The sequence below is a fragment of the Phragmites australis genome, chromosome 7 (genome assembly GCF_958298935.1).
Source record: "Phragmites australis chromosome 7, lpPhrAust1.1, whole genome shotgun sequence".
Classification (NCBI taxonomy): domain Eukaryota; kingdom Viridiplantae; phylum Streptophyta; class Magnoliopsida; order Poales; family Poaceae; genus Phragmites; species Phragmites australis.
In genome coordinates this window covers 27462398-27532712 of record NC_084927.1, presented here as the reverse complement: position 1 = coordinate 27532712, position 70315 = coordinate 27462398, and the positions used below count along the sequence as shown (strand labels likewise).

Below are 70315 nucleotides of genomic sequence, written 5' to 3'. Positions count from 1 at the left end.
GGGTTCGGGTTGTGGTCGAATTCGAACGGGAGACGACGGCCGACGCGTTCCCGTGACTGAGTCGGAGTCCGACCGAGGAAGGAGAAGGTCCTGACATGCGGGACCCGCATGTCGGCGGCTCGGTGAGGTGGCTCGGCGCGTGGGCTGGCGCGCGGGGATGGGCCGAGGCGGGAAGGCGGCCCGGGTGGGAGAGGAGGCCGGGACGGCGGCTGGGCCGAGGCCGAGAAGGAGCTGGGCCGAAAAGGAAAAATCCAGCCCGCAAGGAGTTTTAATATTTTTCTTTTTCTTCTGAATTCAAAATCCAATTTCAAATTCAAAATCCAGGCAAAAACTTTTTCAAATAAATTCATCAAAAATCAAATAAAAATCCTACTTGCCTAATTCAGCATGAATGCAAAATAAACACTTATATCCTATGTCATTTATATCTTCTTTCATATAAAATAGGATTTTCTCTCTTTTAAAAAATATTTAAACTCATTTTGAACTTAGCAAATTTTTGAGAAATTTCAGAAATGGAAAAATTAGGGTGTTACATACTATGACTATTATACTGTGCGATCAGCTACGTAATCCAGAGACTGATACAGGAGGCATAAGAGATCCCGGTAAGGGGGGTCTTACAGGAGTGGTATCAGAGTCATACTTGGCTATAGGACGTGACCTTAGAATAGACTAGCTCATGTCTGTTTATTTCCAAAATCTATGTTATCAAAAAACCTATTCTGTACTTACCTCTTGTCATGTTACCTTTGAAAACTTGATATGCTGGTTTTAAGCTATCCCCTTTTCCCGGTAGATGGAAGATGAGAATTGGAACACAGTACGATGTCTACGAGTGAAAGGCTTTCCCAAGTTGCTGTGGGAAGCTTGTTGCCGCCTGGGGTACACCCGACACCCAAAGTACACATGGCGTGAGTACGACGAGAATGGATCCCAGAAGTGCCAGGTCTTTCTGCAGATCTTCGATTGCCCGAGGCACCCCAGCTGGTGACCGTGGCACGTCAGTACCACCGGAGTACGGTACTCTGACATGTACCAGTTAGGCCTACGAGGCACTTCAGCACCTATGCGGGAGGCGTGTCAGAGAGGTTGCACACACTCCCATGAGGCACTTTCCAGCTGCCGCTGGCCAGCGAGCTGCTTGGTGTGCACGCCTAACAGCCATGGAGGATGCAGGACAAGAGGAAGAGGAGGACGACGCCACTGTATCCGTCACAGCACAGTACCTACATGCCTTGGAGCACATACACAATGAGACCTATCAGCTGTTCCAGGATGCTCGCTATAGGGTAGAGGAGTCCGAGACACGTGAGAGAGCTCTCCGTGTGATGCTAGATCAGAACAGAGTCCAGGCCGTAGCTGCAAAGGACACTACGGGAAGGAACCACGAAGGATGGCAGAGGGCGGTGAGAGCCCATCACAGGGATCTCAACCGACAGCATGCCATGAGTGGCTCCCGAACTAGGACGACGGCCAGAAAGAGCACCTTCAGTATCCCCGCGAGTAGGACCCAGCACGTCATCCTTGCAGGTGTTCCTCTCCTGCCAGCGCATATAGCAGCGGCTATAGCAGATGGCCGGATTGAACCATTGCCAGTTCCCACAGCCACTGGAGGTTTGGTGCATGTCGAGCCGATCCAGGACGGAGATATGGTGATACCCACGGAGGACTCCAAGGAGGAGGACCCTAGCGAGTGTGAGTGCGTTAGTGACCGCAACGACGACAGCTTCAACAGGACCTCTGACCCCACTTCTGCACTGACACCAGTAGGGGCTTTCTCACCTGCTGAGTCAGCTGTTAGCAGCACCGCCGACAGGTTCACCGACAACGCCTGAGGACGACGCGTCTTGGCTAGATAACATTAGGAGTAGATCCTTTTGTAGCTTTTGTTGTAGATAGCCTGCTAGCATGATGCTCTACGAGCACGCTTTTGACGTAGTAGATCAAAAACTTTTGTACTAGTGACCTAGTGGAGATAGTCCTAGGTTTGTTTATTACATATTACTTGTACTCTTGTATGGTGTTTGTCGGAGGGTGAACTCCACAAGTGGGGATCCGGAGGGACCCCCTTTGGATTTGGCCGGGGGGATAATTCTGAATCCGTTTTGCGGATGAAATAAATGGGAGTAAATACGATGCAGGTGGAATGAAATGATCGGATGCAAGAAGTAGTAAATGCTCGAGGGATTTTTAGACAGGTTCGGGCCGCACTGAGCCTAACACCCTACTCCTGTGTGTATGCTATAAATGCTCTGAGGATGTTTCTCTGAGTGTTTGCTGGGTTACAAGAATATTTGTCTAGTCTAGAACTTCGTGCTCCTTGTCCTTCGGTGATCTGAGCTTCTGTGTTTTTCTTCCGATCTCCTGATCTCCTTTTCTGATCTCATCTTTCTCGTTTCGATCTCCTCTCTTCCTCCCGGGGAGCCCGCCCAGCCTTTATACTCGCCAGGACGGTAGCGTGCCCAGAAAGGAATGGCGCGAGTTCCGAGGCACCATAAATGGAAAGCAACCATCATGGGCTGCTGCACGAAGTGACGGGGAGGGTTGAAAACGCACCCCATCCGGTCTTGTAAGTCATCATGTCGTTTTTCAACGGGGGCCGCAGGGAGGGCCCGCCGGGAAGCCACCGAGCAGCCCTGCGTGCCCGCCCGGTCAGAGCAAATCCGACACAGCAAGGCGGCACGCGGGGCGCCTTGGGCCTCGCGACGCTATCCTGAGGTGCACCGGATGATGCGGGATGGGACCCATGCATTAAATATCCCCACGCCTCCCTACCAGGCCGTGGCAGGGACTGTCAGCAAGTGTGGGGGGAGCAGTTGGAAGCGACAGGCCGCGCGCCCTCTTAAATGCGGTATCGGGCCTCTCACCAGTTGACATCTCACTGCTGGACCTCTGTGGGGGCCACAGGAGAAGAAACTTCTTAGGCCCTCAGGGAACCGAGTGCTCGGGGGCCACTGTTCACAGCCCCGAGAACTCTCTCCCGGATATGCCCTTTCTTGGTCCTCGGGGAATCGAGTGCTCGAGGGCCACTGTTCACGGCCCCGAGCACTCTCTCCCGGAACTGATTGTTCAGCTCCTCGGGGAACCGAGTGCTCGGGGGCCATTGCTCGCGGCCCCGAGCACTCTCTCCCGGAACTGACTTCTCTTAGGTCCTCGGGGAACTCGGGTGCTCGGGGGCCACTGTTCACAGCCCCGAGCACCCTTTTTTCGGTACACGGCTTGTCTCGTCATCGGGGGACCTGAGCGCTCGGGGACCACCGTTCGCAGCCCCGAGCACTCTCTTCCCGGTACTTGGTCTTCTCAGGTCATCGGGGAACTCGAGTACTCGGGGACCACTGTTCATGGCCCCGAGCACCCTCTCCCGGGACTTGGTCTTCTCGCACCTCGGGGAGATAATCGCCGAGGGAGGGCGCCACGTGGCACTCTGCTGTTCTGGCCTCAGAACTCGGGGACCCCTGGTTCCTGTGTCACTGACAGTGTTGCTTCTTGTTTGAATCTTGTTTGCTTGATTTGCAAGGATTGTCCTTGCTCCTATCTTGTTTGCCCTCATCTTATAGCTGTATCTCAGCTCTTGCTTCCTCTCTTATCTTTAGAGAATAGATGGAATCGTCCAGAGAGTCCTCTCGCCACCGTCAACAACGTCAGATCGTACCTATCAATGGAGCCCACGGGATGGGATCCTCAAGCAGGAAGTACGATAAGGTCCCGAGGAAGGCACTCTGAGGACCAAGGTAGAGGAAGAGACAGGGGTGCTGACTCTCAACCCAGTCATGAAGTCCATCAGTGCTACCGCAGCAGTCAAAGAACCCCCCTGCCCCCACCACTAGAGAATGATCTAGTGGCAGTGATGACCAATCAAACCTGCCTACTGGAGGCCATAGCTTAGGCAGGAATCAACAACAGAGGCTCTCAGGTAGGAATCAACAACAGAGGATATGGACCTCAGAACAAGATCGCAGAATTTATGAGGATCAGGCCCTCAACCTTTGATAGTACTGACGACCCCTTGGAGGCTGATGACTGGCTCTGGGCAATCACTAGGAAGGTCCATGTCGTCAGCTGTGAGGGTTGAGACAGGGTTAATCTTGCCGCCCACCAACTCACCAGGTTAGCAGCAGAATGGTCGGAGAACTACTGCGAAGCATCAATGAATGTTGATGCCATCAGTTGGGAAGAATTCTGCGAAGAGTTCAGGAAATACCATGTGCCGACAGGGATCATGTAGATGAAGGCTGATGAGTTCCGTGACCTAAAGCAAGGGTCAATGACAGTGAACCAGTACATTTGGAAGTTCATCCGCCTTTCTCGCTACGCACTTAAAGAGGTATCAACGGATAAGAAGAAGCAGGATCGCTTCAAGAAGGGACTGCAACACAGTTTGTATATTCAGCCTGCGCCTGTTATCTACCCCGACTTCAATACCATGATGAACAAGACCCTCCTACTAGAGGAGGACTGTGCACCCATAGAGGTAGAAAGAAAAAGAAAGTTCGCTGATCGGAAGCCACAGGGCGGTAGGTCCTAGGGGACCCACTTCCAACCGAAGGTAGAAAATTCAGTATTCGCAGCAGTTAACCATGCAAAACCCAACTCCAGGATTCACATCGCGCACAATAGTATCTACTCATCGCAGTTCCAACCCAGGACAATCTCGGCAGAGCAGCACTCAGACTCCATCAGCTACACAGAAGACATGTTTCTTCTGCCATCAGCCAGGGCACTACATGAAGGATTGCCCTAATGCTAATCAAAACAATGTACCAGCTCATTCAGCCCCAGCAGCAGGGGTAGGACGAGGAGGAAATCGATCAGCAAGACAATCACGGAACTATGGACAAGGTCGCATCAACCACATTGATGCTCAAGAAGCCCAGAAAGCACCAGAAGTTGTACTCGATGAGTTCTCCATCAACTCAGCCCATGCAACAGTTTTATTCAATTCTGGAGCTTCGCATTCATTTGTTTCTTCAAAGTTTGCTACACTGCATAAGCTACCTACTGTGATACTTAAGAATCCGAAGCTTGTTCGATCTCCTGCGAGAAATATCCTGTGTCATCTAGGATGCCCCCGGGTTAAACTCCATTTAAGTGGAGTAAATTTTCTAGCAAACCTGGTGATCCTGAATTCAAGTGGAATAAATGTTATCCTGGCAATGGATTGGTTAACCAAGCACGAAGGCAATATAGCATGTGCTAGTAGAAGAGTTACCCTGATTAATCATAAAGGAATCAAGGTAGAGTTTGAACCCAAATGACCCAAGACTGACCCAATGGCATGAAACTTGTCTACCCAGTCAACAGAGGATGTGCCTGTGATATGTGAATACCCAGATGTATTCCCAAAGGAGTTACCTGGTATGCCACCGGACCGTGATATAGAGTTGGTTATTGATCTCTTACCCGGGACCGCCCCAATTGCCAAGAGACCTTATAGGATAGCAGTCAATGAACTGGAGTTATTAAAGGAGTAGATCAGAGAATTATAAGCAAGTGGTTTCATCAGACCTAGTTCTTCACCTTAGGGATCTCCAGTTCTATTTGTAGAAAAGAAAGATGTGAGTCAAAGGATGTGTGTTCATTACCGCTCCTTGAATGAGATGACCATCAAGAACAAATACCCACTACCCCGGATTGATGATCTGTTCGATCAATTACGAGGAGTCAAGTACTTCTCTAAGATAGCTTTGAGATCTGGATACTACCAATTAAAGATTGGAAAAAGTGACATCCAGAAGACCGCCTTTGTGACAAGGTATGGATTGTATGAGTTTACAGTCATGTCATTTTGATTGACAAATGCCCGGACCTACTTTATGAATCTGATGAATAAGGTGTTCATGGAGGAACTGGACTGATTTGTGGTAGTGTTTATCGATGATATTCTCATCTACTCAAGGAGTGCCGAAGAGCATGGACAACATCTGAGGGTGGTTATGGAAAGGTTGAGAGCACATCAGCTCTACGCTAAGTTTAGCAAGTGTGAGTTTTGGCTTCAAGAAGTGGCATTTCTTGGTCATATGCTGACAACAGAAGGAGTATCAGTGGACCCTTCCAAAGTTGAAGCAGTGGTCGATTGGATTCAACCACTCAATGCCTCAGAAATTAGAAGCTTCCTTGGATTGGCAGGCTACTACCGTAAGTTTATTGAGGGATTCACAAAGATAGCTAAGTCAATGACCAAGCTTCTCCAGAAAGAAGCCAAGTTCGAGTGGGATGAAGCCTATTAAGAGAGTTTCCAAGAACTCAAGAAGAGACTGACTACAGCCCCAGTGTTGAAATTGCCATATATCTAGAATGACTTTGTAGTATATTGTGATGCCTCACGGCAGGGTTTAGGCTGTGTGCTGATGCAAGATGGCAAAGTTGTGGCTTATGCATCCAGGCAACTGAAGCCGCATGAAGAGAATTACCCAACTCATGACCTGAAATTAGCAGCGGTTGTGCATGCACTTAAAATATGGAGACACTACCTTCTTGGAAATAAGTGCAAGATCTATACAGATCCTAAGAGCCTGAAGTATATCTACACTTAGTTAGAATTGAACCTAAGTCAACGAAGATGGCTAGAATTTATAAAGGATTAAAACTTGAGTATCCAATATCACCCAGGCAAGGCTAATGTGGTGGCTGACGCCTTGAATAGGAAAGTTTACTGCAATGATCTACCAGTGCAGGAATTAAGACCAGAACTTCTTGCAGAGATGCAACATCTGAATTTGCACGTAACACAAGGACAAGTTCACACCCTAGTGGTACATCCAACACTAGAGGATAAGATCCGTGTGGCCCAGTTAAAGGATGAAGAGATTATAGAAGTCAAAAAGAATTTTGGGTTAGATAAAGCACCAGGGTTCAGAATAGATCCATGAGGAACTGTGTGGTACAAGGATCGGTTATGCGTGCCAGATCGGGAAAATCTTAGAGAGTTAATCATGGGTGAAACCCACAACTCTCCCTATTCTATTCATCCTGGATGTACCAAGATGTTCACAAATCTAAGGACCAAATACTGGTGGACAGGGATGAAGTTTGGCATAACAGGTTTTGTCGTTCGATATGACACCTGTCAAAGGGTCAAAGTAGAGCACCAAAGGTCCTGACTTGGAAGTGGGATGAAATTGGTATGGAATTTGTAGTTGGGTTACCGAGAACACAGAAGGGTAACGACTCCATATGGGTAATAGTAGATCGCCTGACAAATGTAGCCCACTTTATACCAGTCAAGACAACCTATAGAGGAGACAAGCTAGCAGACTTGTATATCAACCATATTTTGAGACTATATGGAGTTCATAGCAGGATCGTCTCTGACCAAGGACCCCAGTTCACGTCAAGATTTTGGAAAAGCCTACATACCACCTTGGGGATTAGACTAGATTTCAGTTCTGCTTATCACCCACAGATAGATGATTAGACTGAAAGAGTAAACTAGGTCTTGGAAGATCTTCTGAGAACTTGTGTGATAACTTATGGAAAAGACTGGGAGAAAAATCTATCATTTGCAGAATTCTCCTACAATAATAGTTTTCAAGCTAGTCTGAAGATGTCCCCCTTTGAGGCATTATATGGGAGAAAATGTAGAACACCCTTGCTATGGTCAGAAGTTGGTGAGCGCACGCTCTTTGGGCCAGCGTTACTCAAGGACACAGAAGAACAAGTTGCCAAGATAAGGGAGAACTTGAGAGCAGCTCAGAGTAGACAGAAAGGTTATGCAGATAACCAGAGGAGAGACTTGACCTTCGAAGTAGGAGATTACGTCTACCTTAAGGTATCCCCAATAAGAGGCACTCGGAAGTTCCAGATTCATGGGAAGTTATCGCCTAGATATGTGGGACCTTACCAGATACTCGAAAAGATTGTCTCGGTAGCTTACAAGATAGCTCTTCCGGAAGAGATGTCCGATGTACATAATGTGTTCCATGTTTCACAATTAAAGAAGTGTCTAAGAGTTCCAGAGGAACAAGTCCCCTTGGAAGTTATGGATCTACAGCAGGATCTTCAGTATGAGGAAAGACCTATCTGAGACTTGGATGTGGCAACTCGTCAAACCAGAAGAACAACAGTTAGGTTCTACCGAGTACAATGGAGTAATCACACAGAAGCAGAAGCTACATGGGAACGCGAAGAGGATCTAAAAAAGGAGTTTCCAAATCTCTTCGACGAACCTTCCGAATCTCGAGGTCAAGATTCCATTTAAGTGGGGTAGGTTTGTAACATCCTGAGTTTAAGCATACCAATTAATTTCAAATTTTACTCCAAATTAAAACTTTTTAGGATTAATTAAGCTAGCTAAGGGTTAAGAAAATAGGTATGTGGATGTATATATACTAGTATATATATATATACATTCATGTTTATGAGTGGTGCTAAGTTGCATAAGTATTTCAAGGTGCACTAGAATCAATTTCAAAGTAGGTTCATATGCTTTATTTTGAGATTTCTATGGTTTTTTATGTGGAGATTTGAAATTAAATGCCTCTCAATTTCAAATCTACTTTTAGATTCTATTCAGCTCAAATTCCTTAAATTCAAATCCTCTCTGTCGGTGTATCAGGAACCGGGGGTCCCTGAGTCCCGAGGCCAGGCCAGCCGTCCGCCACGTGTCACCATCCCGCGAGGTCCTTCCCGCGGGATGAGGAAAATCTAAGTTCCGGGAGAAGGTGCTCGGGGCCACAGCCTCTGGTCCCCGAGCACCCCAGTTCCCCGATGACCCGCAAAGTCCAAGTACTGGGAAGAAAGTGCTCGCGGAGGTGCCCGGTCACCCCCGAGCACCCTAGTCCCCCGACGATCAGAAGAGCTAAGTCCCGGGAGAGAGCGCTCGGGGGGCTGCGTGCGGCAGCCCCCGAGCGCCCAGTTCCCCGAGGGTCAGTGCAAAAGTACCAGGGAGAGAGTGCTCGGGATTGCACGTGGCAGCCCCCGAGCACTCGGTTCCCCGAAGGTTCGTGCGAGAGTGCTCGGGAGAGAATGCTCGGGGAGGTAAACAGTGCCCCCGAGCGCCCAGTACCCCAAGAGCAAGGGTAGGCATTCTCGGGAGAGGGTGCTCGGGGAGGTAAACAGTACCCCCGAGCACTCGGAGCTCCGATGACCCAGAAGGGCCCCCGAGGGGCCTGCCGATGAGGTGTCAGCCAGTCAGAGGTCCGAGGCCGCATTTAATGGGCGTGTGCGGCCTGACATCCCCAACTGCTTCCGCCGCAGTGTCAGTCCCTGCCATGATTTGACAGAGAGGCGTGGGGCCATTAATTGCACGGGTCCCGTCCCGTATCATTCGGTGTGTCTCGGGATAACATCGACAGGATCAAGGCGTTCCACCTGCCGCCCTGCCGTGGCAGAGGAACAAGACAGGGCGGGCACGCCGGGTGCCTCTGTGGCTGCCCGGTGGGCCCTCTCAACGGCGCCCGTCGCCAGGGCGCCCACAGTGACAAGTGACCGGACGCACGCCGCATTTTTTCCACCGCCCCAGTCACTTCGCCCAGAGGAAATGATGATGCCTTTCTCAGTCGTGACGTCTTGGAACTTGTGCCCCTTCCTTCCCGTTCGGGGTATGTCGCGGCCGGCGAGTGCACAAAAGGATCGGCATACAGAGAGAGAGAAAAAAGCCCAAGCAGTCAACCGAGACACCCAGATGAAGAAGACGAACCCCACAACGAACCAAGCCAACAGACGAAGACATTGCAAGCAAGCCTGAGCAGAGCTCCTGCCGAAGAACAAGGAGCCTCAAGCTCTTAGTTAGACACTATATTCTTGTAACCAGATACATCCTTGAGGGATCCCCCTCAGGATAAGTTATTGCATCCATACAGGAGTAGGGTATTACGCCCCCGTGCGGCCCGAACCTGTCTAAACTCCGGTGCATTTATTGACCTTTGCACTAGGTCGATCATCCCCCACCACCGGCCGTTGCATTTACTTTCACTTCCATTTATTTCTCCGACGAACTTATTCAGGATCATCCCCCTGGCCGAATCTCTAAAAAGGGGTCTCTCGGGATCCCTGCGACAGGAGTTAATCCTCCGACAGCTGGCGCGCCAGGTAGGGGGGAACATCCCTGAATCTGTTCTTTTGTTTTCTTCCACAGGAAAAAGTGGCTGGTGGGCACCGTCTCCAGCGTTCCGGCTCCACTTCCAGTGAGGAAATGCTGCCCGACGTCCCGGAGGCCCCAGTCGCGGCTGCGTCCCAGCAGCAGCCGCTATCTGCACACGCGTTTTTCCCCTCCCAAGGGGACCAGGGCGCTGGGCCCAGCAGGGCAGCTGCCGTCGCCGCCGGTGCACCGTCCGACCCCCATCAGGTGGTCGAAACCCCGGCGGGAAACCCGGCAGGAGGCCGAGGCTGAGGACCTGGCTTCCTCTTTTCTGGCCCACGATCGCCAGGAATCCTCGGCTCGCCGGCATTCACCACCAAGGACTACCGCCCGTGCCACAGGGTACGGCATCGGTTGCCGTGCCTTCACCACTGAACTCCGTCGGGTCAAATGGCCCTCCAAGTTCCGCCCTGAGCTGCCGGAGAAGTACGACGGGTCCATCGACCCCGTCGAGTTCCTCCAGATCTACACTACGGCCGTCCAAGCGGCCGGGGGCAGTGAAAAGGTGATGGCAAATTATTTCCATGTTGCCTTGAGGGGCTCTGCCCGTTCTTGGCTCATGAACTTACCCCAGGGTCTATTAGCTCCTGGGATGACCTCTGCCACCAGTTTGTGGCTAATTTTCAGGGCACATTCACGCACCCCGGTTTGGAGTGCGACCTCCAAGCCGTCAAGCAATAGGAGGGGGAGACGCTGCGGCGCTTTATTCAGTGCTTCAGCCAGGTCCGTAACACCATCCCGCGGATAGCCCCCCACGCTGTCATCGTCGCCTTCCAGCAGGGCGTCCGCGACGAGCGGATGCTCGAAAAGCTAGGTACGCACGAAATCGAAACCACTGCGGAGCTCTTCGCACTGGCCGACAAGTGCGCCAAGGCGGCGGAGGCCCGGGCGTGGCATGCTCCGCGCCCCACCGCCAACCAGCCAAGTTCTTCCAATTCCGACAGGCGGGAAAAGAAGAAGAGAAGAAAGCGCGAAGTCGCTCCTGTCGAGCCAGCCCAGGGCCCCGCCCATAGGCCGGCCCAAGAGCCCGACCGCCGGCAAGAACGCCGGGCGGTCGCCGACAGACGGCCCGTGCCCGCAAGGGCCCCTGCCAGGGCCCCTCCTCGGGCCCCGGCCCCCGCGAGGGCCCCGGCACCAGCTAGGGCACCGGCTCCCGCAAGAGCCCCGGCACCCGACCGGGCTCCTGCTCCAGCGAGGGTCCCCGCTCCCGCGGGGCCCGAGCCAGGCAAATGGTGCCCCATACACCAGACCAGATGGCACGATCTCACGGAGTGTCGTAGCTGGTGCCGGACGCCCCTAAGGTGGTCGGACGCCCCGATCACATTCAGCATGGCCGACCACCCCGCGAGTACTGCAGCCGTGGGGCGACTACCCCTGGTAGTGTCCCCCACCCTCTGCAATGTCAAGGTCGGTAGAGTGCTGATCGATGGGGGTGCAGGCCTCAACCTCTTGTCCAAGGAGGCCTTTGAAAAGTTGCAGGTGCCCTCCCGGCGCCTAAAGCCGTCGCTTCCATTCTGCGGGGTAACACCCGGGCACTCCCTGCCCCTCGGGCAGGTCGAGCTACCCGTGACCTTTGGGAGTCGGGACAACTTCCGCACGAAGAACGTCCTCTTCGACGTCACGGAGCTCCCCCTCCCCTGCAACGCCATCCTCGGGCGTCCGGTGCTCGCCAAATTCATGATGGCCGCGCATTATGCGTATCTCACGGTTAAGATGCCGGGCCCAGCAGGCCCCATCTCCGTGATTGCCGACTCCGGCGGCGCCGTCTCCTGCGCCGAGCAGTCCTACATGGCTCTGGTTTCAACGCAGCTGAGGTCGAAGGCTGCACAGGGGGCCCGGGACCCTCTTCATCCAAACCCCGACTCGCCACTGACGCCTCTGTTCCTACGAAGGAGGTCGTGGTGGGCGAAGGCGCCACCCAGGTCGTCCGGATCGGTGGTGACCTGTGCAGCAAATAGGAAAGCGCTCATCACCTTCCTCCGGGCTAACGCAGACGTGTTTGCATGGCAACCGTCCGACATGCCCGGGATCCCCAGGCAGGTGATCGAGCATCACTTGGCGGTACGCCCGGACGCCCGCCCGGTGAAGCAGAAGGTCCGGCGGTAGGCGCCTGAACGCCAGGAGTTCATCCGGGAGCAGGTCAGCAAGCTCCTTAACGCCGGATTTATCCGAGAGGTCCTCCACCCCGACTGACTGGCAAATCCAGTCATCGTCCCGAAGGCCAACGGCAAGCTCCGCATGTGTGTGGACTACACCGACCTAAATAAGGCTTGCCCTAAAGATCCTTTTCCCTTGCCCCGCATTGATCAAATTGTAGATGCAACCGCGAGATGCGATCTTTTATGTTTTTTAGATGCAAACTCTAGGTATCACCAGATCCGCATGGCCATTAAGGACGAAGAAAAAACTGCTTTTACCACCCCGGTGGGGACTTACTGTTATACATCAATGCCTTTTGGTTTGCACAATGCTGGGTCTTCTTTCCAGCGTGCCATTCGCATTACCCTTGATTCGCAGGTTGGCCGCAACATCGAGGCCTACATCGACGATCTCGTGGTCAAGTCCCGAGACCGCACCACCCAGCTCGAGGACCTTGCCGAGACTTTCAACAGTCTCCGCACCACCCGCCTCAAGCTCAACCCCGAGAAGTGTGTCTTCGGGGTGCCGGCGGGCAAGCTCCTCGGATTCTTGGTTTCCGGCCGAGGAATCGAGGCCAATCCAGAGAAGATCCGGGCCATCGAGCAGATGCGACCCCCAGCTCGACTCAAAGAGGTCTAGCATCTCGCCGGCTGTATGGCGGCCCTCGGGCGCTTCATCTCCAAGCTCAGGGAGTGAGGGCTCCCCCTCTTCAAGCTTCTGAAGAAGACCGGTCATTTCGACTGGACGCTGGAGGCCGAACAGGCCCTCCGCGATCTGAAGAAGTACCTCACCTCACCACCCGTGCTGGTGGCTCCCTCCGAAGGCGAGCCCCTACTGCTCTACGTATCGGCCACTCCTCAGGTCGTAAGCATGGTGTTGATGGTGGAGCGCGATGAGTGCACGGGGCCAGGTGCTGGGTCCCAGCTCCCGGCTGCCCCCGGGCACTCCCCAGTCCTCGCGGCTCCCCCCGGGCAGGGGGTCGAGCCCGAGCACTTGGCTCCCCCCGAGCAGGGGGTTGAGCCCGAGCACTTGGCTCCCCCTGAGCAAGGGGTCGAGTCCGAGCACTCTACTCCTCCCGACCAGGGAGTCGAGCCCGGGCACCCGGCCAACCCCGACCACGCCGCCGAGCCTGGGGGCTGTAACGACCCCTTGGGTGAAGCCGCCGCCCGGGCCCGCTGGGTACAACAACCGGTGTACTTCGTCAGTGAAGTCCTCCGGGAGGCCAAAGCAAGGTATCCCCAAGCTCAGAAGCTGCTCTACACCATGCTCATCGCTTCCCGAAAGCTGCGCCATTACTTTCAAGCGCACAAGGTCTCGGTGGTTACCACGTATCCGCTGGGACCCATCCTCCGGAACCGAGAAGGCACCGGGCGAGTTGTCAAGTGGGCCGTGGAGCTGGCGGAGTTCGACCTGCACTTTGTCAGTCGCCAGGCGATCAAAAGCCAGGCGCTCTCCGACTTCGTGGCAGAGTGGACATCCATCCCCGAGGTCGTCCCAGAAGAGATTTCTGCGTATCCCGGGCACGGCGCGCCTGGATACTGGGTCATGCACTTCGACGGTTCCCTCACGCTGAAAGGCGCGGGGGCCGGAGTGGTTCTCACCTACCCAACGGGTGAAGAACTCCGGTACGTTGTGCAACTGCAGTTCCGCACATCCAACAACATGGCGGAATATGAAGGCCTCATCGCCGGCCTCCGAGCTGCGGTGGGGCTCGGGATTCATCGCCTCCTGGTCAAAGGAGACTCCCAGCTGGTGATCAACCAGGTGTCCAAAGAGTACCAGTGCACGGATCCTCAAATGGCGGCGTACATGGCAGCAGTCAGGAAGCTGGAGAGGCACTTCGATGGCCTGGAGTTGCGGTACATTCCTCACCACGACAACGCTCTGGCTGACAAGCTCTCCCGCCTGGCCTCCTCCCGTGCGTGCATCCCTGCTGAAGTCTTTGAAGAAAGACTCACACGGCCTTCCGTCCTGCCTGCCGAACAGGATGAAGGGGAAACCTCGAACCCAATTCAGGGGACCCCGGCGGTGCCCTCAGTGGGAAGCCCCGTCAGGGTGCCGCCGTCTGGCGAGTGCGCTGCACTTGCTGAATGTTCTCAAGATGCCTCGTGGATGGACGACATCCGAGGGTACTTGAAGGAAAAGTCCCTTCCCGGGGATGAGGCGTCTGCCAAAAGAGTTGCTCGGCAGTCCAAACGCTATGCTATAGTAGATGGGGATCTCTACCGGTGTAGCGCATGAGGTGTCCTCCTGAAATGCATCTCCCGGGCAGAAGGCGGCGAGCTTCTCGCTGAGATCCACGAGGGCGAGTGCGGTGGCCATTCATCGTTTCGCACGCTGGTCGGGAAGGCCTTCCGGTAAGGTTTCTACTGGCCTATAGCTCTCCAGAATGCTTCCGAGCTGGTTCGGCGCTGCAGGGCGTGCCAGTTCCACACAAAGCAGATTCACTAGACAGCTCAGGCTCTTCACACCATCCCCCTGTCATGGCCTTTCGCGGTCTGGGGTTGGACATTCTGGGTCCATTCCCCCGAGCAATAGGGGGCTATGAGTACCTCTACGTCGCCATCGACAAGTTCACCAAGTGGTCGGAGGCGCTCCCAGTCATCAAGGTGACCAAGAACACAGCGCTCCAGTTTATCCGCGGCATCACCAGTCGCTTTGGCGTCCCGAACCGGATCATCACCGATAATGGCACCCAGTTCACGAGTGCCCTGTTCGGGGACTACTGCGAAGACCTCGGCATCAAGCTCTGCTTCACCTTCGTTGCTCATCCTCGGAGTAACGGGCAAGTTGAGCGCGCCAACGCGGAGATACTGAAAGGCCTCAAAACCCAGACCTATGACGTGCTCGCAAAGCACGGGAAGGGATGGGTGGACGAGCTGCCCACCGTGCTATGGGCTAATCGGACCACGCCAAGCCGCGCCACTGGGGAGACTCCATTCTTCCTCGTCTACGGCACTGAGGTGGTCCTCCCCTCCGAGCTCACCCTAGGCTCCCCTCGGGTGCATGCCTATTCAGAAGGCGAACAAGAGCAGTAGAGGCGCGACGATGTTGATTACCTGGAGGAGCGCCAGCGGCGTGCCGCCGTCCGGGCGGCTCGGTACCAGCAAAGCTTGCGGCGCTATCACCAGCGCCACGTCCGTGCACGGTCCTTTGAGGTTGGGGATCTAGTTCTCCGACTCGTCCAGTCGTGCGAAGGAAAGAATAAGCTGTCCCCCATATGGGAAGGTCCCTTCACCGTGATCGGGGTCCCGCAAGAAGGTTCTTTCAGGTTGGCAGTAGAAGATGGGCAGCCGCTTCCCAACCCATGGAACATCGAGCACCTGCGCAGGTTCTACCCATAGACGGACATGCTCGTGGCTCAGGTCAACCAGGCCGGAGGCTTCGCCCCCGCCCAAGTTGACCGGGGGCTATCACTAGCTGGGTAAGTCACCCAACCTTGTAAAATTTGTCAATTCAGTGTAAATATTAATGTGCAATCGTATGTCAATTTAGCTTTTCTGGATTTCGTATGTTTTAATCTGTCTGATGAGATGCTCGATTGTGCGAGAAAAGTTCGCTCTCTCATTTTCCCTGTTGATAAAAGAATCCCGATCGGTATGCACGCGGGCATCTGCCGCTGGCTTACGTCCGATGTGGTAGGCTGTGGTGTTCGATGTCCTGGCTAATCTCCGGGCACTACCGAGTCCCTGAGTGCTCTGGGTAATCCTATCTCTCGAGCCGCTCGAGTAGTCCAGAGCTCAGGCCCCAGGGGCGGGCTGTCGGTGCTCGGTCTGGTCTGTCATACCCGGGCGCCACTGAACCATAGGACCTCTGGGTTATGCCTTCTGCCTGCTCTTGTCTGCCGGTCTGGGTATTCAAGAGGTCTCGGGTCGAAAACGAGAGCAGTCTATAACAAGTACCGCACAAACAGAGCGCACCAAGCAAAGAAATTCCCTATTGCCTCTTAAGTCACAGGTCGACAATCAAAGCAAAAGCAACCCGACCGCGAGGGCCTCGATGCCCAGGTCACTGATCGGCCCCAAGGGTCCTCGGGTGGTCCTACCGCTTAGGCATGAGTGGTCGAGATCACCCGACCCCGGGCTCCTCGCATGCCCCTTGACGCTCGGGCGCCCCGGCTGAAGGAACCAAGCCCCCGGGCACCCCGAGCTTCGAGCGCACGCTCCTCCTGGATCGACCGGCCGAAAGGCCGACAGCTGTCCAGTGAGTGATTAAATTCAGATGAATTTACGTTCAATAGTATTTTGTTCCCGGGTCGTCCTCGGGGGCTTTCGTATTCTAATCTGCCCGGTGAGATGATCTCCTCGCGCACAAAACCCTACTGTGTGTCTACTTTTTCCTAGAACGACAGAACGGTCCGTAGAAAGATGTACCGTACGCACGGTAATGTCCGACCGAAGTCTTTTATGGTGGTCGTGGTGTTGGTCCGCTTTTAAGGGCTCCGAGCACTACCGAGTCCCTGGGTGCCCTGGGTAATCCTATCGCTCGAGCCACTCGAGTAGTCCGGAGCCTAGGCCTCAGGGGTGGGCTGTCGGTGCTCGGTTCGGTCCGTCTTAAGCCCGGGCACCACCGAACCATGGGGACTCTTGGTCGCATTCCCGCCCGTGTGTGTCTCCGGTCTGCTGGCTGAGTGGTCGCAAGGTGAAAAAGTGTTCACCGGTCATGGCATGTTCCGTGCTGGATCGATCCATCTCCCAAGCAAGGAAGTTCATTTCTTTGTCTCTTGACTTAGTCGATGCGGACTCACGAGGGCTCGGGGGCTGAACGTGCCAAGAAAGACGATCGGGACGACTTCGTTCACGAGGACGGAAAGGTCGGGAACGGCCCGACTGAGTACTCCTCGGGGCTTCAAGGCAAAACATCAAAAGAAACGCTAAATACTCAAAAGCACCGGAGCTGCGAGCCCAAAGAAAAGCTTCCATTATATTCACAAGGAAAATACAAGCATTTCTAAGGGATCGCCCCCATATTTACATCCAGCCAAGACAAAAATAAAAGAAGAGGAAACTACTACAAAAGCCTAATCGGAGGCACAGTCGGCATCGGAGTCGTCTTGGCCATCCCCGGGGGCTGGCGGCGGCGGCACTTCCCGCCTGAAGCCGGCCGCCACCTCGACAGCGGTGCTCCGAACTGCTTCCCGGGCGGCCTCTCCCTCGGCTTCGACCACTCCTTCCCGCGCTGGCTCCAGCGGGAAGTTCGAGTCTCTGCTCCGGTAGCAGGCCAGGACGTGCTCGGCCACTGCTTGGGCCAAACCGCGTCCTTCCCGGGCGGCGAGCTCCTGGACGGCCCAGGGCAGCGCCTCGAGGCACTCGCAGACTTGTTGAAGCCCCAGGACTTGTCGTCCGGGGCCATCGCTCTTCTTGTTCGCGACGAGTCGCCCAAGGCCGGCCCTCTCCACGGCCCGCCGCATCCGCCGGAGTACGTCCTCCAACATCTGCTGCAAGTTGACCCGCGAGACAAAGGCAGCCTCGAGCTTCTCCTTCACGGCCTGCAGCTGCTCCTCGAGTCCCTGGCCCTCGGCCGCGCCAGAAGAGCCGGCGTCGGTTCCCGGGCCGGCGGCTTGCTTCGTCCGCGCCACCAGTTCGGACAAAGCGCGCTCACGGACGGTCAGCTCCGCCTCGTGTTTAGCGTTCTCCTCCTCCCTGGCGGCAACGGCCGCCACCGCCGTGGCAGCCTCCCCCTCCCGGCGGGTCAGCGAGTCTTCTCGGGCACCCAGCTCCGCCGCCGTGATCTCCTTGTCGACCTCCCGGATGGAGACGTCCTCCTCCCACCGTCGGACATCTCCGTCAATTCTCTGGAGCTCATCCTTCCAACGTTGGAGGCTGGCGCGCGTCCGATCAGCCTCGCCCTCTCGACGGGTTAGCTCAGCCCGGAGGTCCTCCGCCGCCTTCTCGCGGCCGACGACCGCCTCCTCCCGTTCCCGTGCCTGCGCCTCCCTGGCAAGGGCCTCGGCAGCCTGCTACCGTGATGCCTCAGCCAGGCGGGCGGCGTCTTCTCGCTCCTGCGCGGCTTCAGCGCGGGCGGTCTTCAAAATCTCCCGCTCTCGCGCGACCTCTGCGCAGGTATCTTCCAAAAGCTTCTGCTCTAGCGCAGCCGCCGCGCGGGCCTCTTCCCGGGCGCTCGCAAGCTGTGCCCTCTCCAAGTACAGCCAGGCACGCTCCGCTTCAAGCTGTCCCTCCTTTGCGTCCACCGCCGCGCCAGCCGCTCGACCGCCGCCTGGACGCTCTCGATCGCGGCCAGGAAGGGGTCGGCAGGCCGACCAGGTGCCGGTGGAGCGCTGGTTTCCCCGCGATCCGCCTCCGGGGGGTTCAGGGTCCCCAAGGGTCGCCACACGATCATCCGCCCCGGGCTCGGCACGCCCGGGGTAGGTTCGACCGGCGCCGAGCGCTCGGGCGACGGCCGCGTTCCCGCCTCGGCCGCCGCATCCGCCGGCCCCGGCAAGGCCGCTGCTTCCGCCATCATCCGCCCCGGGCTCTGCACGCCCAGGGTAGGTTCCACCGGCGCCGAGGGTTCAGGCGACGGCTCCGTCCTCCCCGGCCGCTTCCACCGTCCTCCCCTCGACCGCTGCGTCCGCCTGCCTCGGCTCGACCGGCGGGCTTGGCTCTGGCGCCAGCGTCGGCGCTCCTTCACCCTCGGCGGCGCCCGTGGGTGGCCTGCAGGAGATAGGCGAAGGTCAAAACTAAAGTCTAGTTCGGGCGAAGAGCACCCAAGAAAAAGCAAAGAATGAAACTTACGCGGTCGTAGTTCCCCGATACTGCCATTTGGCCACCAGAAGCCTGAACTCCGGGTCCGGCAGTGCCGGCCTGGAATCCTCCCGCCGCCTCTTTCGCCGAGGGCTCGGCGGGGCCGCCGCGCGGTCTGCAGGTGCCGAGTCAGGCCCCATCCTCACAAGGCGCGGCTCCAGGGCCGGGAACGCCGCCACCGCCGATGGCGACGACGGGGAATCCGGCACGGGGATGTAGATTCGGGGGTGCTTCCCCCGGTCTCCCGGCGCCACCATCGCTGCGCTGTCGACGATGCCCTCTTCTCCGGTGCGGCGGCTGCTTCTCGCAGCGGCTCTACCGCTGGCTTGCGGCTCGCTGCACGCGGCGCCCGGGCCACCGGCCCGCACCGGGCTGCTAGCAGCCTCCTCGCTGGCCACCTCATCCAACCCAGGGAGGCCGGGGGCCTCGGGGCTCCGGCTCCTCGGCCGGTCGATGAGCCCCTGGGCGTCGAACTCCGGTAGCTTCGCCAAGATCACCGCGCGCTCGGGGCTAGCGCAGAGCGCCATCTCCGGCCACGGGAGCACCGCCCGGCTCGTGTCCTCCACGCCGGTCACCACTCGGGTAATGCCCCTCAGCTCCGCTAGGCCCAGAACCCAGCTTGCGCCGATTTGGGTCCAGGTGATATCTTCGGGCCCGGTGTAGAGCCAGCACGGCCGGGCCCGCTCCCGCAGGGGCGCCAGGCGACGGAGCAAGAAGTCTGCCACCACCATTACCGAGGTCATCCCGGAGTCGCGCAGGAATCTGATGCGCTCGAACACCGGCTCCAACCTCACGTCCTCCGGCGGTGGCACCTCCCACGTCGACTTCCGGGGCTCCGCCGCCACTTCCGGTAGAGCGAGACAATCATGGGGGTCGACGTCGACGAACAACCAGTCCCGCCGCCAATCCTTCCATTTGCTGCGCAGCACCTGGGGGATGTACTGCTCCCCCAAGCAGTCTCGCAGCCGAAGATTGCAGCACCCCACGACGTCCGCTGTGGAGTACCCCCTCTTCTTCCCGACCGGCCACAGGACGAAGAAATGTCGGAGAAGCATCTCTGAAGGCACCACCCCCACGAACATCTCGCAGAGGTGCGCGAACACCGCCAGCTTCACGACGGAGTTGGGGCTCAAGTGCACCAGTTGAATGCCGTAGGTGTCGAGGACTTGGAGGAAGAACGTTGAAAACGGTGGCACCAACCCTGCCGCCACGAAAGACGTGAACAAAACAATGTGCCCGGGAACGGTCGTCGCCGGCGGGAAGTTCGCCGGCATCACCACCGCGGCTCCCTGCTGGCCCTCGGGGACCAGCAGCTTCCTAATCTTATCAGCCGCCTCTTCATTCTTCAGGCGAGACTCTGGCAGCACGCTGTCCGAAGTCCTGTCACGGCGGCCTCCCCCGGCTCTTGGCATCTCGATGGGAGGGGAGGTTGTTTGGTGGTGGAGAGGAAGGAGGAGAAGCGCTCCGATCGCCTGAAGGGTTTCTAAGGGCTCCAGAGCACGAAGGAGACAAGAGCAAGATCGCAAGAAGGTGTAAAGAGGGGGGCGGATCGATCCCCTCCCCCTTTTATATCTCAGAGTTTAAATGTCGCCTGCCAAGGGTTCGCTCGGCGGGACGGCTTCCTCGGTCGACGCAACTGCCAAGCGAATCTCCCGCTGGCCGTGCGGCGTCAGCGGCTGCCAGGCGTATTTTCCTCGATCTGCACGGCAGCCGCGCGTGCCGCCCGTACCATTGTCATGCCCTTCGGGGAGTTGTGTGGGCACGCGTCCGCTTGTCTCCCCGCTGGGCCGTACCAGAGGCCCGGGTCTAAAGGGCCACCTCTTGAAAAGCCTGCCATGTGGCGTCCACGCCAGCCTCGGCCTCTTCCACGACGAAGGGCCCATCCGCAGTCTCCGTGCCATCACCTGCTAATGGGCCCGGGGGCTACTGTCGGTGTATCAGGAACCGGGGGTCCCTGAGTCCCGAGGCCAGGCCAGCCGTCCGCCACGTGTCACCATCCCGCGAGGTCCTTCCCGCGGGATGAGGAAAATCTATGTTCCGGGAGAAGGTGCTCAGGGCCACAGCCTCTAGTCCCCGAGCACCCCAGTTCCTCGATGACCCGCAGAGTCCAAGTACCGGGAAGAAAGTGCTCGGGGAGGTGCCCAGTCACCCCCGAGCACCCTAGTCCCCCGACGATCAGAAGAGCTAAGTCTCGGGAGAGAACGCTCGGGGGGCTGCGTGCGGCAGCCCTCGAGCGCCCAGTTCCCTGAGGGTCAGTGCAAAAGTGCTCGGGAGAGAGTGCTCGGGGATGCACGTGGCAGCCCCTGAGCACTCGGTTCCCCGAAGGTTCGTGCGAGAGTGCTCGGGGAGGTAAACAGTGCCCCCGAGCGCCCGGTACCCCGAGGGCAAGGGTAGGCATTCTCGGGAGAGGGTGCTCGGGGAGGTAAACAGTACCCCCGAGCACTCAGTGCCCCGACGACCCAGAAGGGCCCCCGAGGGGCCCACCGATGAGGTGTCAGCCAGTCAGAGGTCCGAGGCCGCATTTAATGGGCGTGCGCGGCCTGACATCCCCAACTGCTCCCGCCGCAGTGTCAGTCCCTGCCATGCTTTGGCAGAGAGGCGTGGGGCCATTAATTGCACGGGTCCCGTCCCGTATCATCCGGTGTGTCTCGGGATAACATCGACAGGATCAAGGCGTTCCGCCTGCCGCCCTGCCATGGCAGAGGAACAAGACAGGGCGGGCACGCCGGGTGCCTCTGTGGCTGCCCGGTGGGCCCTCTCAACGGCGCCCGTCGCCAGGGCGCCCACAGTGACAAGTGACCGGACGTGTGCCGCGTTTTTTGCACCGCCCCAGTCACTTCACCCAGAAGAAATGATGACGCCATTCTCAGTCGTGGCGTCTTGGAACTTGTGCCCCTTCCTTCCCGTTCAGGGTATGTCGCGGCCGGCGAGTGCATAAAAGGATCGGCATACAGAGAGAGAAAACAAGCCCAAGCAGTCAACCGAGACACCCAGATGAAGAAGACGAACCCCACAACGAACAAAGCCAACAGACGAAGACATTGCAAGCAAGCCTGAGCAGAGCTCCTGCCGAAGAACAAGGAGCCTCAAGCTCTTAGTTAGACACTATATTCTTGTAACCAGATACATCCTTGAGGGATCCCCCTCAGGATAAGTTATTGCATCCATACAGGAGTAGGGTATTACGCCCCCGTGCGGCCCGAACCTGTCTAAACTCTGGTGCATTTACTTCCCTTTGCACTAGGTCGATCATCCCCCATCACCGGCCGTTGCATTTACTTCCACTTCCATTTATTTCTCCGATGAACTTATTCAGGATCATCCCCCCGGCCAAATCTCTAAAAAGGGGTCTCTCGGGATCCCCGCGACAGGAGTTAATCCTCCGACACTCTCCCAAAGAACTTTATCCAAATCCAAATCAAGGTTCAAATGTTCCAAATGGAGTTGATCTTAATCCCAAGTCAAAATTCAAAATTCAAATTCAAAATTTTCCATTTTGAATTATTCTCAAAATCCCTCTCGCTTTTCTTTTTCTCTTCCCCTTTTCTCCTTCTCTTTTCTCCCGGGCTGATTTCCTCACCCCTCTCTCTTTCTCGGCCCAGTAGCTGGCCTTTTCCTTTTTTTCTTTTCCTCCTCCCGCGCAGCCCAACCAGGCAGCCCGCCCAGCCGTTCCCCGGGGTTCTCTCTTAGCTTATCGCCACGCGCTGCCATGTGGCTGTCTCCGCCGCCGTGCTTGCGCTCGCCGCCGGCATGTTTCTTCTCCATAGTGTGGCCCGACCGTCACGTCGTGATGCCTAGAGGTGCTAGGCCTCCTTCCCTTGCAGGTTGGCACCTCCCAGTGAAGGGGAGGTGCTTCCCGATCATCTCGCGCCGCTGCGCTCTCCTCCGGCCATCGTTTGGTAGTGCCTTCGTCGCCGGCCACCGTCGACGAGCTCCCCTCTAAGTCTGTCGTGCCCTGTAGTATCTCAGTGTTCACTCATCATCGTGAGTCTTTGGCCGAAGCGCGCAACCGATGAGCACTCCGGTGCAGCTCCATCGCTATTCCTCCCCGCCAGGATGTTCTTCCCCCTTCGCTGCCCCATGCGTCCGCACGTGCACGCGTGCGCGTACCTGGGCTGCCATCTGTGCGCCAGGCAGCCCAGCCAAGCCGGCCGTGGCTCGGCCTAGTGGTCGGCTGGCCTGCCAGGCTGGCCCAGCTGCCATAGGCCTTGAGCCCGTGGGCCAGCCCAGAAACCGTAGCCCACTAAACCACCCAGCCCAACACTGTGCAGCCCAAGCCCGGCCTGACCCATACAGGCCTAGGCTCGGCCCAATCTGGGACCATCTCGGCCCATCGGGGGTACTGTTCATGTGGGCCTAGGTTACTGTTCAGTGTGTCCCACCCGTGGGCCCCACCTACGAATAGTATCATTTTATAATTTTCTGGTTTAATTTTATATTAAATCTTTCGGAAGTCATCACTTCTTCGTTCTGGCTCCGATTTCGGTGATTCTTTCGCCGAAATTCATTTAAAATCAAGATCTATTCATCTGTCACATTATGATGTCCATTAGAACTCATTTGGTTTTCTATTTGGTGTTAATTGGTTCTTCTCTAGCATAACCGTTATTTATCGTAGTCGTAATTACAGAGTAACCAGAGTTCTGCGAGTGCTACGCAAGAAGCATCAGGAGCGAGGAGGACCCCGATTACAATCAAGACTTTGAAGAAAACTCCAGAGAAGGCAAGTCCTATCTCCTTGATCATATTGAACCTATGTTTTCAAATAATATACATGATCAATTAAAACCGGACTTATTATCGCATGTGCTATGTCCTACGTTTTTACAAACTACTGGTAATAGTTAATCCTATCAAACATATGCCATGTCTTGAATATTATCATCCAGAATACATATCACCTTAGGATTACCTGTCGTTGTCTATATTAACGTTGGATGACGCCATGATATCTAGCATGCTTAGGATTGAATACATCTTCTCGGAGATGTCGCTTTTAAAACACCTCTCCTCGGAGACAAGATTTACTATTATCAATGACAACTCATGTACCATGAATCCTTGATGGTTGTGAAATCCTTGATGTCATGTGGGATATGGATGGTGATGTGTAAAAATGGGTGAAAACTGTTTTGGCGCGGACATGTAGAGTGGTCCTCCAAGGAGGATGCTCTTGGGGGCTTGAGCTACCTGATGGTATTCATTGCTAATGAAGATGCCTAGCCCGGCCGCTTAAGGACCGAGTCTTGCGCCGTCATGCTTAGCCACCCCTGTGCAACCATGCATCCTGTATGGGCAGGACTTGACTTTTCTTTCACTGGACTGAGTTGGGCATCATACCAGGAGGCTGAGAGCAACGAGCAGTCAAGGGTCCAACTGTCCCGCTGTTTGGAGGTTTTAGGGACCGGCTTAGGCTTAAAAAGGGATGCTAGCCTTCGAAACATGCAGCTCTAGGACTTGGCGTGTCTCGTGGAAAAGCCCAGCAGGAAAGGTGTTTGGAGAGTCTCGGTATGATTCGCTCCTCCTCTAGCTACGGTTAGAGGCTGAGTATATCGCGTGGGTAAAGCTGTACAACATCTGCAGAGTGTAAATCTATTTGAATAGCCATGTCCACGGTCATAGACGTGCGAAGGCATGATCACGCTTGAATAGACTCTAGGTATGTGTCTTGATAAGTGAGTGTGTTGACTAGATATCCATGTGATGAGGTTTCTGACTCACTCCGCCAGAAGCTGTGTGGTACTAAAGGTACACCAGATGTGATAAAAAGGGACTGTGGAGTGAGGTTGTAAGGAATCGTCCAAACAATATTTGAATTAATCATTAAGTCGATCATTTACTTAATCACGACTTCAACGATTAACTCGAATACCGCTCCGATAGTCCCGGCACGTGTTTTGTGCCCAAGATCGAAACACATGCCTTCCAACATAATACATCACAATATAGCTTAATAAAGAGCGAGTAATTAACATTATATTACAAGTTCTTTAAACATGTAATGGTTTCCAACAATTTATAGCAAAAGGGAAACAACAACTACGCAGCGGAAGAAACCTATACAACAAAAGAGAGAGCGGTGCCACATGCCCTTAGGTACCGTCCCAAAAGCACGACCTCCAAGAGTAGGATGAACTCCTCTTGCCCGCCACCCTAATCGGCAGGCACAAAGTAGCCAAAGACAGCCTCTTCCTCGGCAGCAGCAATACCTGTATCAATTTAAGGGCAGCACTCTGAGTACGAAAGTACTCGCAAAACTTACATAATATGGGTATATAATATTCCGACTCCAGGGATTATGCATTGAGTTGTTAGCAAGGACAGACCATAAGGTTAAGTAAAACATATGCGGTAAGCAACCTAGACATATATGTGTGAGCACCTATACTTAACCAAACATGTCATTCTACCCTGCAATAACCAACTGAACATAAATGAAACTGTAACATAATGTAACATAAGTACTTGAACATATAAGTAAACTGAACCAACTTATCCATCACCATAATAACCGAACCATCAACCACATATCCGAACCATCACCCACAAACGAGAACTCTACGACCGGGTGCAAATGAAACAATAGCATGTTCATGACCGAGAGCGTGGCAATTCGAACTGTTTATACACCCTACGGGGGGATACTCCTGGACCCACACGACACGAGGACCATACGGCTTGTGCCACCTGCTAAAGTGCACACAAGGGGGTACTCATGATAACCTTTTCCAACCAGCCCCAACCATGTGGATCGTGCATCGCTCGGTGCGGCGGTACTAGAACTACTCCCAGAGCAAACTAGTACCACTTACAAACCCGTCAACTCACACCGTCGATGTTCAGGCCCACAAAACCAAAGCTACGAAGGTATTCGGCTCGCCTTACCATTAGATCGGTATGTGGTGAGTCAGATAAGTGCCAAAGCCAACTACCCCGATGATCGATCTTAAACGATGCAAGCGGTCTACAGTGCCCGGGTTCCTCTCCCGGACTGCCCTCAGGACTTTCCTTCGAGGCAGACGTCACCCCTAACAGTGCTCATATCTCATCTCATACTCACCACTCATCCAACCAACATCCACATAACCATATACATGAACAAGTAGTAAGCACTAAGCTCGCGAACAACGGTCGAACCATCGCTCGTCTTCTACCAAGGACCTATGCATTGCTAAGCATTTCGATCAACTCTTAGACATTTACCACATTATCAAGGCTACAAGGATGTAGATGAACAATTCAAGGTAGGAATTATGCAATCAACATAGGTTCTACTCATAAAAACCCGACATCAACTCACTATACATGCAAACCTATACATAAGCATAGTTTATCATTATCTAGATTTCATTCAATTCGACAAAGGTGCAATATGATAGATGCTTGCCTTGATGCACTGGGTCAAATAGGTGGGGCGCGTCGGGATCGTCCTCGGCCTCCGGGATCGACGAATCGGCATGCTCTACGAAACATAACGCGTGCAATGATAAGCATGAATGAAATGCAACAATGTATGCCACAAGGCGTATATGATGAAATACCCCAAAATATACCACATAATGCAGGAAAATAATTTTCCTAGATAGAACAAATTATAAAGAGACTAGCAAAATTGGTTTCACTCATTTTGGACTTGTAAAGAATTAGTGGCGAATTAAAGAAGTCTTAACTTAATTAATTCATCTCAAAAAATTCATTAACTATTTCATGTCTAGGTATATTTGTAATGGGTATAGGAGGTTATTATGAAAACAACAAAATTGGTTTCATAATTTTTAGAGTTACGAAGAATTTACTATGAATTTTACAAGTTATCAGCACAACAGAAGAAGAAGAAAAAAGCTGATGAACAGTCAACCCTGATACCGGATACTCCGAGTACCGGAGTCTCCGGATGACTCTCCGAGAGAGGGTCCTCTGTTATTTTCGGCTGAGAGTCACCCGGACCCTCCGGGTTAACCCAGATTCTCCGGGTGGCTGCAGAACAGCCCATTTGAGAGGGGGGAAAACTTGGTCAAAATAATTTGCGAACTTCTCCATACCCAAAGGAAACATCTTAGAGCTAATTCAAGGGTTCTAGAACTCACTACCCAACCTAGAAACTCAATTCCTAACTCAAATTCATCCAAATCCTCGAATTAGGTCTAAAGCATAAAAAATATCCAAACTTTACCACCTAGCTCCAAATTCAGATTTTGACCAACCAAATGCGTATCTAAGCCGTGGGAATCCTAGAGGACTTACCCAAGGTGCTTTGCCGAGGTTGAGGACCACCGGGAGAAGGTGGAAATTGTGGGAAATCGAAGAACTTCAGTGTTCCTTGAGCTTCAACCAAAAATACCAAAAGACAACAAAATCGGCTCGAATCCTTCGAGAAAATGAAAATGAATTGGAGAATGGATAGCTTATGAGCTCATGATCACAATGGTACCACATGCTTACCTCCACTCCTTCTCATGAGCTCGGATTTGAGGGAGGAAGAGAGAGTTTTAGAGAAAGGGGGTGCTCCTCTTGCCTTGGCCGGTTGGAGTTCGAGAGCAGGTGGGAGAGAGAGAGGGAGTGGGCTGCTGCCCATAGAAAGGTGGGGTGGTTGGCCACATGTGGGGCCCACTTTTTAGAGAAAAGGGTCCGTTTTAACTACGAATTTCATTATTTTCCCTCCCAAAATTCTTTTCTCTCATCCAATTGACTTTTAACGAAGTGCATTAGTATTCTGAATTACAATCACGCAAAATTAAACATAATGCTTAAAAAGCATGATTATGCTTAATTGCGTTATTAAGGATTTGGGACTTGACAGAGGTATAGCCCCTCCCAGGATCGAGAAACCCTAGATATAGCTCGTTGCTAGTTTTTGAACTACTTAAATGTTTTGAAGTCGATCATAGTTGATACAATTGGACATCTGCATAAACTGTTTTACGTTTAAATCTAAACCGTAAAACTTTATCCTTGAATAAACCCTTTATGCATGTATCAACATCTTAAAATAGTATAGGGCTTACTGAGTATCTTCCGTACTCACTCTTACTGTCATTCAGATGAAGAACCCAATGCCGACTTCGCCGGAGGTGAAGCCAGGGATGAAGAATAGTCTTTGAAGTCGCATTTGCACCCTCGTTGGTTGTGGCTTGGGGTTTTACTTCCGTTGTGTGTTTTGCTGGCCGTTAAACCAGGCTTATAATATTCGATATGGATTGTAAGCCTTTTGTACCCAGAACCTTACTATTTATATACGAAGTTTGACTGTGATACTATGACTGTTTTACTGTACGTATCAGTTACGTAATCCAGAGACTGATACATGAGGTACAGGAGATCTCGGTAAAAGGGGGTCTTACATCTTCCTCACATGATTGAACCTTTAAGATTTACTAACATTCCCTTTCATAGATGTTTTATAGTGGTACGTTCAATTTTTATGAAAACCAAAAGGCTCACCAACATATATACAGAGAGAGGACTAGTCTGTACTCCCAGGAGTACATGCTTTATACTATGATATATTCTATAAATAAATTAGATATATTTTTTTATCACTATGAGTATACTTATATACTCATTCTAAGATACTCTAATGTAAATTACATAAAAAAAATTAAAAAAAAGTCCATCAATTTTAATAGATTTTGATAATATCTTTATATTTGTACATAAAATGTAATATACTTAACAAAATATGTACAAACCACTAAAAAAGTATACATACCACTTGAATGATCTTATATATTCGCATGCTCTATATACATACTATTTATCATATGAGATACTCTCTACATTATAAGATACGTATAGGAGAGTACATACTTCTAAAAGTACTAAATATACTTCCTGTATATATATAACTATGCAAGGCGTTCTCTCGGTGATTCAAATCTGTACAAGAGCACATCGAACCATAACTAAAGACAATCTGCACGAGGGTTTGCCTAACTCATTTGAGTGTTTCTTTATAAGAAATCATCTGATTTTATGTTCCTCGGATGTGCCTGAAAGTACTTTGATCTATCCTCTGCCTCTCTACATAATCCCCTAGTATTCTCTCCTGACTTCAACCACCCGCTCTGCTATTGTCCAATGTGTTGTTGACATGCCATTCACCTCCTTTTTTTCATTTCTAGTCTTATCGCCCCTACAAACTAATCCTTATCGATCTTTGACTCACCACTTGGCTATTGTCATTATTGCCTCCTACCACCGGTAATATATTTGTAGTCATTATTGCCTATTGTCATACGAGGTTGTCTTCTAACTCAGTGAATTTTTTCTAAACCCTCTGTTGGTAGGTAAAGAGAAAATAATTATACCACCAACTGCTTCGCTCTCTCTTCCTAATTACAAGAAACAAGTTGGTGCAAGCATTATTTTACTAAATTATTTAACCACTGAGGTCGGACCTCAAGTTTGAGCCCGGCTCATAGTGCCTTTTGCCTAAGCCTTGCCCTCATAACGTTTGAGGTCGACCCTAAACCCTAGGTGACCTATGTCTTTAAGCAAATGCAAAAGTTGGAAATTCTAAATTTTTTAATTTACTCGAATGATGCATATCAATACAACATATTCCAGAGAAAAACAAATTAGTTTTACATACGTCGAGTAGATTTAATGTATTTCCCTGCAAAGATAAAAAATACAGCTCGTATTATCTGGATTCTACGTCGAGTAGACTTCTTGTACTCGATGAATTCTACCAAATTAATATGCAAATATAAATACCCGTCTACTGCAGGAGACGAGCTAACATCAATCCAGCTGAACCCCGGATACCCCCCTGTAAATACCGTAACCTTACCTACCGAAAACCGTCATTACCCGCCACCGCCAAAGCTAGGACACCCCGACAGGCGGGCCCCAAGCACCACCAATTTCTCAAGAGTCGTGTGCGCAAGTACAATACTACCCTCGCTACCCGGCAGAAACCACGATGCAGACCCACAGCCCTAGGCTCCACCCATAAAACCCCACCTCCCCGCATCGCCCACGCCTCCCTTCCCCTCTCCTCTCTTCACCCGAAGGAGAGGTCGTAGACGGCACCCTCGTCCCCCACCCCGAAGAGGAATAGCTTCGATTCCTCCGCGATTTTTTCCCCGTGCGCTCGCCGATTCCTCGATCGAGCTCGCGCGATTTGGCTTTTTGGTCGGACTCGCCCTTGGAAAGCATGCAGTCGGATCAGCCTGTGATCAGCTTGCGGCCCGGCGGCGGCGGCGCCGGTCCGCGCGCCGGCCGCCTCTTCTCCCCCGCATTCGCCGCCGCCGCTGGCTCCGGAGACTTCCTCCGCCCGCACGGCGGGGTAGCCTCCGGCATCTCCAAGGTAAGGGGGCTCGCCGCGCCCGATCTGTGGGGCGGGTTGCTGTTCGTAGCGGGGTCAATTGGTTCGAGGCTGGATGGGAGGCGGAGATATGGGGGAGACGATCGGATCTCGGTATTAGGGGCTCCGTTAACGGTAGAGGAGCGTGTATTGGTGAAGGGTGTTGTTTCCTTCTCAGATACGGAGGGATTTAGCAGTCACCGCACTGCTTAATGAGGTTTTATGAAGTGTTGATGCGTAGCAGGGGATTGGTACTCGTATCTCGGATGCGATTTGGCACTTATTGATTCATAGTTCGGTGTTGCAGTAAAGTTGGAAACTCTTAAGTGGATTCTGATGCGTGCGGGTGCTCATGAATTCCAGCTTTCAGGGCTTCACTTGCGCCTGTATGTGGTTTGTGGGATTCGATATGATGCGGCCAAGTAGTTAGCTGAACCTGGCTTTCCTAGTTGTGCTGTTCATTTCATACGGACCAATGCTTAGTAGTACCCACTGTTCAGTTCATTTTTTTAATGTTTTGATTGGGTTCAAGTTCTGAAAATTATTACACTTCATAGTCTACTGTTAAGTTCAATTGGATTTATATACTTGCTTGTGCTACCGTGAAATGGCTATTGTTTTGGTGCAGATTGGTGATTTGCATTTAGAGCCACGCCCTCGTGTTCGTTATACAAGAGATCAACTTCTTGAGCTGCGTGAGGTACTTGTTCTTAATATCTGATACTTCATGTAGAGTCATTTTCTGGTCAGAAAATTTGCATTATCTTAGATGTGTCCTTTTGGGTTTTCATGAGAAGTTCATATAATGTAGCTTGGCATATTTGAAAATAGCAGGAATTCTTGGCCTGTGGCAAAGAGAGTATGTAAGCAATGAAAAATAACAAGCACTTGTTCTACTAATGGATGTCGCTTAAAGTACGTGTGCAGTCAAATTGCTATATTTTGCCGCCAATATTATAAAAATATCAAGGTTGGCCACATGTAATTGGTTCCAATAAATTTCCATTAGAAGCATGCCCACGATATTATAACATTTTGTTAGCGTATCATTGGGAAAATTATATTTAGCTGCCACAGTTATACCTTGGAGACAGGCGGCATGTATTTCTGAACAGAGAGGCAAACTCAAGATGGAGTAGAGGGCCATTCACAGTAGCTAAAAGTGAAGTTGCACCTGTTGGAGTCAATTCAAAGTTGCAGAAATATTTTAGCCGGCTGAATATCTCTCTTATCGATAGCAGTTTTATGTAGATTGTTTTGATTTGAATTGTAATCGGTACCCTAGCTTCTTACTCAATATGTATATTTATTATTTCATATGCCACAGGATAACTTCAGAATTTCTTATGTGGGTATCACCATGCTGATCTGGTCCCACATCATTGGGACATTCAATGGCATGTGGGGCACATACGATGTTCTTTAGTATTCAGTCCAAGTAGTCCACTGTTTTTGTTGACGATGCATGCACTTCATCAAATTTCCATGCATTGATTATAGTTCTTCCACTTCCTGACAGATTGCTGATGTATCTGAGGACATTTTAAGGATCAAGCAAGAGATTGATGTAGAATTTCATGGTGAAGATCAGAGCTGGGTTCGCAATGATTCAATTGTGAGCTCCTCATTGTCTCCTATTTGCACTGAGTTACTCGTTTGACCTTCTTTACACTGATGTTCCTGAATCTTGCCAAATGGTTAACACAACATCATTTCATTGGCATTAAGTCATGCAACGCGCTCAGGCTTTGTATTATAAGAGGAAAGACTCTGAAATTACTGTGATGCTTTTATTTCCTGCACATTTGGAGTTATTCATGCTTACAGTATTTTCTTTGTTATGCAGGTGCAAGGGCAAACACAAATGCAAACCCAAACACAAACGCAAAATCGGTATGCTGAGACAGATAATCGTGATTGGCGCGCACGCTCAACACCACCTCCTGCGGTTATTGAAGAGAAGTCGTGGGACAATATTCGTGAAGCTAAAGAATCCTACGTTTCAAGTGGTAGGCAGCAAGAGCAAGTTAACAGGAATGATCAGTTAAGCTCCCAGTTTTCTTCAAAAGCTCAGGTACCTTAAAAGAAAAGTAGCATTAGTAACTCTGGTTACATTTGTTGGTCCATTTTAGTTTTCCATCATTTGCTTTGTTCCATGCATTTTGAATAGGCTCCTGCTACCTCCTGTGCCAAATGTGTTTGCCATCTGTACTTCGATTGGTTATTTTTGTGCTTTATGGTCACTGCTTATTTTGATTTGTTACCCATTTGCCTCAGTTAATCGATGCTTATTTGATGCCAGCTATTTTCATGAATTTTTTATTGAACAGCAACAGCTTTGTTTTGCTATCACTGTATTAGTGTTGGTCGTCGATTTAATTCAACAACTGATGTGTGTTTCAGTTGACCTATTATGGATGTCTTTGTAGTAGTGGATGTTGGACATGCAAGTAACATAAAGTTGTGGGGCTAAAAATAAATTGTAACAAAATAATATTTGGTCTAGAACATTGTTAACATTCAGCGGTCAAACATTCCCCCAACAATTGGTTGTATGCCATTGATTTTATTTGCATACTTTTATTATTATATTTACTGAGCCTGTATGTATGTATAGCTGTCTAGCCATTTGCATATGTATCTGTTAATTTTATGTGGCTACATCTCCAGGTTATCATCATTCTGTTCTTATTTCCAAATCTTAGGTTGGCCCTACCCCTGCGCTTATCAAGGCGGAAGCACCTTGGTCAGCCCGAAGAGGCAATCTTTCGGAGAAAGATAGAGTCTTGAAAACAGTTAAAGGGTAATATAATGGTTATGTTGTTTGCTTGTATTTGTAGAGCTTGTTTTTGTTCCCATCTTTAGAGTAATCTTTCCCAGTTCTAGTTTGTCCTTTGCGTGTTATTTGACTGCTTTTAATTTGACAGTATTATGAACAAACTTACGCCGGAGAAATTTGATCTACTGAAGGGCCAATTAATCGAAGCTGGAATCACGACTGCTGATATCTTGAAGGTTTGATTTATTTTCTATGCTCTTTTAGTTGCTTTCTGTTTTCTGACAGCTTTTATCATCTGCTTTTGATTCAGGATGTTATTTTGCTCATATTTGAGAAGGCTGTTTTTGAGCCCACCTTCTGTCCGATGTATGCTCAGCTTTGTGCTGATCTCAATGATAAGCTCCCATCATTTCCTCCCGAAGAACCAGATGGTAAAGATATTACGTTCAAACGTGTGCTGTTGGACAATTGTCAGGAAGCCTTTGAAGGTGCGGACAGCATAAGGGCTGATATTGCAAAATTGACTGGCCCTGACCAAGAAATAGACAGAAGGGACAAAGAGCGGCTGGTTAAATTGAGAACACTTGGAAATATTCGACTTATCGGTGAGCTACTCAAGCAAAAAATGGTTCCTGAGAAGATAGTTCATCACATTGTCAAGGTACATATCAGGAAACTAATAACAATACCTTTATTATTCAATGAAAAATTCCTCTAATCTATCCTCCTGCAGGAATTGCTGGGTGCTGGGCCTGATAAGAAGCCATGCCCTGAAGAGGAAAATGTCGAGGCTATCTGTCATTTCTTCAATACGATTGGTAAACAGCTTGATGAAAACCCAAAGTCTCGACGAATTAACGATACCTACTTCATCCAGATGAAGGAGCTAACCACAAACCCTCATCTCGCACCACGATTGAGGTTCATGGTCCGTAATGTGGTGGATCTCCGATCAAATAACTGGGTCCCTCGTCGTGAGGAGGTAAATGAAATTTCCCAACTGTATGAATTAGCTACCCTGCATGCAGTGGATTTCATAACTGCGTTAATGGCTAGATGTAACTGGTGTACTACACTGCTGTTATGGTCAATCTGTTACATCATACAACTACTATGATTGTGCTGAAATAATGCTTTCCGTCAATCTGTTATGTTGATATGCCACTTCGATTGCAAGTATAATGCTTAGTGCCAGATATTGTACAATGGTCACAAAGCATAGCTCCAATATTGCTTTTCCAATTTCAGTTCCCTGTTATAGCAATTTCTGCGCAGCTAGATTGTATTCTGAGATCTATGCTGTTTGTTATTTTCAGATTAAGGCCAAGACGATCAGTGAAATTCACTCAGAGGCTGAAAAGAATCTTGGATTACGACCTGGAGCTGCAGCAGTAATTAGGAATGGACGTAATGCACCAGGTGGGCCCCTTTCGCCTGGAGGTTTTCCAATGAACCGTCCAGGAACCGGAGGCATGATGCCTGGGATGCCTGGGTCAAGAAAGATGCCTGGAATGCCTGTATTAGATAATGATAACTGGGAAGTTCCTCGTTCTAAATCAATGCCAAGAGGCAACCAGAACCCGCTGCTTAATAAGCCATCATCAATAAACAAGCCATCATCTATTAACACCAGGTTTCTTCCTCAAGGCAGTGGAGCATCACTTATGGGCAAGAGTGCACTTTTGGGCACTAGTGGCCCGCCATCCCATACTTCCAGCTCTACACCTGGTCCAATTCAGACACCAGCTCAAACTACAGTAGCACCGAAACCAGCTCCAGTCGTGGCACCTGTTCCTGATAAACCTGCCAGTGCTCCCAAGGGGGTCTCCGCTGACCTTCAGAAGAAAACAGTAGCTCTTCTTGAGGAGTATTTCGGTATACGTATTTTAGATGAAGCACAACAATGTATCGAGGAGTTGCAGAGTCCTGGTTATTACCCAGAAATTGTTAAAGAAGCTATCAATCTTGCACTAGATAAAGGTGACAGTTTTGTTGATCCTCTTGTTAGGCTATTGGAGCATCTGTACACAAAGAACATTTTTAAGGCTGAAGACCTGGAAAGCGGATGCTTGCTATATGGCTCCCTGCTGGATGATATTGGTATTGACCTTCCTAAAGCTCCAACACAGTTTGGTGAAATTATTGCTCATCTGATTCTGTCGTGCCGCTTGAGATTTGAAGCTGTTGAGGAGATTTTAAAGAAAATGGAGGATACCTTCTTCCGGAAACCAATTTTTAACGCTGTCACGAAAACCTTGGGAGCAAACCCATCAGGTCAGGCTATCTTAGTCTCACACTCTGCTGTCATCAACGCATGCAACAGCCTTTTGGAATAATAGCTCTTTGCAGCTTGGCCTGTCACTTTTTTAGATACTGTATCTAGTGGCATCATCGTGTATTCTCAATAGTTCAGGTGTTTCACCTGGTATTTCACCTCCGAGGAACCCTCGTACTCGAGATGTGAGGAACAGCCAGTTTTGAGCTGTATATTTTTGCGAGATGAGATGAGTGTTCATTATTGTTTCAACGACGATGAAGGAAAGAAAGAAGCCATGGATTTTGCTCTTGGGTGACCAGCTTAATTCGTTGGAGCCCGAGATGAACAAGGCTGAATGTGATGTTTTTGTGTCCTCTTAATGTTAGTTCTTTTCTGTGACACACATTTTGTAACAATGTACTTTGGTTTTGGAATATTCTGTTGGCTACAATATATTGTATTATTTAGGAGTCAGATTTTGGTCTCTAGATTGATTTTGCCTGTTCCAAGGTTGCCGTGTTATTTCTTCTGAATCCCTGGAGTTTTTGCCAGCAGAAGATATGGTGTGAGCTAGACTATTTCCATATGGCATATTGCTGATGTGAGCTAGACTATTTCCACATGGCATTCTGCTTGATGCTGCCACTTCATCCTTCACCTGAAGTATGTAGCGCCGCGGGTTATCACGTTCCCCGAATTTTGCCTCAGTTTTTCACAGATCACTCTGTGGAGTATTAGCATGAAAAGCCCAGGTTCAGTAGTCTTCAGTTCTTCATACAGCCCCTCGCACGCACGGGGCGTCCTTTTCTCTGCGTTGCTCCCACGCCACCACCGCCGAACCGGCTTCCCGTCCGCAGTCCGCACCCACCCACTACCTTGCACAGTTGTATCCGCTCTTGCGGGGAGATCAGCACTCGTGCTCCCCTTGGTCGGCTTCACTTTCCCCACCAATTCTTGAGTAAGCAACCCCCCCCCCCCCCCCCGCGGTCCCGTCCAGTTCTGTTGCATGCATGCTCAATTGGATTGTACTGACCGCGAATTCGCGTCTCTAGGGTTTCGTCGGTGGCCATTTGCAGATTTGGGTCCCCGAATCGCATCCGTCTCCTGTGCTGCTTCTGCTCTGGTACTATGGTAAGACGACCTAACCCTGCTAGATCCCAGTGGCGTCGCTCGTGCATGTGCTGCTACTTGATTCACGACGTCTCCATGATTTCTCCCCTATTTCCCTGGGTGGTAGAGAAGTTTATTTTATATAGGTAACGCAGGTAGCCGTGTGTTGCCTGCACCCGTGCGTGCTTCTGGCGGCTGCAGTGATCGGTGTAGTGTCAGTCGGTGCTGTTAGATGTCAGTCGGTGCTGTTAGATGTCGAATGCAGTTCGCTCACGCGGAATTTCGTTTTCTGGTCATTACCTTCCCTGTTGCAGAATTCGGTTGCCTAGTAGGATGCCTCACTGTATCCTGGTTGAGTTTCGGTGGTTTTGCAATTTACAAGGCCTGAAGGTGCTCGCTCAATTTTTGTGATTAGTCATACCAACTGACAATGTTCTTCGGCGCTTACTCCTTTTTAAGGCAATGCAGTGATAACTTGGAATTGTCTCTGGAAATAACTTCTATTGTTGGACAACCTATGAAAAGTACATGGGCCAGTTTTTAAAGTTTAAACCCTGTTTAGCGTTCAACAATCTTGGAATGAAATCTATGTCTCGACAGTAATTTGTACTTGGTCACTGTGACTGCTTTGTGGCATAGGTCAATGTCTAAATCTGATTTCTGATCCTTTTGCAGGCTGGAAGGCATACCATCATTCTCATGCAATCATCGCAAAGCAGAGGAACTAGGACTTTTATGGACTTCAATTCAGTTAATCATGCACTGGATGGTATCGATTTTCCCACATGCTTGCTTGCTTATAGTACTTGTGCAGGTCTAGGAATTAGTTTTCGTCTCCTTATGTTTCTATTGGTTATGATGTTATCGCATGAATTACGGTTTCGTAAATGTACTGTAATATTTTGTACCTGTAGCATCTCCCAATGTTTACATCTTCTCCACGATATTACTGATTTTGGAAATCCTACTCGTGCTTTCCTTTCTTCAGCTTTATAAACACTAGTGCTATTTTTTTGTATTAATAATTGTTATGATATATATCTACTAACTTTTTTTCAAAGATCTAAAGTATCTTCCTTAATATTACTTGGCTGGGACTTAGGACTGAACATGAGGCATATTAGAATGGTATTTAGCCTTTTCTATTTTTACTGGTTCTTATATGTTTGACTTGCATATAACTGACAGTGCCAATTATTTGATAAAAAAAATAACATGATATGTTATCACTAATGTTTAGATGATACAACAAACTTCTGTGATCAGATATTAATGCCTGGGTGGCAATAATTTTATTGATATGTCTTTGAAGAATATGCAAATCACTTAAATTTGAATCTAAATGGTGCTGTTTTGGCATTATGCGGGTTCTTAATTTCAACTGACCACAGGGTGTGACCTATGCCAGTAGTTATAAGATGGGCTGCTGAGCTTCTAGTTTTCCCTAAATTATTTGGGAAAAACATCCCTATTTCCTCAACTTCGCCATAGTAATCATGGCCCGGGAAAGCATTATGTGCCTCATATTTGAGTTCTTTATGTGTCTGCGTGTGCATTTTCTTAGTCACAATCCTTTTACCTTGGTGCTCTCTGAAATGGCAGGAATTTGTGGCCTTTATGAAAGGAAAATCAGGAATATCAACCCGATGGTCAGGAACTTAACTTACGACATCACTGACCTGTACAATTTCATTGATGGCGTAACTGACATAAGTGCACTAGTGTGAGTACAAGTTCCATGACCAATTTCATAGCGTCAAATCAGAAAGGCAAAACAATGAACCATATGACAGCGCTTAAACTCACTAGCTATGTTTTCAACACTTGCAGGTACGATGAGTCGCTTCATGCTTTCCTGCCATATGACCGTCAGTGGATAAAGCATAAGTTGTTTCAGCACCTCAAGAGGCTGGCGCAACAGTAAGCAGAGCGCGGTTGCCATTGTTCTGGTCGATCTGCGTCGACTCGTTCCGTCGGGAACCAAGTGTGCAGGACTACAAGATGCGTCGCGTTGCAGGTTCAGGCTGGGGTGTGTGGCTACCTGTGATTTTTTTTGTGTAGAGAAATGATATTTGCGTGGCGTTTTCTGGCACCGCGATGTGTAACTGTGGCTTGAATGAATGGTGTGCATGTGTCTGCCCTCGCGTGAGAACAAGCATCGGGTATATATCCATCTCTTTCTACGGGATGATGAATGATTGAGCGGTTCAGCTGTGAGATGATCATCTGTTCGGTTCGGAATGACCGGGTATCGTGACTGAGGGTGGAATTTGTCAGTTGATTCTAGATGTTTTCACGATTGCAAAAGCAAATGCAACTGCGCTTGGCTTCAGGTCTCTCCGGGTTCTGATGTAGCATCACCAAAGGTCGCCGCACGGTCAGGGGCAACGTGGTAAATTTGGCCCGGCACGACTGGTTGCTGCCCGCGTCACACCCGTACGCCCACGAGGCCGCGACGCGGGTGGGCGGCAACTCGCGAGCGGGCGCACGGCCCAGCGCTCGGTTCTAGCGCGGCTACCCAGTGGCAGGGAAGCGGTTCCGCTGACATATGGGACTCACTAAAAGATGATTCCGCTAACATAACATGAGAGGATATTGGTTTCAGTGGTAGATGGATCGGATTTCTCTTACTTTAACGTTATCGTGTCACTGACTTATAGAGCTACGAGTTATGATGAAATTGAAGTCAGAGGATCCTGACGTGCGACAGATCGGCGCCCGGGTCTCGGCACTCGTCCTGGTGCTCCAACGACCTGGCCGTTTGCCTCCTCTCCGCGCCTCCAACTCGGCGCTGCCTGCCTGCCTCCCCGGTCCGTTCGGCCGGCGGCTCGTTCGAAGGCTCGGTGAAACGCACACATCGCGCGGGCAGGCTTGCCTGGCCCCCGCGGTTCCCGTCCGCAACGCCACGGTTTACCGTCCTGCTCACCTGGTCAGATGTTCGAAACTGCCACCGCTATTCGTTTCAAAAAAAAAAGAGAAAGAAACAGCCACTGCAATCGAAAGAGAAGGAACAGTCTCAGTACACTGTCACCACCACCTACAAATTCAGTTCTATTTCAGTTAGCAAAGCAAAGAATTGGAAAATTCTGTCTCGCAAGAGAAAAAAAATGGGGAATTTTTTTTGTCAAATGCTTAATTACAGCTTCAGTTTGTGTAATGGGGCAAGCAAATAGCTTCTACTCCAAACACTATCATTTCACAGAGTGATTTTTCTACGACAAGAACTCTGATGCGCTTATTTTGTAGTGAGAAAAAGGGGGGGGGGGGGGGGGGGAAGAACTGCAGTGCCGAACCAACTCTTAAACTCAAGTCAACTGTTGCACATGACTGTCGACTGATATCTCCTCTATAACAGTGCCCTCTTTAACAGTGTAACTTCCACTTTTATTATCAAATCCTTCAATTCCATTTTCTTGACCTGATCTTGGTAGAAGTAACTTACCGTACATCAGTAACTGAAGAGATGCTGGGTAGAAACAGAATGCAAGTGGAATTATACGCATCATGAATAAACTCTGCTGGCCGGTCAACTCTTGTTCACGAGCGGGATCAGTTCTATATCATCATCTCCAAACAATTTAATTCGTTCATTCTCGACCACCACATCGGAAGAAATACAGTTCGAATCATCTGCAACGAGGACAGAAAAATCAACGCTGTGTGATCCTGATTTCCCAGTTTCTGTAGATTCGCTGTCTTGAAGCATCTCTGGAGGAAGGAGTGTTGAGTTCTGATCGCTTTGAGGAACAAGAAACAATAGCATCAACGGAAGAAGCCTTGAGATGTTTCTAATCAAGATGACAACCCATAGGTTACTGAACTCTGTTCGAGTCACATTCAGCATGTGCAGCAGCAGGCCACCCCACCAAGCAGACATCAGCAATCCGGCATTTTGTATAGACATGAGCAGTGCATAAAATGTCCCTTCGATGCCTGGGGGACAAAGCTTGGAGCAAAGCACAAGAAGTGGCAACCATTTGAGTCTACCAACCATTTGAGAAACGGCGTTATCAATCACCGCAAAGAAGTAATCTGGTATGCCAAGTTTCAAGTTTACTCGGGTTACTAATACCAGATCGAGCATTCCAGCAAGACTTGACATCACTTGACCCCATAGAAGCATGCTGCGGAAAGAATAGTCCTTTAGGGCGCTTTGGTACAGTAAAACTCCAAGTAGTGAACCAACCGATCCAATTGAATAAACGAGACCAATAAATCCCTGTACCAATGCAAAAGTTCAGTAAGATACTTTGACAACAAAGCTGGGCGATAACAGATAGAAAGTAATAAGCAAATCTCAAAATTATTTATATAGCATAGCGGAGGCTTGGGATGGTGTAAACTTAAAGTTTACCTTTAGAAGGACAGTTTCAAATGTTGGTATGAATATGTGGGAGGAGTTGATTAATATTGCAGAAAGTATTGTTTTCACGGACGATTGTGATGCCATTATTTGGCAGTACAATTCTTCAGGAATTTACTCAGTTCAATCTTTGTATGCTGTTATTAGCTTCAGGGGTGTGTATCCTGTGTATGTCCCGAATATATGGCAGTTAATAGTACCACCTAGAATTCATATTTTTCTTTGGTTGCTCTCTAACAATCGGTTGCTAACAAGAGATAATTTGGCCAAAAGAAGGACAGTAGAGAACTTATCATGCCTGTTTTGCAATGAAACAGAAACGGCTAATCATCTTTTCTTTGGCTGTTGTGTAGCTGATTTGGTTTGGCAGTTTTTATCTGATCTTTTTCATTTTCAGTTAGGATCTGATTATGAATCCATAGCCCGTTGGTGGGTAAGCAATAAGAAACATAGTGTGATGAATACTTGTTGTGCAGCTGCTCTTTGGTGTATATGGAAACTAAGAAATGCATTATGTTTTCAGGGGCAGACCTGGCTGGGTGTGAAAAATTTGGTGGGCATGATGGCGAGAACACTAAGGAGATGGAGGCTGCTGTTCAAGGTTGGCGAGATGGAGCTGTTGGATCACTGCATCGGTGCACTGGAAGCGTGGGGCAGGGAGGCGCCAAGACTAAAATGGCGGGAGGATCAAACCATGCGAAACAAGTCAGAAGAGCTGGAAATCAGCATGATGAGGGTAGTCTGAGTTGGAATGGGACATTAGGAGAGAATCTGTCATTTTAAATGAGTTTGGCAGGCGTGCCTAAGAATACGCTTACGCTTTGTATGTTGAACCAAAAATTTTAACAGGGGAAACCTTTTCTCTAAATTTTTTTATCTATATAGCAAACCATGGAATAAATAAGCATTCAAAATATCTGAGTAAATTGGCAGGCCATTTTGTGACGCTAATTCATCAGTTTTGAATTTATATTGGTCTGGCTATAAACAGATAATCTAAAATACAATATTCATCTACTTAACAAAACTACAAAAGCAGCTTGCATCCAATGGCATCTTGATGTCTTGCTGCCTGGGGTGTTTACTAGATAATCAGGGAATCAGGTACTTAATTGATTCAGCTAGAACAAAAAATCCCAATATGGAATTAACAATTAATGGCATTTGCTTTCAGGTTTTTAGTGTATGAGATGAACTGATCATATGTAGAAAATGCACATTCAGAGTACCTCAGAAAATGCAGGTCCAGCAACTGGGTCTGTGTACCAGTAGAACATTCCTCCTTGAATATCCAGGCTTAGATTTAGAGAAGCATACATATATACACATGACCGCCAGACCTCAGGGCACTTCAGTGTTGTTCCCATGGACTGAATTGCTTTGTAGAACTTCTTGTGAATCTGAATTCAGCACAACCTTAAAGTGGCATTACTTTCCAATTTCCATGGCTGCGTCCAACAATTCAACCAAACAGGAAAGTTGGTATTTTATCTGACCTGCTTGTAACAAAAATCTGTAGAACGTTTCTCCTTCAACAGAATCCCAGCTGAGAACACCAGTGCAGAGGGGATACTCAATAGGCCAAGAGCCCCCTTTGAACAACACGAACAAGACATATGATTCCATGAGAACATTTATAGTTAAGTAGCTAACACATTGCATATTTTGGATTGTATGAGCGAAAAAAGGCGATCATATATCAGAAAATCACACCTGGGAGCCCATTGAGTGAACAAGCAAGCCACTTATGGAAAATCCAAGCAATGCCCCGACAGAGGAGCTAAACCCACACAGGCTTTGCATGTCGGAAGCAAGGGGCGGGTGCGTGATGCTGTTCTGAGCAACCAGGGCGTCCACCGTCACGTCGGCTATGGCAGCGCCTGCGCTCTGCGCCGTCAGCGCCAGCAATGCTGGGATGATCCCCAATTCGCGGTGCAGAGACAGCATCAGCATAGATGACACGCCAATCATACCTGCATTATTGCAGGACAAGGAAGAATAACGCGCTGGCTCGATCAATCTGATGGAACTAAGAAAGTTCAGATCTTTAACCTGCAAGAACGAAGTACGGACGGCGGCGGTAGCCAACCACGGGGACGACGTCGGTGAGCAGGCCCCAGAGGGGCTTGACCACCCACGGCGCGTCCGTGACGCCCTGGTAGAACTGGGCCGCGGACGGCTGCACGCGCTGCACGTCCTTCCAGTAGTACCCCGCGGCGACGCCGCCGACGGCGTTGCCGATGCCCTGGCAGGAGCCGTAGACGGCGACGACAGCGAGCACGAAGCTCCAGTGCAGCTCGCGGGACAGCCACCGCAGCCAGCCGCAGGGGGAGGCGACGCAGCATTTACCATTGCCGCCGCCGCCGCCGCCGCCGCCGCCGCCGCTGCCGCTGCCGCCTTCGGTTTCACCGCCGCCGCCGTCTTCTTGGAGTTGGAGGGGCCCATCCTCCCGGGGCACCATCTAGGTAGCGCGTGAGGAGCAACTGGTTTTCTGGGGGATCTAGAGAGAGCAGAAGAATGCAGGTCGCAGCGATTGCTTGCTGTGAGAGGTTGGTGGGATGACACTAGGCGAAGTACTCTAGCGGATCCGGAGCTCAGAGTTTGACTTAAGTTTTAACTGAGCACAATTGCTCGTGTCATTGGGACACCATAATTTTTTAGAAAAATTATGAAAATATCATCGCAAAACAGTGTTTATTGCTAAATACCATTGCAAGCTTGCTGAGTTGTTAAATACCATCGTAAACTTACTGAGTTGCTAAATGTCATCGCAAACGCGAAAAACTCTTAAAAATACCATCGCCGGCATTAAAATGCCAGGACTCAACAACTACAATTTTAAAATAGTTGTATTATGTTACTCCAAAAATCTTAGAAAAATGTGTATATATTCCATAATCTATGTGCAACCTATTTTAATTGGATTCAGCCAAAAAGACTATTTATAATTTAGAGTAAAATTCTCCAAAAAATACTACTTTTATAACTTCTAACAATTACTAGGGCCTCAAATAAATTCCAAACAATCTAGAAAAATTTCTAATATTCTTATTATATGATGGAATAATTTCTAAATTTATTTTCTTCATTATGGTATATGGTGAAAATGTGAGTTTCTTTGTGATGCTCTATTTTTATGCATTTTTATCATTTCATGTGATATTTTTTTAATTAAATTTGATTTTCACCATATAACCTATGATGGAAATAATTTTAGAAATTATTCCATCATATAATAAGAATACTAGTGATTTTTTCCAATTTTTTTGGAATTTATTTGAGGCTCTAATAATTGTTAGTAGTTATAAAAGTAGTCTTTTTTGGAGAATTTTACTTTAAATTTTACATAGGATTTTTGGATGAATCCAATTAAAATGGGTTGCACATGAATTATGGAACAAGTACAATAAGTTTTAAGATTTTTAAGTAACAGAAGATCACTATTTTAAAATTGAAGCTGTTTAGTACTGTTTATTTAACGTCGGCGATGGTATTTTTCAGCGTTTTTCGCGTTTGCGATGGTATTTAGTAACTCAGCAACTTTGTGATGGTATTTAGCAATAAGTGCTCTTTTGCGATGGTATTTTCATAATTTTCCCTAACTTTTTAGACATAAAACTCGGAATTTTCGGAGGGCGACCTGCAGGGGCGGATGGGTGAAGAAAATTGCTCTTTTACATCGCCAATAACCGGCTTCGATGTTTTGACACCGTAAAGGTTGGATTCGTCAAAATGGGACCAGGATCAGGTGCAGTTATAACTGTTGTAACTTAAGCAGTACCATATGATCCAACCATAAAGCAAGGAGACAACGTCTGGGTTCAAGCCCAGTGTACCTCTACTACCTCAAGCTATTTTCTAAGCAAAGCTACTGCTGTTTAAATGAGATGGTGTAAATATTACAATGCAATTAACACATGATAGCCCATATCATCTCATTTCAGCAATAATTTGAATTCTGCAGATATTTTGCTCTAAACTGAAAGATTAATGTTCTCTAAATTTACATTCACAAAAGAGCATACGCTTAACACAAAACTGCATATGTTAAACTGAGATCCATTTACATATACCAATGTTCTCTGTTCCTATTACCATATACAAAAGCTTGCATCACCCAAAAGCAGACTTTATCATGCATTTAGTCCATGGCCTGCAAACACAAAAAAAAATAGAGCTAATAATTTATTGATTCAATAGAAACTGGATAATTCACCTATACTTCCATCAAAATTTTGCTTCGACTCCATATAAGATACGTACAAACAAGATTCCATACCGATAACCAATTACACCTAACTAACCTGCCCAATCCATGCTCAATTCGAGGCCGCGCCCACAGCCGGATTTGAGCCTGAATGAAGTTTAGCGGACCACCGATTGGAAGCCGCCCTGTTATGGGCCCATTTAAATGAAGTTTAGCCCAACCTGCAACTGATCACAAAGTCCTTTTGGATGTGTTTGTTTATTTTTGTATTTTTATTATCGAATTTAATAAAAATATGCATCTATTTTAAAAAGTTACAAAATTAAGTCATTCTCACTCCTTCCGCAGGCGAGACCCATTGAATAAGTGAAATTTATAAAAATAGCCCTTTTATATGTCAAGATTTATATGCATTCAATATCATCACCTAACGAGACGATGAGGAGAGTCCACCTAACCTCGCATCGTAGCACCAAGAAATGGATCATCCAGTGAGAGAATGATTCATTAGAAAAATCTCCCTTTTCAGTAGGTGATCCATAGTAGCTGTATAGGGTGGAAACGAGCTGAGACGAGCCAGGTTCAGCTCGTTTCGAATGAGCTCGCATGTGTGTGAGCCGAGCCAGGCTCAGCTCGAAGAGCCAGCATAGGCACATATCAATCCATCGAGCGGGAGCGCAGGGCCACAGGCGGCAAGCGAGTCGTAGCAACGTTGGGCAGAGATGCAACGAACGGGCGGCTATGGGTGGAGACGCAGTAAAGGACAACCACAGGCGGAGAGGAGTCGGGCATCGGGCAAGGCCCGAGTGACCATGAGAGGAGACGTGGTAGGCTGGGGTGACTAGGTTGTTGGGTTGGACCAGCGAGCCGCTCGCGAGCCAACTCAGTCTCAACTCATTTTGACACTGAGCCAAGAAGGTGGCTTGAGCTCGGCTAGTTTAACCTCTGCACTGAGCCTTTTCGAGCCCAAGCTTGCTCGAAAGCTTGCAGCTTTATTTCGAGCTCTATAGCTGCACTCCTAGCGGACCTAGTAAAAGAACAGTTCATTGAGAGGTTGAGATTTAGAAAATTCTCCCTCTCAGAGAGCTAGAAAAGGGGTGGAGCCTTATAAAAGGGTGAGAAATTTCTCACCCGCTGTTAAATCAATGTGATTGATATAGTGAAAATAGATTCATTCTAAATTCTGAATAGTTTAAAAATTGACTTGGTATAATCAATTCAATGAAATTCTTATAATGTTTTCTAGATACGATGCGTGCCCCGAATTTCTTTAAAACAGGCATATAACTTTTAAATATAACGTTAGAATTCGATTTTACGCGTGAGAAATATCTTTTTCCTACTCAGTGAGAAGAATCTCTACACATATATGTGGCATGGCACATCATTTTTAAATTTGATGATGCGTGAGTCTGACGATGCTTTTAAATCAGAGGAAGGAATTGTTGCAGTTGCTTCGAGCCTGACGATGCTTTCTCGTGCGGGCAATGCAATTTAACAATACCTAGCAGGCACCCACGCATGGCGACCAATTTCAGTCGAATCGAACGATTCGAAGCGATGCCTGCTCCTAAGGTCAACAGAGCACGCCGACTAGATAGCAAAACCTGTTGCACAGTTAGCCACATAGGACCCAGTCATCAGAAAATAAGGATTTCACATGAAGCAAAAATAATTCTGACGCTCTGAACAAGACCACCAATGTGTTCTTGATGAGTTGAGTTCATCTGGGAGGCTTGGATCTTTCAGTAACGTTAACTGAATCAATATATTATGCGCGCAAGAATCTTAAAGATTTTCCTGTGGCAGCAGAGCGTATGGGAGTTGGGAGGAAGCTCATCCACAGCTGTGTCCACTTGTAGCAGTACACTCAACACGTGCCGAACAGGTCCGGTAACGCAAGTAGTACACTGGTACTAGTTGGCGAGCAAGGAGCAGCGATGTGGAGCACCGGCATAGTATCTATCATCATCATCCACAGAGCTCTTACCTGAACTTTCTTCGCTGCCCAGTTTGAAAGCCCCAGAATGGAGATGGCGCCGCTGTGCGAAGTACAGTTCATAGTCCCACTTGGCCACGGCTCCAGTAGCTGCAGCGCCACTGAGGACCGAGGACGGGACACTACTGCAGAGTGCAGATGGCATGCACGCCACCCCAGCCCGCGCGCTCGGCCACGGCGGCCCCGCCCCCGCCGCCGACCTCTCTTCTCTCCCCCAACTAACAGCGACGCAGAGTACTAAATGCGGTCATGATGGCAGACCAAGAGCTAGCCCCTTGGCTGGAGCCCAGGCAGGCGCCACTCGCTCGCCATCAATGAACACTAACATCCACATGCTCACCGCCGGCCCTGCACAGGAAGCTCCGGGGAGGAAATCCGATCGAGGCGTCGTGGTAAAACGAGGCCGGAGCAGGGCAGTGCCGCGTGAGAGCATTTATACCAGAGATACCGAGAGGTAGAGGTAGAGATACAGAGAGAGATACACGGCTTCAGCGGCAGCTGAAGCATTAAACTAAGCTAAAACACGGGAGGAGGCTTTGCATCCTGGCTGCAATGGCCTCGCTTGACTGCGAGATGACGAGGACCAGTACTACGACGGGATTAAGCGGGCATGGCACCGAACAGACGCTGCCCTACGCTGCCCGCCTGCATGCCGCATCGATCACGCGACGGACCACAGAGATTGCCTTGTCTCTGTACCTGTTACGTACGTGTCGCGTCGGTTGGGCGCGCGACGAACTCATCGCGCCAGCAGCTACGAGCACAGTGCCGCCGCCGCGTTAATGCCGCGAAAGCGCTCACGATAGATTCTCCAGTCACGACACCGCCTACACCCATCTCTATCTAGTTCGCTCGCTCACTCTCGCTAGCTGCGCCGAGCAAGTGCCCCCCTCCTTAGGTTTCCTCGTCAGCAGAAAGGCTCCTGCGCAACAGCGACACTCGCTCGTGAGCCCCAAGGATGGGTCGGCAGCGGCTCTGCGGCGCCGTTTGCTCAATGCTGCTCTTGTTGGCGCTGGTGGCGCTCGCTGCTTCGCAGTCGCCGTCCCCGAGGCCGTCGCCGGCTCCGAGGCTGTCGCTGCCTCCGACGGCGCCGGCCGCGAAGCCGTCGTCCCCACCGCCCTCGGCGCCAGCTCCGAGGCTGTCTCGACCTCCAACGGCACCGGCCCCGAAGCCGTCGTCGCCACCGCCTGCGGCGCCAGCTCGGAAACCGTCTCCGTCTCCGAGACCGGCTCCAATGCTGTCTCCGCCCCGCTCAGCGCCGACGCCAAGACCGTCGCCTCCACCTGGCTCGCAGGCTCCACCCGTGCCCAGGTCGGCTCCAAAACCGTCCCCGTCCGCGGCTCCGACGCCAAGACCGTCACCTACACCGGCTCCACCTGCGCTGCCGCCGGCTCCAAAACCATCCCCGTCCGTGGCTCCAAAACCTTCCCCGACCCCGGCTCCGAAACCGTCTCCGTCACCGGCTTCGCTGCCACCTGCTCCGCCGCAGCCTCCGTCCAGCTCCACTCCCTCGACATCGTCCTCATTGGGCCAGCTCTCGCCCAGCTTCTACGCGCTGTCCTGCCCGGGCGTGGAGCTGGCGGTGAGGGATGTCGTCAGGTCGGCCTCCACCCTGGACCCCACCATCCCCGGCAAGCTTCTCAGGCTGGTCTTCCATGACTGCTTTGTGGAGGTATGGAATGGACATTGTCTGAATCTACTTATACTTGCATTTGGGGAAACTGTGACATTGCGTTATTGCAACCTGAGGAGTTTCGTGCATGCAAACAAATGGCGAAATGGATGTTCCTAATCTAGATGACCATGCAGATACATTTGGCTTAGTCTCTGTACATGCAAAGAGCTAGCTCTAGGTTATTCAGGGGTGGTCACATACCAAGGGGTGCATTTCGTGTTTCAGATTACTTTTTTCCACTGAAACAAAGAGTGCAGAGAAAAAAATTGCTTCTTTTTTCCACTGAAAATGCTGTAGACCTGAAGAAATGAACAACAATTCTAGTAGTTAACTATGACACCTAACCAGTTTCCGGATGAAGGCCCCCAAGTTAATGGTCCAAGAAACTTGTTATGAAGCACAGTTGCATTCTTTGATGATGTCAGTGTTCAAAGCTTGCATCATCATTCTTGTGTCCACTTTTTTTAATCCTGATAACATGCATGGATAATTTTACATGTAGTCAGCTTACTAAAAAGCGCAAGAATGGTAGATGTAGACTATCTGGTAACCAAGCACAAATAGTTAAGTCAGACCCAGATCTTTAGACACCATTTATGCCTAGTTGAATGAATATTGGGTAGCCAAACAGCAATGTAGCTGTAGTCTTTGAAAGCCTGCATGTCGGTGACTGAAGGCTGCAGCATCTTGCATTTGCACCGTATCTACTTTGTGTAAAACTTCAAGCATGCATATTGAAAAATCATTTAGAGGGAGTAAATTTCTTGATCTCAGGGATGCGATGCATCAGTGCTGATACAAGGTAATGGCACGGAGAGGACCGATCCTGCAAATCTCTCTCTTGGCGGGTTCAATGTTATCGATGCAGCCAAGAGATTGCTTGAAGTCGTGTGCCCTGCAACTGTTTCTTGCAGTGACATTATCGTCCTTGCTGCAAGAGACGCCGTTGTATTTGTAAGTAGCAGGCAAATCAGCTCAAATCCCTTAATCTCTTACCGTATATAGCTGCTGCAGTTTTTGCTTTTTCTTACAATTCAATTAAAATTGTGAATGTTTCAGTAGAAAGTTTGACGCTTAAGATGAATCTGCTTAGAGAAATGATACTAAGCTTAACTACTTAGGTGAAAATAGGCAAACACAGAAGCTCTCCTTATTGCTGAAGGAATTAGATCTTTATGGGAATTGTTTGTTCCTGGTCCCGTATACGATATGATGTGACCAAACCTATGCAAAATACAAATTATACTAGGTTAGTTCAAATGTCTGATGATTAGATCTAAATACAATGGGACAGGTATAGGGACAGCATTATGAGCTTATTCCAAAGTCAAACGGAATTCTATTTCCATTAATCTCTTGTTTGGGACCTGTCCCCTTTATGTCCGTAATTTTGTGTCACGCACTGAGCCACTGACTCGTCATTTGATCCTAGGAGAGAAAAAGGTTGATAACAATGACAAGTGAATGTGGACAGGTCTGGAATTGGAATTCTGAACCTTTAGATCAGCTGTGCCAATTACAGAATTGTTGTAACATTCACCATTTTACCTGCAGGCTGTACTCTGTAGATGTCACTTTCACACACTGCAGTGCACTGCAAACTGCTTTGAATTGCTGCATGAATCTAGATTCGGTGCCACAACGAAAATCCAAATTAGCCGACAAACTAAAGCGGTTTGGTTCGCATTGCATATCCGCTAGAAGTGTTGAAATTCAACCTGTTTAGTATGAACAATCACACCAACTGAAATTCAACCTGTTTAGTATGAACAATGACACCAACTGAGATGCTCATACATGGACTTGTCGCGAACCAGACCGGAGGACCATCGGTGACTGTCACCCTGGGAAGACGAGATGGCCTGGTCTCACAAGCATCCAACGTCAGAGCAAACATCATCGACACAGGCTTCTCCGTCGACGCCATGGCGGCAAGCTTCGCCGCCAAGGGGCTCACCCTGGACGACCTCGTCACTCTCTCAGGCACAGTCGTACAAACGAACACTTTGCTCGAGCGCAATCTGCCCTGGACACGCACTATGGCAAGTAGTTTTTAGTTTTTTACCCCATTTCACTGAAACTAACATTGTGCAGGCGGCCACACCATCGGCTCGGCGCACTGCAACACGTTCGGCGAGCGGTTCCGGGTGGCGAACGGGAGCATGACGCCCGTGGACGGGTCGATGAACACCGACTACGCGAACGAGCTGATCCGGGCGTGCTCGGTGAACGGCACCGTGTCGGCGGGCACGGCGGTGGACTGCGACTCCGGGTCGGCGTCGACGTTCGACAACCGGTACTTCGGCAACCTGCTGGACGGGCGGGGCCTGCTGCGCACGGACGCCGTGCTGATGCAGAACGCGACCACCAGGGCCAGGGTAGCCGACTTCGCGCAGAGCCAGGACAGCTTCTTCGCTAGCTGGGCCGACTCGTTCGCCAGGCTCACCAGCCTCGGCATCAAGACCGGCGCCGACGGCGAGATCCGGAGGTCCTGCTCCAGCGTCAACGGCTGAAGAAGTGTGTGCATCGATAGCTGGCGGGATGTAACAATACATGTGTAAGCGAGAGATGAGAATGAGATTCGATTTGTTGGTTGATGTAGCTGATGCATGTTCTTGAGTTCTTCATGCCCCGGCGATGCGTCGGCTAGGTGTTCTTGTGTAGCTGGGCATCACCGTTTACTGAAAAAAGGAGAGAGGAAATTATAAAACTTATGTTGCTGGCGGCATGCATTTTATCTGCAGCCAAAATCACGGCTTTACGCTATGGACTCTCTAGAAAGGTCACCCAATTCATTGCATGGTATTACTAGCAAGCAGACGTGCTTATTCGATTCGCTTGGTAGTACAAGACGTGAAGCGTGAATACAAAGGCAAGAACTCGTGAGTGCGACAGCAGCAGAGGGGCGTTCAGTTTCTTTCCGTGGATAAGAACTACTGCTTGGTGGGTAGTACAACTAGCAGTATGAATGCGCGGAAATGAACTGAAAGAGCTGCAAAACTGAAAATACATACTAGTTTTCCTATATACATACTATCGAGAATATATATTTCTAGCTCCATCTATAATTGATCTCATTATAACTACAGTGTATCTTGGGCGTTTGGACGTTGGGCACATGAGCAGCCTACGAGCATCTTTTCTCGCGTGTGGCATGGTCAGCCACGTTCCGGAATTAAGCAAGGAGATGATCAGGCGATGATCTATGGGGCCTTCACACCGTACAGCAGTGACACATTTTGTCTATGCTGTAACCTGCAGCGCTGATCAGAGCAGGCCGGGTGTCTCTGGGCTGGACTGGACTGCGTATACTATGTAATCTTTTTCTTCTTCTTCTAAAACTGTGTTTTTTCCACTAGGTTTTCGTATTGAGTTTTTAACCAGGCATGTGCATCTCGTGGTATTCGTCCAAGTAAGTGTTGTAAAGCCGATTTCCATAAGGTTTAGCTCGACCGAAACATGACTACTAGTAGGACTCCTTCACTGCAGGAGTATATACACAAGAGAAAAGAAGACGTGTACAGATCTATTATACAAAAATAATTAAAAAAAAGAGTTCATTCTTATATTTGTCTTTACCATGTTGAGACGGAGAGAAAAATGACCTGATCACTAGCAACGTGGTATTACAACGTAGAAGCGTTTCAGCGCAAGAAACCATGACTCCGATCTTGCCGAGAGACGGAGGTTGTTATTGGTACGTCACTGCGCCTTGGGCGCGACTGAACGGTGAGTCCTGTTACCACTAACTAATCCTACTCCGCTCCTGCCACATGTAATGGCGACCGAAGCACGTGGTCGACACACGTCTCTTGTTCTGCTCGAACAAACGCCGCGGAAAGGAGTGTCCACCTCCACCACCGCGCTCGCGTTGTGTCCCGTTCTTCGTCCAGGTGAAACCATCGACGCCGTGGCAGGCTGGGCAGTACAGATGAGGCCGGGGCCTTTCTGCCTCGGTGCTGAAAAGACTGCACTACTGCTAGCCCGAAACGATCAGCTGAACGCAACTCTGGTGGAGCTCTAGCATTCAGCAGCCAGCGCACATGGAGATGCCGTTCCCAGAATGCGCGTATGCAGCTGGGGGGCACTCCTGGTCCTGGACACACGCGAGCCAGCCGCGGTCTCCTCGCTGTCGCTTCGCCGTGACGCGGTGGGCACTTGCCGTTGCCGGCCACTCCAACCCCACCCTGACCCTGGGATGCGTCTCGCGGGACGCAGACGCAACACGGCAACAGGAGAGACGAAGAGACCGAACGGTGTGGACACAGGTCGGTACGCCCGCTCCGGCTCGTGCCCGGAACCAGACCTGGCCGAATGGCGGCTCCACACAGCACGGCCCGGTTAGTCCCGTTAGCCAAGCAAAACGTGCCATGACAATCCACATGCCAAGCAGGCAAGCATTTGGCCCAGACATAACCCACTTAAGGGGTCAAAATCGCTATGCCTCGTGCTGGCCCATTTGACCCAGCCCAGTTAGCTAGCTTTGCCGGGAACCAAGATCAAACACGTCAGAGATCACGATTCGGGACCGTACACTTGCACCCGTCCAGGCGCGGGGATTGTTCCCGTGGCTTTGGCAAGGGGTGGCTGGCGACAAACGGAGGCAAACCCTTTGGCGGAGAAATCATGGGAATACCTTCGTATTCGTTGGTGATGTCAGACAGGATTAGGTTCAGTCGTCAATGTGCTAAGGGCCAAAGCGGAGGGAATTGATACGTTTGTGATCCTTCTCTCCGCGGCTGGAAGATATGGACGGCCGAGGCGGCGTGGGTCCGCGACGAACACGAGTCACGAGAACATATTCCCTCCACAGAAATGTCGCGCGAGGTCTCCGTCTCTATCTACATTTAGGCATGCGATGTTAACGAAGCAAAGCATCAAGCGTTGTTGACGATGATATCTCTTCATTGGCTCGGCAAAAGCAGCGAGCAACGGAGAGGACGACACATGTGCTGACTAGGCTAGAGAGAAGCAGAAACGAAACAGCAGCATGCCAGCATCGTACGCAATCGTTACGGTGAGAGAAGAACTGCCCTCGGCATGTAGTTGGCGAAATCCGGCTCCTCATGGGTCGGACAAACGGACAAAAGCAGTTGCTGAAAGCATATTAGTAAACGACACGATAGGAATATAGAATAGGTTTATTGGATCCAACTCACAAGGCCTACCATATCAAATTATTGAACAAACATCAGCCTCGTCAGCAGATAAGCGTAGGGGGAACGGTACAGATAAGCGAATCTCTCACAGCCAAACGAAGAGAACACTTTCCGATTACCAAACGAGACTGTTTTCTACTCAGATATAAAACGTGGCCCCTCCATTTCTGATGACATATAATGCAAGTGCATGAACTTACTCCAAAAGATAAGCATGTGTTAGTACAATAAACAGAGGAATATTTAGCGTGTTCTTGAAAGCAAAATGCAAACAGAGCAAAAGTCAATGGCGGACGCCTAAAACAAACCGGGACTTTGCATCTAACAGCTAGGCACGCGATAAATGTCCTCCAGCTATTTGCTGCAAACTTCCTCTCTCAATTTTTTTTGTTGTAGAGGTAACATCTCGACATTTCAACGGTACACAGAGCTGAGACGATGAAATGATTTGCCAACAGCGACGAACGCATGATGCATCCCTGTCAGAACGGCATGAGCAGACTATCAACCGCCTCTGTGCAGAAATCAGGACGTGATTTGCACCAACCAGTCGTTTAGAAATGACAGACAGGTAACCGGGGTAGAAAGAACTCAAATTTGAGGGATAACGCAAAAACTAAAATTTAAGTCTAAGGAACCAATCATTAACCCAAAATAATTCTTATTGATATGCTCGACAGACATTTCTCCATACATATGCTCATTGTGGTAGACTCAGCTGACCACCTAGAGCTTACTTATTCAGGTTAAGCATGCTTACAAATGATTTTTAGATACTAATAGCCTGGCTTGGCTGCTTCACAAAATAACCAAACGACAACCACGACAATTGGAACATAAAAAAACTCAGCAGCAAATCGATACCAGAATCCCGTCTTACTCATCAAGCACTCCGTCATCCTCGACGGCATCCTCCCAGGAGAGAATATTAGCCAATTTACCGTTCTTTGCAGGAGCATGATTTTCCACATTCTCGCCCTCAAAGCAATGGAAAACAGATTTGGGCGAACCGACAACAGCATCTTCAGCAGCAGAAAAGCTCTGGTAAATGAGAAGACCACCGCAGGGCAGCTCCTGCTCTACACTGTTGTAGCAGTCATAAACCTCGGCATCAAGTTTCTTCCCCCATGTACCTGCTTGGCCACGCCCGCCAAAGATGGTCACGGCCACAGAGAACTCAGAAGGGCCAAAGCACCTGAGGACCCTCTTGACAAGGTCACCATAAGCCAGAGCTGTGGCGTCGAAGCCCATAACCTCATAGCTGGCGTAGCTGAAACCATCCTCGGGGGTCACGTGAATGTTAGAGGATGCAGTGCCATGGATGGCATTCATGGAGTAGCCACATGGTTCGAAGTCGAAATCGCAGATCTCCATCTCCGGGATAATTTCAGAGATGCCAGAGAGCTTAGTCATTTCCTTAGCACATGATGTGTGGCCATCAGCAGAAGTCTTGAAAAAGACTGAAGCTTTCTTCTTGTCCAGACCAGTCATGCACATTTCAAGGGTAACCATAGGTTGCTCTGGGTACTCGGTGGCATAGTAGATGTGCCACTTCTGTCCAGGCTTTGCTGGATCTCCAATCACATAAGCATTACCACCAGATTTGAGGCCACCAAAGTACCGGTTAAGTACAGCAACCTCCTCAGAGAAGCTCCTGTGGGGGGCCGGCTGTGCACTGGGGAAGATGAACATCCCGCGGGAGTACTTCACAGCAGCAAGCGGCATAGACAACTCTTCAGCAAGCTCGAGAATCCTTGGAATGGTGAGCAGGAGCTTGGTAGTTCCACAGGTCTTGATGACAATCTTGTGAGGATAGATAAACAGGCTCGACTCAGAAAGGACATAGGAGTCGAAATCCTTGTTGGAGAGCTCAGACACAATGGTGCACCGTGCAAGATCCAGAACAGAGTCAATCTGGGCCCTGGAGAGGGCACGCAAGCCACGCCCACTAGGGTCGACAAAGACAGGCGCCTCCGAGAAGGTGATCTCTAGGCGCTTCTCATAGCCCTCAAACCCGATCGCTGAGACCGGGGGAGCATCAGCAGCAGAAAGGACAGCCATTGGAACAGGTGAGTCAGAACACAATGCCGGAGATGGAGGAGGGAGGAGTGCTGGGAGCAAGATTGGAGAACTGGACGATTATCAGGAAGCAGCAGGCCAGAGAGAATGGTTAGAATCAAAGTGACAAAAAAGAAATCCTAAACTACGAGATGAGGAAGCCAAAAGGGATATCAGGATGGCTTCTTCGCGCACTGCAATAGAAGAAACAACTGACATTATTAGCAACACATCAAAAACAACAAAGGTGGAATGAAGAATACCATTGTGACGATCGATTCTTACGTTGGAGTAAGCAGCAGAGAACTTCTTCGCGCCTCCAGCAGGTCGAACGTCCTCAATGCTGTAGCCAAGGGGAGCTTCATACATCATGGAGCGACTACTGCTAGATTTTTTGCCACCCTTAGACTCCATAGTACATCAATTCCTGCAGAAAGGAGAAAAGGGGTTATTACATCAACAAATTTTCCTCTTATGTGTGAAGAAATAGCCTTTGCTTTTCATTAAGAACATAAGCTAAACAAGAAAATCAATCATTCATGCTAGTCAAAACTTATGCGAGACAGTTTCAAGAAGAAACCATCCAAACATACCACAACTCCGCAAGTACAGAGAATCGTAAGGCTAAATAAATATTTCCAACTAAAAACCGATGGATCTAAATTTTACATACTACTAACCACAGACCTGCTGGAGACAAAGCAAAATTAACCACAGGTCTCTGGGAACAAAGCAAAATATAATATTGTATAATCCCATTCAAATTCCAACAAACAGCAACATCACCTATTCCAGTAAATCATGGGTGTGTTCTCGCCTGAATTTATATTTCCTATCCATATATCGAAACGAAATCGAAATCTGAATAAGAGTAAATAGTATTTTTACTGGAGTACATCAATTTTTCAGGAAATAGGGTACCATGAACAACGCATCAGCGATTAAGCGCAACGAGAAATTACTGGCATAACTCATAGGGCCACGCGAGATCACGAAACTACCTATTCCAGGTACTAATTCTCACAGAAATATGAACCCTAAAATCCCATAACCGAGAAAAAAATTACAAAATTGCATAACATATCCACATGCCCAACAAATCTCAAATCTACAAGCCACAGCATCCTAGCAAGGGGTAATCGACCAAGAGAAACTTACAATTCGACGAAGCTATGTGTTGAACCCCCTCGATCCCGAGCGCGCACGCGTGATCCCGTTCAGATCTTACGAAATCCCCCCTTCACCACCCCCGACGTAGCAGATCCCGGACTGAGACTGGCGACAAAAAGGTTTTCTGCCTCGAACTCGGCGAGTTCTTCGGTTCGATTGGCTTCTCTCTCAGCGGGACGAGCGGCGGCGGCGGCGGCGGCGAGGGAGGATGAATTCTTTGGCAACAAGAAGCGTGCGGCTGAGGAAGGGTTGCCCTGGTTTGGCCCGGGTTTTATAGCAACCCTTATCGGAGCCGGGTTTCAGTGTCCGCCAAGTAGATGGATGGACCCGTCTCGCGGGACCCGCCTCGCGTGGACCCGTCTCACGTGGAGGCCTCCAGACCAGTAGTTGGTTTGGCGGGTCCCACCACGATCGAGATTCGCGGCCGTGAGGGCCTGGACTACGGTGGACCGCGTGCAGGGAGGGAGGTCTCGCGCCGCCTCGGGACTCGGGGTTCTGCGGCGTGTTGCGTGAGCGGCGGCGGCAAGCATTTGCATTGGACGGAAGGGTTCTAGGTGTGTGGCTTAGGAGGGGGACGTACGGGTGTTGAGCCCATATGTCAGGCTGTCAGCGTAGGGAGTATAAGGAGGCAGACTATGGAGAGGAAGTATTAGTATTTTTTAAGTAGTATAGGTGGTTAAATGTTACTGTAGTGTAACGAGAGTTAAAAATTTTACAAGATAATTAAGTTGATTGGGTGAAACTAATACAAAATATCATTTCATTAAAATTAGCTCAAAGAATGTTGAAAAACAATGTTGCGGCTAATAGAAAAGGTTGAACTGCCCAGATTTATTTGTATGCTGCATGTTGCCATGACCCGTGTTTATGGCGCAATTTCGACATCCCCGTGGTTCTTGCAGGCCGTCAGCAATGCTCCCTAGATAATGGTGTCTACCTCGCACGTCATTTCCCGTATCATCTTGTGAAATGATAACACGCTCGTCTGGCCGAGGAGATTGACCATGCAACCCTAATGCTGGATGTTCGGCGTGATCTTGAACTCCTTCTTCATGGACCTGAAGAGCCGGCGGGCCTCGTTCAGCAGCCCCACATGGCAGCATGCCGTCAGCGCCCCGACAAGCGTGGTCACGTTCGGCGCCATGACCTCCCGCTGCATCCGTCAGAACATGTCCAGCGCCTGCTCATCGTGCCCATGGTGCGCCAGCCCCAAGATCAGCGCATTCCACATCACCGCGCGTCACTCCAGCATTCCCTCGAACACCGCACCACCTCCATGATCTCGTCGTTCTTGGCCTACATGTCGACCAACGCCGTGCCGAGGATGACCCCCACGGGGCGCCGTCATGCCCCTGCCTCCATGATGTCGTGCACCCGTCGCCCCATCTCCAGCCTGCTCGACGCCGGCCGCGCGCACGCCGATAGCACGGACGGCAACGCGATGCCACTGGCCTCGTACCCCTCGTGGACCATCTCGTCAAACGCCCCGACGGCGTCCTCATGCCTCTCGTTCTGTGCGTACACCGAGAGCATTGTAGTGTACACAGTCGCGTTCCTCTCGGGTACCTTGCCAAACACCCTGCGCACAGCGCGAAGGTGGCCCGCGATGGAGTAGTCTCAGATGAGGTCGTTGGCGACGTAGGCATTGAGGTGAACCCCGTGCCTGACGGTGAGCGCGTGGAGCTGCTCGGAGACGGGGAGTGATACCACGAGGCTCGCGGCGGCGTTGATGAGGAAGGGGAAGGTGTGCCTGTTGGGCGCTGCGAGGGTCCCGGTGGCCCGGAGGTGGGAGAAGAAGGGGAAGGTAGCGGTCGGGTTGAGGGCGGAGGCAAGCGTGCAGAGGGTGGTGTTGATCATGAAGGAGTTGGGCGTGCAGGGGAGGGAGGAGAGGAGCGCGAGCGCGACGGTGGGGTCGAGAAAGAGCACGGCGTAGGCGGCCAAGAGGCTGTGAAGGCATCATCGGTGAGGCGGTCTGAGACGAGCATTGTCGCGTGGACGCGGGCCAGCGCGCAAGGGTGGCGCAGCGGTCGACGAGGAGGGAGAGGTTCGGGCGGTATGTTGCGCGGGCGACGGCAGCGGGCATTTGCATTGGATGGATAGGTTCGAGGTGTGCGGCTCGAGAGGTGGACAAACGGGTGCTGGGCCCATATGTCAGTGCGAGGAGCAGAATGGAAGCAGACCATGTGAAAGAAGAACTACGTGTTTTTTAAGTAGTAGAGATTACATTACTTATCTTCGAGGTTCGAGGTAGGATGATGACAAGTGGGGTCCACTTGTTGGTGGGAGAGCCGCGCGCCATCTGGTGGCTGACTAGGCGTGGTAGGCTTGGGAAGCTTCGGGGTGTCCTCGTGCAGTCTGGCGGCTAGTGAGCTTGGTTCTTTTTATTGTGTTTTATACTGTCCACTGAAATTTAAACTTGATAAAAATAATCAAACTGCTCCAAACTGCTCTTCTCTGTATTTAATTTTTTATTTAGACTTGTACACGGCTTTTAAAAAAATCACTATCTAAAGCCATATTATGTCCTCAGCGACCTACTGGGACCAATGAACAAATAAATAAATCTTAAAATTTTAACAAAATACACTTGAGGCAAGACGCAGCAATATCTGTATGCGAAGTCCAACAACAACAAATAAACACGGACGCTTGTCACAAAGCCAAGGAAACCAAAAAAAAAAAAAGGAGTATGTTCTTCGACTCTAGCAAGGATGTTGTCCACCCTCGCAATGTCAGCCTACCTCCATACTAATTCGGTTCATTGGATCCCAACACAATAGGTTGACCGAGGGAAGACGAGGCATAAGGGTTGTGGCAAGTGATAGTGTCATGCAGATCGCCTGCGCGCTCGAAGGAACGAAGACTGAGAAGGAGCAACGGGAGGTGGCACTGCCAATATCGGAGATGAAGAAACAGGATGACAAGTATGATGTAGAGTTTACCGAGGGACGATTGATCGAGTTTTGTATATGATGCGTTGTTGAGAGATCTAGATGGTTAGAGCTTGATCCAGTGGTAAAAAAGAGTAACTAAACTATAGGAAAATCCGATGCAATTATGAAACAGACATATCCTTGTTTGTAGCTCTTCCGAATTTGATTTTTAGTTTAAGGTTGGAAACGCTACAAATGTATTTTCGAGGAATCAAATGCTTCTGGTAGCGGAAGTTTTGCGTAAGAAATTTTCCTATTTTCATTGTGACCTAGCCATCGTTGGCGCGTGGCGGAGTGCCTAACAGCATGGCGCAAGCCCGCATTTTGTACCATACACTTATCTTCTTCTTAATAATAAAAAATTAATTTTATATAATCCATATGACCAATCTATTCTTTAGAAAAATCTACAGGATCAATATAGTTCTTGAAAAAAGAAAAGAAAAAGGCTTCTATCTTCCAAGCAAGAGCTTAGCGACATGAGTGAATTCTACAAAGACAACAAGTGAGTGATATGTTGTGGGTTCACCATGTGCATCGGTTGATCTCTCAGAGCCCAGTGCCAAGAACTTGGCATATGGAATAACAGGCTACTTGCACCGTACACACAGTGACGGAGCTTCACCAAAATTTCAAGAGGGCTAAAAAATAAATCAAATTCAAAAATATTGAAGTGTTAAACCATTAAACTAATATATGACATAATTTATAGTCATTATTTTTCATACTTGGTTTAAAATACATATTCGAGTGAGATTAATAGATTGTAATACCTAGAAATAGCTTAATAATAATACTATATATGTACCAAAATTGCAATTAGCCATGCTCTCATAACTATAGTCACTATAAATTAGCTTTTTGGCGTTTTCCATCTTTAAAATCCTTCAATATATCTTTGTAGTTAAACTTATCTACAATTTAACCCTCATTCCGTATTAGAAAGTTATTTTTCATTTGGTTGTGTAGCTTGTAGTGTTTGTTTTCGTAGGTAGCGGAAGTAAGTGAGCTCTAATCTAAACAAAATTAGGCCACATAGGTTGCATACCCAATGTTAAAATTTTATACTCCTATAAAATACACGAGTTGTGGAAAATACGATCGATCTCCACCGTCCACCCGAGTTGATCAAACGATCACCGTATAAAATTGAACCTCACTCCTCCTTCCAAAAATATATTCAATCTCCCATTATTTATCTTTCATACTCAAATATCCAATATTTATCTTTCATATATTTAAAAATACATTTAATCTCCTATTATTTGTCTTTCATACCTAGACTTCTAATATTTACATTCCATACATTCACCGCCGCGTCGTCTCCGCACATCGTCTACAACAATACATTTAATCTCCTATTATTTGTCTTTCATACCTAGACTTCTAATATTTACATTCCATACATTCACCGCCGCGTCATCTCCCGCACATCGTCTACAACAATGGGTTTCTCCAGAAGATGCGTCATCTCCCACACTTCATCTACAACGCCGACTTTCTATATATGGTACACCACCGCCTCCACCGTCGTCTACCATGGAGGTCGCATCGGTCGGGCTATCTTTACATCAAGGTACTATATCATAATTATTTTTATTCCTTCACAAATCAGTCACCATATTAATTCTGCTCATAGTGTTACTACGAACAACCTACTATGAACGATACGGTTCACTTCATCCTCCTATCCTGCCACTTACCATTATCCTCCCTTTTGAAATTGCATTATCATGTTATAAATTTTGTGTATGTAAATATTTCTTTTGTTATGTTTTATTTTTTTATTTTTTTGGATCACTATATCTTAAATTAATTATATATATGTAAAATACATATGCAGTTGCTACTATTTGGAAAAAGGCTTGTGCGGGGTGGAGGGGGGCTGTTGGCCTGGGTAAGCTCCGTCTCTGTGTACACACACCCGCCGGAGATGCGGCTCGAGTCTTCCTTCATTGGCAAAGACGACCACGTCCTCCCTTTGCTTCGCTCAAGTGACGCGCATGCCCGCACGGCCCTCCGCCGGCCGCCGCTTCCGATGTCCCAGAACAAAAATAAAAAAAGCTAAGAGGAGAGAAGCATCCACGCGATCCGTCGTTCCGACGCCCTTTCAGCCTCTCTTTCCAAATCTCGTTACGCTTTGCACCTGTGCTGTGCAGCGGTGGCCATAGACAAGCGGCGGGCAAGATCACAACACAATACTTATCTGCACAGCGGGCACGAACACGAAAACGCATCGCCGACGTGCTGTATCCTCCGAAAACCACACGGTTTTATGCGGAGGTGAGATCCCGTCTCCCCCGGATCCATAGAAACGCCATCTTTCCCTGGTCCCAGAATCGTCACTGGAGTTCAGACGATGATGGTCGATGGAGCAGTAGATAGACAGCCAGCCTGACAATATCTTCAGTACATTTAACCCCCGTGACAGCGATCTGGTCCATGATCCACCACTTGGCCTTGTCTCGATCCTTTTGGACAGCTAGATATGCTTTGTCTCCGCGCGCCGCCGTGCTTTTCGTCGCCCGTGGATGCAGGTTTGTTTGTCCTTTTGTTTCGTTTTTCTTCCTTTCATCAGAGTGCAGGCCCCAGCTTCTTGCCCTTCTTGTGAATTGTGTGATTCCCTGCCAAAGAACAAACGAACAAACGAGATGAAAAATACGAGCCTGGTGGAAAACGCTGCACGGGGTTAGGTGAAGCTTTGACGGGATTAGCGAACAGGCTAATCAAGGCAACAAACCTAATTATTTGTTAGTTTTTTTAAGGAAATCCTAATTATTTGTTAGTCCTAGCTAAATATCCGTATGTTGTAATGAAAATATAAATATTGAACGCGGTAACATCAAATATAGACTCAAGATATGAAGATGTAGAGGCGTTATGGAAGTGCTGCCGAACAAATACCTCAGGAGTGATGTTGTAGTTTGATTTCAGATGTGATCTGAAAAAATAGAGGAGATTGTCTACTAATTTTCCTCCTAATTTCTTTGTTTATTTTCATTAGTAAGATATGTCATATATCTGTAGCTGATAGGAGGCTGAGTATGAGGATGATGGTAAAAATTAGTAAATTTTATGAATTTTATAGGATTTTATTATATAGGTGGAGAGTAGTAGAAGAGGAGATGTGAGAACTAACTTATATTTTATATAGTAGAGATTAACAATATACTTAATAGTATCTCTTTTTCCTTTTCGGACTGATAATATCTCTCATGTTGCCTGCCAAATGAATAAATGACCAGCTCTTGATGTTTTAGTTGCTCATCTTTCCAGATGGTTGCCAATGTTTTTTGTCGAGTTGGGAACAAGCTTGTTATGAATATTGTCAAGAGTATAGCCAGACGACATTGACTGCTAGGAGGAATTAGACTATTAGAAAGATTTAGGTCAATTCTTCTTTTACTTAATTCCAAGGATGTGCTAGGTGACCCTTTATATTAGCAAGTCACGACCCTTACAACCCAAATAAAATCACATCTATAATTGATAACAAATCTAATCTTATCTTCTAAATAACCCATAAGAAATATGATCTAATCTTATCTCTGAATGCTATCTAATCTTTTCAAATAACTAAGTAAAAGATAATGACAAATCTAAAAGCTACATGTGCATGTTTTAGATTTATGGCACGCACACCTTTTTTTTTAAAAAAAAAGAAATTTGTCTGAACATTAGCATTTTATTCTATTTTTTGGACTTTTTATATTTGGACTTGTAACACTTATATGTGCCTCACTTCAGTATGTGGTAAAAATAGAGGAATCATTTAATAAATAATCCATTTATTTATCTGCCCCTTAAATACGGTTATGTAAGCAATTTTGTGAAAATTCGTAAGCAAATTAGAATAGATCCGTGAGTAATTTAAGAAATAAGTTAAGACGATTCATATCGGGTGTTCAACAAATTTTGTGAACAAATTAGAACCTTTCAAATGCAATATCAGATCTAACTGCTACATATTTTTAATAAAATAATGAGAACAATTTATGAACAATTTTGTTGCAAGCAAATTAGTTTGAACTGGCAAACAATTTTGTATACTTTTATGAGCAAAATAGGTATGCATGCCATAAGATTTAATTATGCATATGCAATTTTTAGATTTATCAAAAGATAAAGAAGAGCCTCACATGCTATAGGTTTACCTGATATTTTAGTTCTACCGGTGGGGTCCGGTCAAAAAACCCTGCCCTGTCCCTCTAGTCAAAATCCTATCCCCAAATTCCCCATCCCTTGTTCCCCTTCCTGGCCTCCTCACCAAAATTTCCCCAGGCGGGGTGCTCAAACTCGGGGCTCGGGCTCGACTGCTGCAGTCCGCTGCTGACGCCACGCCCTGATGTTGGGATCTAAGTATCTGACCGAGCGGGTGTCAGACGGGACTACGGGAGACGGTGTTACCACCGAACAAATCACAGAGAGAAGGATAGGATAGTTTGAGATCACGGCAACTCATCGGACCTGTTCATCGTTTGTTTCTTCTAGTTCTTCTGTGTCTTACAAGAATGAGAGTCCTGTCTTAAGTATCAACCAACGAAACGAAAAAGGAAAACACGCTTCTTCCTTTCTTCACTTGGGCTGACGCTCCCTTCGTCGCTTGGGCCGGCACCTCACCGCACCCATTTCGGCCCACTTATGCGATTACTGGTTTGTTTGGTGCGCATCGACTTCTCCCGTCTTTTTCCTGCTCAGGCCCTTCTGGTCTCCCATGCACTTCTACCTTCTCCGGCTTCACTTGTGATGTTAGCATGACTTGGGCTTGTGACAACCCCTTCTCCTTGAAACGAGGCTTGACCCCAAACCAATGCCTTCTGGAAATATTGTTGTAGTGCTTGTTCATCTTCCCAAGTCACCAAAGACGGTGGCCAGCCAGACCACTGGATCAACACTTGTCGCACAGCTCCAGTTAGACGACGATGCAGTCTTTTTATCCAGTATGACTTATGGTACTGAAATTGAGATGGCATAGCAGGCAATTGGACAATGACTTGATCAGGTGTTAGTATTGTTTTCTTCAATTGAGAAACATGAAACGTCCGGTGGATCCCTAAAGATGCTAGTAGTTCCAATTTGTAAGCCATCGGCCCAGTTTTCTTAAAAATATGAAATGGATCAAAGTATTTGAAGGATAATTTGTGATGAACTCTACTAGCTACAAATGTCTGCATATATGGTTGAAGTTTTAGATATATATATATATATATATATATATATATATATATATATATATATATATATATATATATATATATATATATATATATATATATTCTCCCATTGCAAAATGGCATTCAGACATTTTCTTATCTGCCATCTGTTTCATCCTGAGCTGAGCTCTGATTAGATGCTGTTGTAATAATTTTATTATTACTTCTCGTTTAGCCAACCACTCTTACATATTGGCAATTTTGCATGCCTCTATTTTATCAATACCTAATTGTCTAGGTTGATGACCATATAAGACCTCAAAAAGAGATTTTCCAAAGTTGAGTGATGGCTAGTATTGTACCAAAACTGAGCTAAAGGTAAGCATTTTCTCTATTTGTTTGGACATGCATGCACAAAACACCTAAGGTAAGTCTCTAGACATTGATTAACTCTTTCACTTTGCCCATCAATTTGAGTATGATATGAGGTACTCATCCTTAAATCAGTACCAGCCAATTTGAAATGTTTCTTGCCAAAGGGATCTAGTAAAGATTTTGTCCATATCAGAAGCTATAGCATGAGACAGACCATGTAATTTAAACACATTGTCCATGAACACTAGAGCTACTTGGAAGGTAATGGAAGGATGAGCCAAAGGCATGAAATGGGAATACCTAAAAAAATTATCTACCACCACTAGAATGCAATTGAACCTAGATGATTTGGGCAGACACTCTATGAAGTTCATAGTTATCACTTGCCATGCACCATTAGGGATTGGAAGAGGAGCTAAACGTCCTGGATAAGCCACTCTCTAAGATTTTGCTTGTTGACATACTTGACGCTATGCCACAAAGTTCTTGACATCTTCTTTCAGCTTAGGCCAAGCAAACAAGTTTTGGATTCTTTTGTTTTTTTAGAAAAAGGATAACATTCCGGCCTTTTGCATCCTATAATACATGCAACCCTTGTTGTTTTATTACATCATCACAGTCTATTGACGATATTGAAACATCAAAACCTTTTGTATATAACATCAAAACCTTAATGCCCCCCCAACTGCCTTGTGCTACCAGGGTGTAGATAGCCTTTGTTCCTCTAGATGCACCATGCTTCTTTGGTCTGTTTTGATCAAGAATTCAGATTGTTGTATATAGGATATCCAATGCTCTACTGCCATGATAATAGTCAGGTATTCCTTCTCATATGTAGACAACCCTTGAGTTTTGAGCCCAAGGCCTTACTGACAAAAGCAATTGGGTGTCCTTCGTGTTGCAAAACTGCTCCCGCACCCTTATCCGAAGCATCTGTTTCAATAACATTGGCTTCTGAAAATTTGGCATTGCCAGCACAGGTGCACAGACTAGTGCTTGCTTCAATGTCTAAAAGGCTTCTTCAGTGGCTGGTGTCCAAACAAAGAGTTCTCCCTTATTTAACAGATTAGTGTGTGGTTTGCTGATCATACCAAAATTTCTCACAAATTTCCTATAGTATCTAGCCATTCCTAAGAAGCTCCTGACTTCCTTTACATTCATAGGTTGAGGCCACTTCTGAATTACATTGATCTTATTTGGGTCAGTAGCCACTCCTTCAGCATTGATTATGTGTCCCAGATAAGATAGCTTTGGTTGAGCAAAAGAACATTTGGCAATTTCACTTTCAACTGATTCTATGATAAGAGGGCAAACAATTGTTGTAGGTGCTATACATGTTTAGCCAAATTTTAACTATAGATCAAGATGTCATCAATGAAAACAACTACACATCTTCTGAGTAAAGGATCCAAAACCATATCCATCACTCCTTGAAATGTGGCAGGGGCACCCGTAAGTCCATAAGGCATTACCTTGTACTCATAATGGCCACGGTGAGTTTGGAAAGTTGTTTTTAATTCCTCCCCCTCAACCATTCCAATTTGGTGATAGCCTACTCTTAAGTTTAAAGAAGTGAACCATGCTGCTCCTTGAAATTCATCCATCAACTCATCAATCACAGGTAAGAGGTACTTATTCTTAATAGTCATTACATTCAATCTCCTATAATCCACACACAATCTCTATTTACCTGATTTCTTTTTGACCAACAGTACCAGTGAGGCAAAGGGACTTGAACTAAGCTGTATCATATCATTCTTCAGTAGCTCAAATACTTGTCTTTCAATCGCATCCTTTTGAGATGGGTTGTACTTATATGGTCTGATTCTGAATGGCAGTGCATAAAGGATATTTTGTGATCACTATGACTTTGGGGAGGAAGACCAGTAGGTTCTTCAAATAATGAACTGAATTCTTGGAGTAATCTTTCAATTTCAGAAGGTATGTCTTTCAGGTTACTATATGCACCCATTGTCTTAAGCTGCAACACACAAAAGATGATGTCTGATTTCTGCATAGCTCTCAACTGTGATTCATAATTGGTGTCCTCAGTTGAGCTTGAGATGTAATACTGTCGGTGAATCAGGAACCAGGGGTCCCCGAATCCCGAGGCCAGGCCAGCAATCCGCCACATGGCGCCATCCCGTGGAGTCTCCTCCGCAAGATAAAAAGGCTAAGTTCCGGGAGAGAGCGCTCGGGGCCACAGTCAGTGGTCCCCGAGTACCCAGGTTCCCCGATGATCTATGAAGACCAAGTACCAGGAGGGGTGTGCCCGGGGCTACGAGCAGTAGCCTCCCGGGCACCCGAGTACCCCGAGGGTCCGCTGCACGCAACCCCGAGCAATCTCTCCCGAAACTTCCTTCAGCGGGTTCTCGTGGTACTCGGGTGCCCGGGAGGCTACTGTTCGTAGTCCCGGGCACACCCCTCCCGGTATTTGGTCTTTACAAATCATCGGGGAACCTGGGTACTCGGGGACCACTGACTGTGGCTCCGAGTGCCATCTCTCAGAACTTAGCCTTTTTTACCTTGCGGAGGAGACTCCACGGGATGGCGCCACATGACGGATTGCTGGCCTGGCCTCGGGATTCGGGGTCCCCTGGTTCCTGATTCACCGACAGCAGCCCCCGAGCCCATGGGCAGGTGATGGCCTAGAGATTGCGGATGGGCCCTTCGTCGTCAATGAGGCCGAACCCAGCACCGACGCCACGCGGCGCGCTCTCAGACGCTGGCCCTTCTGGTTCGGGCTTCTGGTACTGCCCAACGGGGAGCCGAACGGACGCGCGTCCAGTCGACTCCCGAGGCGCGTGATAACGAGGCAGGCGGCGCGCGTGGCAACCGCGCAGATCGGGAAAAGTGCGTCTGGCAACCACTGACAACCGCACGGCCCGAGGGAGATTCGCCTGCGGTTACGCTGGCTGAGGAAACCGTCTCGCCGAGCGTATCGCAACAGGCGATGTTTAAATTTCCCTGGGGTATAAAAGGAGGAGGGGAGCAAACCGCCCCCCCCTCTTTACGTCATCTTTGCGAACAAGCCTTCTTCTTCCTTGCGCTCCTGAGCCCTCATCTTCCCTTAGGCGATCAGAGCACCACCTTTCCCCCACCGTTTCAAATCGTCCCCCACCCTGACAAGATGACGAGAGCGGGAGGAAGCCGCCGTGACAAGACACCCGACAGCGTGCTACCGGAGTGTCGGCTCATGAACGAGGAGGCGGCAGACAAGGTGCGGAAGTTAATGGTGCCCGAAGGCTAGCGGGAGGCCTCGGTGGTGACGCCGGCGAGCTTCCCGCCGGTGACGGACCGACCGGAGCGCATCGTCCTCTTCACTTCCTTCGTGGCGGCCGGACTGGTGCTACCGTTCTCGACCTTCTTCCTTTAGATCCTTGACACGTTCGGGATCCAGCTGGTGCATCTCAGCCCCAACTCCGTCGTCATCCTAGCGGTCTTCGCCCACCTTTGCGAGATGTTCGTGAGGGTACCACCGTCGGTGTCGCTCTTCTGACACTTCTTTGTGCTGCGGTCGGCCGGGAAGAAGAGGGGCTTCTCCACCGCTGATGTCGCCGGCTGCTGCAATTTTCGGCTGCGGGACGGCCTGGAGGAGCAATACATTCCCCAGGTGCTGCGGAGCAAATGGGACGACTGGCGGCGCGACTGGTTCTACGTCGACGTCAGCCCCCACGACCGCCTGTCGTTGCCGGAGAGGGCGGCGGAGCCCCTAAAGCCAACCTGGGAGGCGCCGCCGCAGGCGGACGAGCGGATGGAGCCGGTCCTGGAGCGCATCGACTTCCTGCGCCAGGCCGGACTCGCTTCGGTGATGGTGGTGGCGGACTATCTACGCCGCCGCCTGACGCCTCTGTTGGAGCGGGCCCGGCCCAGGACATCACCAGGACCCAGATCGGCGCGGAGTGGGACCTGGACGGGTCGGCTAGTTCCGAGAGAGAGTGCTCGGGGATGCGTGCAGCGGCCTCCGAGCACTCGGTCCCCCGAAGATCCGTACAAGCATGCCCGGGAGAGAGTGCTCGGGGAGGTGAACAGTAGCCCCCGAGCACTCGGTTCCCCGAGGACCAAGGAAGGGCACTCTCGGGAGAGAGTGCTCGGGGAGGTGAACAGTGACCCCCGAGCACTCGGTTCCCCAACGACCCAGGAAGCCCCCTGACAGTGGCCCCCACAAGGGTCCAGCGATGAGGTGTCAGCCAGTCAAAGGCCCGAGGCCGCATTTAAGAGCGCGCGTGGCCTATCACCTCCAACTGCTCCCGCTACGCTCGGTGTCAGTTCCTGCCACATTCTGGCAGAAGGGCGTGGGGATATTAAATGCGTGGGTCCCATCTCGCGCCATCCGGCACGTCTCGGGATAACGTCACAAGGGCCGAGGCGTTCCGTCTGCCGCGCTGCTGTGGCAGGAGAACAAGACAAGGCAGGCACGCCGGGCCGCTCTGCGGCTGCCCGGTGGGCCCTCTCCACGGTGCCCGTTGCCAGTGCATTTATGGCGACAGATGACCGGGCGCGGGGCGCATTTTCAACCCCCGGTCACTTCGCACAGAGGCTATGATGACGTCCTTTCCATTTATGGTGCCTTAGAACTCGTGCCCTCCCATTCGGGGCACGCTACTGCCGGCGGGTATTTAAAGCAGCTGGCAGCACGGACAAAGGAAGGGCTGGGGACAAGTTAGACAATCTCTCGGAAGTTGGAAAATCCCTGAAGAAGTGAGTATCTCTCGACAAGCTCTGCACGGTTGAAGCAGTTAAGGAAGTAGAGAAGATCGAGAAGTCCAAGAGCACCTAAATCCCACAGATACACACAGACCAAAG

At 49.2% G+C, this 70315-nt stretch overlaps 5 protein-coding genes and 1 pseudogene across 5 annotated transcripts; 3 read left to right on the top strand and 3 right to left on the bottom strand.

Moving 5' to 3' along the window:
- Positions 1 to 4228: 4228 nt before the first annotated feature.
- Positions 4229 to 8026, top strand: LOC133925534 (uncharacterized). Its single transcript, XM_062371430.1, has 2 exons — positions 4229 to 4517; positions 7509 to 8026. The coding sequence occupies exons 1-2, from the start codon at positions 4229 to 4231 to the stop codon at positions 8024 to 8026; spliced, it is 807 nt and encodes a 268-aa protein (XP_062227414.1).
- A 21914-nt stretch (positions 8027 to 29940) lies between these two features.
- On the top strand, positions 29941 to 35781 carry LOC133924515 (eukaryotic translation initiation factor-like). The gene is made up of 9 exons (XM_062370091.1): positions 29941 to 30274; positions 30900 to 30971; positions 31791 to 31886; positions 32118 to 32345; positions 32977 to 33074; positions 33199 to 33286; positions 33361 to 33711; positions 33784 to 34032; positions 34367 to 35781. Exons 1-9 carry the CDS (start codon positions 30122 to 30124, stop codon positions 35384 to 35386), a joined length of 2355 nt encoding a protein of 784 aa, XP_062226075.1. The 5' UTR covers positions 29941 to 30121; the 3' UTR covers positions 35387 to 35781.
- Positions 35782 to 39524: 3743 nt separating this feature from the next.
- LOC133924516 (probable folate-biopterin transporter 2) lies at positions 39525 to 43351 on the bottom strand. The gene is made up of 5 exons (XM_062370092.1): positions 42833 to 43351; positions 42494 to 42753; positions 42277 to 42372; positions 42010 to 42180; positions 39525 to 40636 (listed from the first exon to the last, which is right to left on the bottom strand). Exons 1-5 carry the CDS (start codon positions 43239 to 43241, stop codon positions 39944 to 39946), a joined length of 1629 nt encoding a protein of 542 aa, XP_062226076.1. The 5' UTR covers positions 43242 to 43351; the 3' UTR covers positions 39525 to 39943.
- A 4294-nt stretch (positions 43352 to 47645) lies between these two features.
- Positions 47646 to 51382, top strand: LOC133924514 (peroxidase 18-like). The gene is made up of 4 exons (XM_062370090.1): positions 47646 to 48658; positions 49436 to 49615; positions 50479 to 50644; positions 50756 to 51382. Exons 1-4 carry the CDS (start codon positions 47945 to 47947, stop codon positions 51172 to 51174), a joined length of 1479 nt encoding a protein of 492 aa, XP_062226074.1. The 5' UTR covers positions 47646 to 47944; the 3' UTR covers positions 51175 to 51382.
- Positions 51383 to 54464: 3082 nt separating this feature from the next.
- Positions 54465 to 56305, bottom strand: LOC133924513 (S-adenosylmethionine decarboxylase proenzyme). The gene is made up of 2 exons (XM_062370088.1): positions 56164 to 56305; positions 54465 to 56072 (listed from the first exon to the last, which is right to left on the bottom strand). Exon 2 carries the CDS (start codon positions 55879 to 55881, stop codon positions 54697 to 54699), a length of 1185 nt encoding a protein of 394 aa, XP_062226072.1. The 5' UTR covers positions 55882 to 56072; positions 56164 to 56305; the 3' UTR covers positions 54465 to 54696.
- Positions 56306 to 57913: 1608 nt separating this feature from the next.
- Positions 57914 to 59131, bottom strand: LOC133925533 (pentatricopeptide repeat-containing protein At4g21065-like; annotated as a pseudogene).
- Between the last annotated feature and the right edge of the window lie 11184 nt (positions 59132 to 70315).

Coding starts and splice junctions, on each gene's coding strand:
- LOC133924513 (XM_062370088.1), bottom strand. CDS start 55,881: ATGGCTGTCCTTTCTGCTGCTGATGCTCCCCCGGTCTCAGCGATCGGG.
- LOC133924516 (XM_062370092.1), bottom strand. CDS start 43,241: ATGGTGCCCCGGGAGGATGGGCCCCTCCAACTCCAAGAAGACGGCGGC. Junction 42,181..42,276: donor CAGATTTTTGTTACAAGCAG/GTCAGATAAAAT, acceptor TGCTGAATTCAG/ATTCACAAGAAGTTCTACAA. Junction 40,637..42,009: donor CTGGACCTGCATTTTCTGAG/GTACTCTGAATG, acceptor GCATTGGTACAG/GGATTTATTGGTCTCGTTTA.
- LOC133925534 (XM_062371430.1), top strand. CDS start 4,229: ATGAAGGCTGATGAGTTCCGTGACCTAAAGCAAGGGTCAATGACAGTG. Junction 4,518..7,508: donor TGATCGGAAGCCACAGGGCG/GTAGGTCCTAGG, acceptor TATCATTTGCAG/AATTCTCCTACAATAATAGT.
- LOC133924514 (XM_062370090.1), top strand. CDS start 47,945: ATGGGTCGGCAGCGGCTCTGCGGCGCCGTTTGCTCAATGCTGCTCTTG. Junction 48,659..49,435: donor TCCATGACTGCTTTGTGGAG/GTATGGAATGGA, acceptor TCTTGATCTCAG/GGATGCGATGCATCAGTGCT. Junction 49,616..50,478: donor CAAGAGACGCCGTTGTATTT/GTAAGTAGCAGG, acceptor GTCGCGAACCAG/ACCGGAGGACCATCGGTGAC.
- LOC133924515 (XM_062370091.1), top strand. CDS start 30,122: ATGCAGTCGGATCAGCCTGTGATCAGCTTGCGGCCCGGCGGCGGCGGC. Junction 30,275..30,899: donor TAGCCTCCGGCATCTCCAAG/GTAAGGGGGCTC, acceptor GTTTTGGTGCAG/ATTGGTGATTTGCATTTAGA. Junction 32,346..32,976: donor AGTTTTCTTCAAAAGCTCAG/GTACCTTAAAAG, acceptor TCCAAATCTTAG/GTTGGCCCTACCCCTGCGCT.